The sequence below is a fragment of the Arachis ipaensis genome, chromosome B2, assembly GCF_059453495.1.
Source record: "Arachis ipaensis isolate K30076 ecotype BB chromosome B2, ASM5945349v1, whole genome shotgun sequence".
Lineage (NCBI taxonomy): Eukaryota > Viridiplantae > Streptophyta > Magnoliopsida > Fabales > Fabaceae > Arachis > Arachis ipaensis.
In genome coordinates, this window is record NC_142437.1 from 109,454,085 (window position 1) to 109,526,173 (window position 72,089).

The 72,089-nt window shown below is 31.7% G+C and overlaps 2 protein-coding genes across 2 annotated transcripts; one reads left to right on the forward strand and one right to left on the reverse strand.

Moving 5' to 3' along the window:
* Positions 1-27,016: 27,016 nt before the first annotated feature.
* Positions 27,017-27,898, forward strand: LOC148575188 (serine/threonine-protein phosphatase 7 long form homolog). The gene is made up of 4 exons (XM_088506093.1): positions 27,017-27,240; positions 27,331-27,387; positions 27,472-27,559; positions 27,644-27,898. Exons 1-4 carry the CDS (start codon positions 27,017-27,019, stop codon positions 27,896-27,898), a joined length of 624 nt encoding a protein of 207 aa, XP_088362219.1.
* Positions 27,899-33,252: 5,354 nt separating this feature from the next.
* Positions 33,253-38,471, reverse strand: LOC107625754 (jasmonate-induced oxygenase 2). Its single transcript, XM_016328460.3, has 3 exons — positions 37,720-38,471; positions 34,236-34,569; positions 33,253-33,601 (listed from the first exon to the last, which is right to left on the reverse strand). Exons 1-3 carry the CDS (start codon positions 38,259-38,261, stop codon positions 33,353-33,355), a joined length of 1,125 nt encoding a protein of 374 aa, XP_016183946.1. The 5' UTR covers positions 38,262-38,471; the 3' UTR covers positions 33,253-33,352.
* Between the last annotated feature and the right edge of the window lie 33,618 nt (positions 38,472-72,089).

Here is a 72,089-nt window from a genome sequence, read left to right on the forward strand (position 1 = left end):
AATAGATTAAATTTATTTTATTTAATATTTATTAATTATTTAAAATACAACTATTTATTTTTACACACCTTAAAATAAAATAAATTACTTAAAACTAATTTTTTACTAAATTACTTCCATAATTTCTTACACAACCAATTAAACAAAAAACAAAATTGTTGTGTACAAACAAAAATTATTATAATAAAGTTTTTTTTTTCCCCTTAAATATATAGAGCGCCAGCCACTAGCACACTTTCACCTTCAAGCTCCGGCACTCATACTCCTTCTACAACTACCATAAAGCATTTTCGTTATGTGCCGCGATCGCCATTGCGCTCGGTGGTGACGATAGCTGTGGAGAGAAGAATATGATTTTTCCTTTTTAAATCTTCTAAAATTCCACAATGTGATTGCCGACATCCATACACAAAACAAATAATAATTATATTAATAGTAAAAGGCTATTTGTAGTTTTGTACTGTAACCAACTAAAAGGGAGGGCACTGCTAATATCAGAAACAAAACATGAGAATGAAAATTAAATAAATTAACTATGTCGGCCAGACATAGTGGCACATGGATAATATTTTATGTAGCGTATAAAAAAAATGATTATGTAAACGAAAGCGATGTGCAAGTAAATAATTGTCTATTATTATTGGCTTCAAAATAAAACTCCATATCCTCGTAAAAAAATGTATACAGACGAAGGACCATAAAAAAAAAACATTAATTAATAAATTAAAATAAATATAATTTAACTTAATGATCGATCATTTTAATTAATGATAAATTGATTTCAATATATAGTAGCTTAATTTCTTAAAGAGAGTACTTTTGTTTATAATAATAATAATAATAATAATAATAATAATAATAATAATAATAATAATATCAACAAATTTTCTATTAATAATTTATATATGTTATAGAAGACATTTGATAATTTGTATACATTTTTTTTATTTGTCAGTTATATGTATTTTTTATTTTTTATAGCTAGTCCTAAAGAAAAATAGTACAACTGTTTTACATTGAATAAAAGAAAAAGTTTCTACAAATTAAAATTAAAGCTTGAATTTAATTAAATTAACACCTTTTATTTAGTTCAAAGGTTAATTATTGACATTGATTAGAACGAATTTAGAGTTTAGACACTAAATTTTAGAAAATTAATTTTGATTTAAATAAAAGATAATTAATCAACAAAGAAAGCAAAAGAAGACCCTCAATCTCTATCTATGTCTATTACCATTCAAACCATCACATTGTCTATTGATACAATTAGATATTATCCGCATATATATCGGTCACTACTTACTGGAGTTAGTTAATAATGGCTTCACCTCCCTCTTCCATTTCCAAATTAAATTTGCTGCACTACTTAATATTACGAAAATGTTTGATAACCTTCACTTTCTCATAAAAGACTTTAGCAATAATGTACCAATACATGATAATTAATAGTCCATAATCATACTGAATTATGAGATTTGTTTAATTTATTTCTAGTAAAACTTTGTATTTTATTTCTATATATTGTCAAAATAAATTAAAAAATTAGAGTCTAATTTATGAAAAACTTCAAAGTGAATGGCCAGAAATTAATTTATTTATGGAAGTTAAAAAGGTGATGTGCAACTATATTGTATTATGGTGAGTAATCCACAAATGTAGAACTGCTGAAGTCAGTAACCTGCAAAACGTAGCTTACGTTTTGACTGAGCTGATTTCAAAAAGGCTGCATGCACTGCAAAATGAAGCTTGTGTTTGGCATGGGAGGAGAACAAAGCTTCGAAACGTGTCCCTGCCCCCTGCATGCCAACACCACAAAGCTCCAAAGCAACATGCGTTTGGCAAGGTGCACAGCAAAACGCAACCTGCGTTTGGCAGCCTTCCCACCTGCATGTGTGACACGTGTAAAGGAGAGTGGTGGAGCCGGTCTTTAAAACCAAAACGCAGCCCATGAGAGTTTCAGTTTCCCTTTCATTTTACTTGCTGTGAGTGAGAGTTTTGAGAATGAAAGGGTTGGGGTTAAGGGTGAAAGGGAGTAAGTTTGTAAGCAGAAAGTGAAAGTTTGGGGCTTCATTTAGTGAAGAAGGAAAAATGGTTCGTAATTTTACTTTACCTGAAGAACACATTATTGAATATTTGAATCATTCTCAATGGATAAGTAATTTTTTTTTAATTTTATGATGAATAAATATATTTATTTATATGTTTTAACTAATAAATTTATTATTATTATTATTATTATTATTATTATTATTATTATTATTATTATATGTTTATAATAATCATGTCTATGATATCAATAATAATTTTTTTATCATACTTGTAACAACCGCCCCTTCTAGAAACAAAATTAAATTTGAAGTTTGAAAATCAGTTAGAAGATAAGTTTAGAATTTTGAAATTTTGGATAGGAACCTGGTAACCACCCTCAGTTTGAAATTTAAAATATCCCAACCACCCCATCCCCAAATGTATATAAATAGGGGAGCACCCATAGGTAGAAAATCACTTCTCTCAAACACTTATCCTCTCCCTTCTCTCTCTACAAAGAAATAACATTCTGTGGGCAAACACAAGAGGCAAGCTCAAAGAAGCGTTAGAAAAGAAGGTAGGGAATTATGCCTTTCTTACTTATGTTGGCATGTAGTATGTTTTATTTTGTTTTCTTCCATCCATGCATGGCTATCACCTTTCATGTATTTTATGGCATGAATTATTCTTTGCATATACATTGAGCATGATTATCTATTTTGTCAATTATACCCTCTTGAAATCCATTAATATGTATCCCATATCTTTTCTATGTGCATTTACATGACCCTTTAATCACTATTCCTTTTATGTTAAGAGTACATGTCCCTTTATAACATTTTATTAAATTATTTAACATTCCCTAATTTTACTATGTGCCCTTACATGACCTTTGATACCGTTACCTTATTATTATTCCTTTTTATGTTAAGAGTACATGCCCCTTTATAACATTTTATTAAAATTATTTAACATTCCCTAATTTTATTATGTGCCCTTACATGACCTTTGATACCGTTACCTTATTATTATTCCTTTTATGTTAAGAGTACATGCCCCTTTATAACATTTTATTAAATTATTTAACATTTCCTAATTTTACTATGTGCCCTTACATGACCTTTGTTACCGTTACCTTATTATTATTCTTTTAATATTGAGAGTACATGCTCCTTTTTATATCTTGTTCAAGGAACCCTATTTTATTATATGCAACTAAATGACCCCTTATATCATTATTGCTCCTTTATTTTAAAGATCAAGGGTACATACTTTTTATAATATCTAATCCAAGTATTTCAAATACTCACTTTCTTACTATATGCACTTAGATTATACTTTTTACATTATATCATTAATATCTTCGTAGGGTCAAGAATATATGTTTTCTTATAGTTGTTTTATTCAGCTAATTAATATCCTATTTTCTATAATGTACATTTATTTTATACCCCTCTAGGGACGAGAGTACCTACTTTCGTATAAAATCTTATTTAAACATGCTTATTTTATCATGATATATGTCTCTCCTCTCGCATGGTTCATTCTTGTATATGCCTAAAATAACCGTACTTGTTAAAGAACTGAGGGAATGATCCTTCGGTAAGGGAAGGTGACCCCCAAAGACAAGATATCGAGATGATCCCTCGGTAAGGGAGGGTGATCGATCGAGATGATCCTTCGGTAAGGGAAGGTGATCGCCAAAACGTTTGGGATAAGAACCTTCGGTAAGGGAAGGGGACTCCCACTTATACCGGTTTGAGCTCAATACCCTCCATATAAGTTATAAATTAAGAAAGAAGAAGGCACGAATGAAAGCTTGAGTTCTATGTTTTCCTTAGATTTAATTATGATTATGTTGATGTTATCCTTCTATTTTTCTATATGTTTTCCCTTTCTTTTACACACATGTTTTACAAAAAAGAAGATGCATATTACATGCCATGTTATACGCTTGTTTTTAAAATCCCGCACGTGGGCTGGAGATGGATATGGAGGTGTTACATAGCACTCCTACTGAGACGTTAGGTTCTCACTCCCTTTCTTTTCCCATACTATCTCCAGAGGAACATGGCACAGCGGATAGAGACGACGCAGTGCCCCCCGAGCGTAACTTCTGAGTATGACCCCTCAAAGCACGCGTGGGTAGTTGCGACCACTACTACCGTACTCCAGACTATCCTCTTAGGTCGAGAACCCGTGGAAGAAGAACCCCAGCTGCCCGTCATAACCTTCCTAGATAAGAATGCTTCAACATCTAGAAAGCGGTCACCTAAGGTGGCACACCTCGAGTCCGACTCCGAGGCCGAGGAAGAGAAATCCGACGACCCTGGCCAGAAGGAAGACACCATGGAGGCGGATCCAGAGGAGAAGTTGAACCCTTGTGGAGGCCCAAAGGTGGAATACATGCCCTACTCCCCCACTTCGGCACCCCGTCGAGTTTTGGTTCATCCCACGCAATGGAATCAGGTCTTCACTGCGCGAAAGGGTGTTGGAGGGAGACCCCTGGTACCTCGATTCGTGAATAACTAAAGACTCCTGATCAAGGATAGGATGGGATGCAAGTAGGGGAGCCTCTTCGACGAGATTAGTTTAGGACGTAGTTAGCTTCTTTTCCTATTTTAGTTCCCTATAAGTATTTTGAAACGTACTCATGGTTAAGATGTTTATTTCACTCTAATTCAAATTCCAACGTTTTAGCGCTACTCGTTTTCCGCTCTACACGTATTTACTCTTGCCTCGCGTAACGATTAAGTCATTCTTTTTCTTGGATCAAGTGTGGCACCTTATTCTAAAAACCTCCACGATAGTATAAAAACTTAGGGTGTTACATTATTGGTATCAGAGCAAAGTCGATCCTAGGAGATATGACTAATGAAGCCTCTTCCTATGGTTATCCATAAACAGGGAATGTCCAACAGTTCCCCCACCCTCTGTCGATGCACCCCAACGTCAAGGACGAGTCTTTGCCCTCAGCAGGTCTGTCAGAGGGTTTGCATCCTCATTTCAAGTAGATCATACCTTGCTAACCTAGTGTGCCTCCCTTTAGTAGGATTAGACATCATCCTAGGAATGGACTGGCTCAACGAAAACCGAGTCTTGTTAGATTGTTTTGAGAGAAAAGTCATCTTCCCTCCTCAATCCATACGAGACACACGTGACCTTCCAAGATCCTCCGAAGACACCAGTACGAGGCAAGAATATGCCTTGCTAAATTCGGTAAAAGCAGACTCCCATCAGGAGTTCTGTGAGATACCAGTAGTACACGACTTTTCAGATGTCTTTCCCGAAGATATACCCTTATTTCCCCCAACACGAGAGGTTGAGTTCTCCATAGAATTGATGCCTGGGACAGGGCCAATCTCCATAGCCCCTTACCGGATGGCTCCATTGGAACTCACTGAACTGAAGAACCAACTAGAGGAGCTGCTGCAAAAAGGATTCATCCGACCAAGTGCCTCTCCCTGGGGAGCTCCAGTATTGTTTGTGAAGAAAAAGGACGGCAGCATGCGTCTCTGCGTGGACTATAGGCAACTCAACAAAATCACGGTGAAGAACAAGTATCCCCTCCCAAGAATAGATGACTTAATGGACCAACTACAAGGTGCAACAGTGTTCTCAAAAATCGACCTGAGATCAGGGTATCATCAAATAAGGGTAAGAGAGGAAGACATTCCAAAGACAGCATTTCGAACGAGGTACGGACACTACGAGTTCACCGTAATGTCTTTTGGGTTGACTAATGCCCCGCCGTCTTTATGGACTACATGAATAAGAATTTTTCGACCTTACCTCGACAGTTTCGTGGTGGTATTCGTAGATGATATTTTGATTTTCTCCAAGACAGAAGAAGAACACAGGGAGCACTTGCGTGTAATACTGGGAACCCTTCGAGAAAAAAAAAAGGTTGTACGCAAAACTATCCAAGTGTGAGTTTTGGATGAATGAGGTATAATTTCTTGGACACATGGTTTCCGGCAACGGAATATCAGTGGATCCCAGTAAGATAGACTCGGTACTAAACTGGGAAAGGCCGACGTCAGTCACAGAAATAAGGAGTTCTTTTAGGATTGGCAGGCTACTATAGAAGGTTTATAAGAGGGTTTTCTCAACTAGCCCTGCCATTAACCCGTTTAACCAGGAAGGATACCCCGTTTGCTTGGACGCCAGACTGCGAAAGAAGCTTCCAAGAGTTAAAGTGTCGCTTGACATCCGCCCCAGTACTAGCCTTACCTAACCCCGACATGGCCTTCGAAGTTTACTGCGACGCCTCAGGACAAGGATTGGGTTGCGTACTAATGCAATTCAAAAAGGTAGTGGCGTATGCGTCAAGACAACTGAAGACCCACGAAGCCAACTATCCAACTCACGACCTTGAACTAGCCGCGATAGTATTTGCGCTGAAGACATGGAGGCATCATCTGTACGGAGTTGAGTATTCTCCGATCATAAGAGCTTAAAGTACCTGTTCGACCAGAAGGAACTCAACATGCGACAAAGGAGGTGGATGGAGTTTCTTAAAGATTATGACTTTGTTCTAAATTACCACCCAGGAAAGGCTAACTTGGTGGCTGACGCTCTGAGTCGGAAGGTACTCAAGGCATCATGGCTAATGATAAAAGAGGCAGAGTTGATAAAGAATTTCAGAGACATGAACCTACAAGTCACCCTCGCTCCAAAAAGCATACGTCTGAACCACCTAACAATGGCAAGTCAATTCAAAGAACAAATAACTAAGGCGCAAAGTTCCGATCCCGATTTTCAAGAAACCCTGAGCCTTGTCAAAGAAGGAAAAATTGAAAGGCTTCACCGAAGGAGAGGACAAGGTACCAAGGTCGAATCTGTGTCCCAAAGGAAGGCGATCTTCAAAGCAAGATTGCGGAAGAAGCCCACAAAGGAGATTTTAACATTCATCCTGGCATGACAAAGATGTACCATATTTGAAAAAGATGTTCTGGTGGCCAGGGATGAAAAAGGATTTAGCTACGGTCGTGAATAAATGTCTGGTTTGTCAGAAGGTAAAAATTGAACATCAGAAACCATCAAGGGTATTGCAACCCCTTGGCATCCCAGAATGGAAATGGGAGGACATATCGATGGATTTCGTCATGGGACTACCTCGTACTCAAACAGGGCGTGACGCTATATGGGTCATCGTGGACCGACTTACAAAGACTGCCCACTTTCTACCAGTCAAGGCGACCGACTCATTGGAAAGACTAGCCACGCTATATATCAAAGCTATCGTGAGGTTACAACAACCATAGTCTCGGACAGAGACCCAAGATTTACCTCGAGGTTTTGGAACGCACTGCAGAAGGCATTCGGGACAAAATTGTGCCTGAGCACATCGTACCACCCGCAAACAGATGGACAAACGGAGAGGACCATCCAGACGTTGGAAGACATGTTACGAGCTTGTGTCCTGGACAGACCAGGAAAGTGGGAGAGTCACCTACCACTGATCGAGTTTGCTTATAACAACACTTACCATGGTAGCATCGGGATGGCACCATATGAGGCACTGTACGGGCAAAGATGCCAATCTCCTTTATGCTGGTACGGACCAGAAGAGAAAGACTACTTAGGACCGGAGTTAGTAAGACAGACCACGGAAGATATCAAGAGGATAAGAGAAGGAATGCGCACTGCCCAAAGTTGACAAAAGAGTTATGCAGATCAACGAAGGAAACCCCTCGAATTTCAGGAAGTCGATCACGTATTCCTAAAAATCACCCCCACCACCGGGGTAGGGAGGGCTCTTAAGGTACAAAAACTAAGCCCCCGGTACCTGGGTTCATTCCAAATCCTCCGGCGTATAGGAAAGTTGGCATACCATCTTGCCCTACCACCAAATCTATCAAGACTACATGACGTGTTCCATGTGTCCCAACTCCGAAAATACCAGCACGATCCAAGCCATGTGTTGCAGCAAGAGGATGTAACACTCAAAGACGACCTGACTTTTGAACTACCAGCCATAGAGATTGTAGACAGAAGTACGAAGCAACTAAGGAGCAAGACGATACGACTGGTAAAGGTGGCATGGGGTAGCGGCAATTCCAGAGAATACACATGGGAAAAAGAGGCAGACATTAGACAGAAGCTCCCGGACTTATTTACAAGTAACAATCGTGGTGAGGATCTCCTTTCTCCCCAACAGTAAGGAAATTTCAGTAGGACCCCTAAGTTATTTTAAACGACCCTTATCAACCAAGTTCAGACATGGAATTTGGGGACAAATTCTTTTCTTATGGGGGTGATAATGTAACAACCGCCCCTTCTAGAAACAAAATTAAATTTGAAGTTTGAAAATCAGTTAGAAGATAAGTTTAGAATTTTGAAATTTTGGATAGGAACCTGGTAACCACCCTCAGTTTGAAATTTAAAATATCCCAACCACCCCATCCCCAAATGTATATAAATAGGGGAGCACCCATAGGTAGAAAATCACTTCTCTCAAACACTTATCCTCTCCCTTCTCTCTCTACAAAGAAATAACATTCTGTGGGCAAACACAAGAGGCAAGCTCAAAGAAGCGTTAGAAAAGAAGGTAGGGAATTATGCCTTTCTTACTTATGTTGGCATGTAGTATGTTTTATTTTGTTTTCTTCCATCCATGCATGGCTATCACCTTTCATGTATTTTATGGCATGAATTATTCTTTGCATATACATTGAGCATGATTATCTATTTTGTCAATTATACCCTCTTGAAATCCATTAATATGTATCCCATATCTTTTCTATGTGCATTTACATGACCCTTTAATCACTATTCCTTTTATGTTAAGAGTACATGTCCCTTTATAACATTTTATTAAATTATTTAACATTCCCTAATTTTACTATGTGCCCTTACATGACCTTTGATACCGTTACCTTATTATTATTCCTTTTTATGTTAAGAGTACATGCCCCTTTATAACATTTTATTAAAATTATTTAACATTCCCTAATTTTATTATGTGCCCTTACATGACCTTTGATACCGTTACCTTATTATTATTCCTTTTATGTTAAGAGTACATGCCCCTTTATAACATTTTATTAAATTATTTAACATTTCCTAATTTTACTATGTGCCCTTACATGACCTTTGCTACCGTTACCTTATTATTATTCCTTTAATATTGAGAGTACATGCTCCTTTTTATATCTTGTTCAAGGAACCCTATTTTATTATATGCAACTAAATGACCCCTTATATCATTATTGCTCCTTTATTTTAAAGATCAAGGGTACATACTTTTTATAATATCTAATCCAAGTATTTCAAATACTCACTTTCTTACTATATGCACTTAGATTATACTTTTTACATTATATCATTAATATCTTCGTAGGGTCAAGAATATATGTTTTCTTATAGTTGTTTTATTCAGCTAATTAATATCCTATTTTCTATAATGTACATTTATTTTATACCCCTCTAGGGACGAGAGTACCTACTTTCGTATAAAATCTTATTTAAACATGCTTATTTTATCATGATATATGTCTCTCCTCTCGCATGGTTCATTCTTGTATATGCCTAAAATAACCGTACTTGTTAAAGAACTGAGGGAATGATCCTTCGGTAAGGGAAGGTGACCCCCAAAGACAAGATATCGAGATGATCCCTCGGTAAGGGAGGGTGATCGATCGAGATGATCCTTCGGTAAGGGAAGGTGATCGCCAAAACGTTTGGGATAAGAACCTTCGGTAAGGGAAGGGGACTCCCACTTATACCGGTTTGAGCTCAATACCCTCCATATAAGTTATAAATTAAGAAAGAAGAAGGCACGAATGAAAGCTTGAGTTCTATGTTTTCCTTAGATTTAATTATGATTATGTTGATGTTATCCTTCTATTTTTCTATATGTTTTCCCTTTCTTTTACACACATGTTTTACAAAAAAGAAGATGCATATTACATGCCATGTTATACGCTTGTTTTTAAAATCCCGCACGTGGGCTGGAGATGGATATGGAGGTGTTACATAGCACTCCTACTGAGACGTTAGGTTCTCACTCCCTTTCTTTTCCCATACTATCTCCAGAGGAACATGGCACAGCGGATAGAGACGACGCAGTGCCCCCCGAGCGTAACTTCTGAGTATGACCCCTCAAAGCACGCGTGGGTAGTTGCGACCACTACTACCGTACTCCAGACTATCCTCTTAGGTCGAGAACCCGTGGAAGAAGAACCCCAGCTGCCCGTCATAACCTTCCTAGATAAGAATGCTTCAACATCTAGAAAGCGGTCACCTAAGGTGGCACACCTCGAGTCCGACTCCGAGGCCGAGGAAGAGAAATCCGACGACCCTGGCCAGAAGGAAGACACCATGGAGGCGGATCCAGAGGAGAAGTTGAACCCTTGTGGAGGCCCAAAGGTGGAATACATGCCCTACTCCCCCACTTCGGCACCCCGTCGAGTTTTGGTTCATCCCACGCAATGGAATCAGGTCTTCACTGCGCGAAAGGGTGTTGGAGGGAGACCCCTGGTACCTCGATTCGTGAATAACTAAAGACTCCTGATCAAGGATAGGATGGGATGCAAGTAGGGGAGCCTCTTCGACGAGATTAGTTTAGGACGTAGTTAGCTTCTTTTCCTATTTTAGTTCCCTATAAGTATTTTGAAACGTACTCATGGTTAAGATGTTTATTTCACTCTAATTCAAATTCCAACGTTTTAGCGCTACTCGTTTTCCGCTCTACACGTATTTACTCCTGCCTCGCGTAACGATTAAGTCATTCTTTTTCTTGGATCAAGTGTGGCACCTTATTCTAAAAACCTCCACGATAGTATAAAAACTTAGGGTGTTACAATACTGTTAGTCATGAGATATTATTATTATTATTATTATTATTATTATTATTATTATTATTATTATTATTATTATTATTATTATTATTATTATTATTATTATTATTAATAAGATAATAATAGTAATAATACTGTTTAGTTGCCGTTTTTTATTATTATTATTATTATAGAATACTGTATAATAATTATTATTATTTTTTAATAATTTATTATTATTTTTTAAGATAATAATAATAATACTGTTTAATTATTGTTGCTATTTTTTTTTGAATAAATTGTTAACTGATATTATTTAGAATTTAATAATTATCATTTTTCTTTTTACAGACTATCAGGAATTTGTTGCCCAGAAAACTCGATCCACTAGATACCTTTAACGAGGTAGCAGCAGTGGCACTGGTATTGATTGGGTTTTAACATGTTTCGCGTGTAGGCAAAATGAGAGGTCATTCTGCACTATTGAGTGCCTTGGTGGAACACTGGAGGCCGAAAACTCACACATTTCATCTTCCGGTCGGTGAAGTAACGGTGACGCTGGAAGATGTGAGCTATATTCTTGGTCTCCCGATTAATGGGGAGGCCATTACGGGTAGATCAGATAGCAGTCACCAGTTTTTGGTGGAGAACTGCATTGTGTGTTTTGGTCGGGAGCCCGGTTCACAAAATCACGTGTTGGGGAAGGTTAATCTTGCATGGGTCCGGCGATGCAGAGACACCGAGCCTTGTGACACTCAGGATTCTGTTGAGCGGTACATCCGGGCGCACATTTTCTGCATGCTCGGAACAGTTGTGTTCCCGGATAAGTCGACCACTTCATTTAACTCGAAGTTTCTACTGCTACTTCGGAATTTCCACCGGATTTCAGAATACAGTTGCGGGCAGCTAGTCTGGCACACCTATACAGATCATTATGTCGTGCTTCACGATACAACTGTAAAGAGATGGACAGCCCACTGATACTGCTTTTTGTTTGGGCGTGGGAGCATATGCCGCTCCTGGCACCTATACCCCGCGATCAGCTCGGCGATGTTGGTATTCCACTTGCGCGACGGTATTATTTTTTGTTGTTGTTGTTGTTGTTATTATTATTATTATTATTATTATTATTATTATTATTATTATTATTATTATTATTATTATTATTATTATTATTATTATTATTATTATTATTATTATTAATTTGTTATTCTTATTAATATTATTATTCTGTTTTTTGTTAGGTGGAGTCATTGGCGCCGACATACAAGATATATACGGAGGCCTACTGCACATTTTAGGCGAGGACTCAACGACATGGGAGTTGACGATGTAAGTTGTAACCATTAATGTCAAACGTTTTTATTCAGAAGAATAATTTTTCTAATCGGCCTCTTGGTAACTAATGTGCAATTTATATGGCGGCCGTATATGGGAGTGTGGGTTCCGGATATTCTCGCTGCCCATTTGGTTATGTGCTTCACCCAGTCGCCGCTAGTGTCATTCGAGTGCATAGAATGGCACCCGACAGACCGAGTTAGACGACATTTCGGGATACAACAGCTTCCACCAGGCCCGGCGTTCGACCTTGGTCGTGATCATTGCAAGCGGTTGACAGGAGTACAGAACCATGATTGGGGAGAGATTTACAGTCAATAAATTAACAGGTGGAGATCTTACCGCTATAACACATTGCAGTTAGGCGAGGAGATTATTGACTTTCATCCTCTCCCAGTGTACTACGAGTGGTCCACACAGTAGTATAGGATTCACCTGCGACTGTCAGATAGAGTTGCCGGTGAAAAGATTAGCGCTGATGAACCACAGCAGCAACAGGAAGAACCAGCTGGCCCTCAGCAGCAAGTCCCACCTCATGAGCAACAGTTTCAGGTATTATTATTAATTACTAGTATTATTATTATTAATTTTACTGTTTTAAATTATAATTAATTATTATTGTTTAGGTTTATCTATTATCATTAATTACTATTAATTATAATTAATTGTTAATTAGGTTCTGGCATATGAGCACCACTATCAAGTCCCGGCATATGCCCAGCAGTTTCAGGATCCGGCCTACGGCCAAGAGCAACAGCAGTGGCCGGCATACAGCAGCAGGCACCATATATACCGGAACCACAGTTGCAGCAGGTACCTGAGCCCTACATACCACAGCTGGTAATTCCAGCCGAGGGTCACTTTAGTCCGTTGGGTAGATCTGACACCATCAGCTTCTCTCAGGTCCTGAGAGATACAGATTATCTATTTCTGACGCCGCCGCAGGAAGGACTGCTACATCTCAGCAGTCTGGTGGTCGTCGCGCCACTTCAGGTCATGCCAGTGACTTCGACTTTGATCAGTCGACGGGTCATGTAGATCCGCCCGGTCCTTCCGCACCACTACGCTCCCAGTTGTTTGATTTGAATAAGTACCCGCAGCAAGAAGAGGGAGATTTGGGGTACGACTTGCAGCACTGGTATGATCTTGGTGGAGCGAGTGCTCCGGGGATGAGTGCTTCACCTACGACATGCGCACCACCATCAGTCAGACAAGGCAAATAAAATAAGCACTATAGGAAACTTGAGTTAATAATCATAACATATCGGTATTCGCATACTCGAAAAATTTCGGGGCATGCATGGCTTCGAGATCTAGAGTCCGCATAAAAGACAGAACACCAAACGGGTGCTGGCTTACAATCGCATTCGCTTCATTTTGCACCGCCGGATTGCCTACCAAGTCTCCGTCATCGTTTTCGTCATCGACTTCATAGTTAGCTTCGAATTCCTCTTCATTGTCATTATTATCTTCTTCTCAATCTATATCCCCGAACTCATCAACATTGACCTCCTCGCCGACCACGCCCAACCCTGACTGCTGTTCAAACTCAACGTACAGCTCTATCATCGGCACATGAAATCGGGTTTGTAGATAAATACACAACATCTGCTGCATACTGGCATCGTCAGTGATGAGTATTATTTGAAACTGTATTAGCCCACCAAATACTTGCACAGGACTTCTGTATAAAAGATTGCTCGCCCTTTTCAAAATGTGGCTTTGAATGTTATTACAAAGCCCATTTTGCAACTCGACAAAATTCATGGTACATGGAATAGCAAATGACAATGGACATTCACAAACAAAAGTCACTCTTTCATGTGTGTTTGGTATAACTTCACCGTTATAATATACTCGCAAATTTGTAATATTTTTCATAACTTCAACCTCACCTAATCCGACTTTTTTGACACACCTAATTGCCAAAAAACTAAGAACTACAACATATGTACAAGAAAGAAGAATAGGATGAGTAGAAGTGGAGTGAGGCCATTTGGGCGAGTCTTGCTTCGTATTTATAGGCAGGCCTTTTGATTAAAATATTTTTCTTTTCACAAAACGCAACCTGCATTTTTTGTTTTCCAAAAAAATAATCTGACACCATAAAAAACGCAGCCTGTGTTTTGTATTTCCCAAAAAAAAAAAGCTGACATACAACACAAAACGCAAGCTACGTTTTGTTATTCCGAAAAAAAAAATATATTGCCCATCACAAAACGCAGACTGCGTTTAGGCTAAAACAAAATAAAAAAAATTGAAAACCATGCAAAAAAATTAAAACGCAGGCTGCATTTGTTGTTTCCTGAACCAAAAAAAAGAAAAATGAGCCAAAAGTAAAACATAGCATAACTTTTAAGTCTGACACTATAGCAAGAAAAAATTTGTCCATATATCCATTTTATTAACAACACCAATATTTATTCCATAACCAAAAAAAAAAAAATGAGCCGTGAATGGCATGTTTATTTTTCTGGGAGATAAAACATGAAAGAATCTGTAGAAATGCATATGCCATGATATTAAAGATGCAAATAAAGGCAGAGATGTCATCTATATATATAGAGAGAAAGGGGGAAAAAATATTGTCTTCTAAAATTTACTAATATCTAGTTGAATTATAATAATTTATTTACATTAAATATGTATTAATATAATTATTCAAAAATTAATTTAATATTTTTAAAATTTAATTAAATATAATATTATTAAGTACTTTTTATATAATATTTTTTAAATAATAATATCAAAGAGTTAATATAATGCGGATGATACATATATTTTCTGTTCATATTTATATTATTTTCATATCATAGAAATTTTAAAAAAATTTTTATTTTAAACTTCTATTGAAATTTTTTTTCATTTTATTTTGTTAAAAAAAATCTTTCAAATCACTTATTCTTTCTCTTTCCTTTTTTTTTTCAACAAGTATACTAGAAGAAAATTTATTATTTTCTTTTGGTGACTAAAGAATAATTCATTATCATCATATATTTGTATAATTATTATACTAATAGAAGAAGATGAAAAGATTAATTTAATGCCAAGATATTCCTTAAATAATTATTAATTATTACATAAAAATTTTCAAACCGAATTAAATTTAAAAATAATAAATTAAGATTGACTTTTAAATTATACTAATAAACAATTGACTTTTTGTTAGCAAAAAATAAGCTTTTTTTAAACGTTTTGTATAAAAAAAATCACAAAAAAAAAACGTTTAGTATATATAAAAAAAATTTTAAAAAAAATTAATAAATTGGTCCACTACAAGATATTATCTACATAGCGACTGATTCTGGCAGTCGCTAAAACCTTTGTCGATAAATTTAAAACAACGACCGATGTTTAGCAACTGAGCGTGACTGATTTTCAACCAAGGCCACTAAACTCTAGCAAACATTTTCAGTCACTAAATCAACCGCTAACAAGATCGGTCCCTAAATTGTGACCAAATTTTTCATATCTAAATCGGTTGCTGAAGCAATTAGTCGCTAAATGGCGACCAATATTTCAGTTGTTAAATCAGTTGCTAATTAGTGACCAAAACTTAGTGATCAGTTTTAGAGACCAATTTTTTGGTCACTAAATTATTTTCTGATGGCCAATTACCATTCTTAAGAGTGACCAATTTTTTTGTGGCTAAATCAGTCACTAATTCTAATTTTCATATAATAAATTTTCTTTTGTTAAATTTCACATATATTATTTTTAAACCTTGATTTTTATATATAATTATAATTCAATAAAATATAAAAATCATCACATAGAGATTTATAAAAGTAACTAAAATCATAACTACAATATCTTTAGTTACTATAAAATATAGAATGTAACTAAAATTATAACTACAATGAAAAGACGAGGACGGCAAACTCCGAAGACGACGGTGACATTGTTACGAACTTAGAAGACGACGGCGACAATGATGCTAAATGAGAAGATGATGACGACGCTGCAAATTCAAAAGGTGACGACGATTCTAAATGAGAAGACAGCAACAGCGTTGAGAAGTTAGAAGATGATGGCACCGCATGTTGTGTTGTGAGGTTCTTCCGACGGTGTCCATGTGTAAGGTACTTTTGAGATGGTGTGGCCATATGGGTGTGTTAGGGTTAGTGACGGTGGAGTAACTATTTTGTTATATTTAAAATAGTAACCGAACCGAATAGTTTATAACGTTATTTTTCACGTCACTAATTCGTCGCTAAAGATTAAATTAGCGACCAATATAGCAACCATGTCAGTAACGACCGATTTAGTGACCAGCTATGTTTATCCAAGTATATGCTCGTCGCTAAATTAAAAAATATTGACCAATTTAGCGACCAATGGTTTTAAAACCAGTATTTTATATTTGGTTGCTTAATCAGTCGCTATCTTAACAATTAGCAACCAATTTAGTGAGCAAATTCTTAGCGACCGAATTAACGACCAACTATTTTTCAGTTGATTTCTCTATTGGTTACAAAATTAGTCAATAAATTAATAAATAGCGACCGATTTTGTGATCGAAAGCCCTAGAGACTAACTTCTTTGTTTTGGTTGCTAACATGGTCGCTAAGTTAAAAGATATTGAGATTTTAGCGAGCAACTTTATTATGGTCATAGAGAAGACCTATCGGTTACCGAATTGATTACTATTAGTGACCAATTTTTTTGGTCGCTAAAATCTGTTGCTAAATGAAATTTAGCGACCAACTTTTTGTCTTGGAAATCCTATATTGGTCACCAAATCAGACGCTATTAGCAATCAATTTTGTTGGTAGCTAAAATCGGTCGTTATTCTAGTAATTTATTGTAGTGTGGTGATAGTTGATTAGAATCGATAATAGTCATTGTTCATACCATGATCTAATAATAAAGTTAGGCCCAAGGTGGACAAGTCCAATCTAAAAAATGCAAAAGACCTTTTCTTGTATGTTCGACCTGCGTAAGGAATAGATATATCTGCACCTATGGATTTGCCTAACAATTTAAATAGGAAATTTCAACAAACCCCTAAAAAAAAGGGACGTAGCAACCTCTCATTATAAGTGGATAAGTTAAAAAAAAAAGTAAGATTATTTTTTTTACTGTACAAATACCTATCAAGCATAGGTTTCTCAATTTTAATCGATAGAAAACCTCCCTCAAATCCTTGATGTTCCTGTCTGGTGAATCTGGGAAGAGGTATTGCTCGTGCGGTCCAGAGTTAAACTTACTTCTGCCAGGGCTGGGCGAGATATACATCGGACTCTCAAGAACGGCGGAGGTGAGCACATGTAAAGGCACTCCGACGCTGAAGTTAGAAAAAAATGAGGTGAGTATAATACAATTCAGAGTGAATAGCGTACCTATGACATAGTGAGCAGTTTGTATTTAATAGGAGTATTGTGCTATAGGTAGTTATTAGTATCTGCAGAATCGTGGAGTGATATTGTCCTGATTTTCTAGTAACTGCTTCGAACGTTATTTGATCTTATAGAAAAGTCCGTTGAGATAGAAAAATGCGTTCTGTTTGCTGACACACATGTTTATTTACTTTGTTCAGGTTCCGATTTATAGGTGTTCCTGGGCCGGGTTATAACGACCTAGTTTTCGAAAAGATGGAACTTTTTCTAAAGAAACAGAATTTTTTTGGAAGTTCAGTGAAGCAGGAACCTCCAAGAACCTCTACTGCATCATCAAGCACCTCAATCTACATCATCATTGCATCATCCTCAGGCAAGTACTTCCACTGAGTTAAGCTCTCGACGACTTAGTCGCAAAAAACCTAGTTTTTGAGCAACTTCGGTTAAGAATTTTGAAATTCTGATTTCGTGATTAGTCTCAGTTTAGCGAGTCGGACTCGAATTGCGAGAGAAAAAAATAATATAATAATAATATTATATTATTATTATTTTACCTGCTTGAGTATTATTATAATATTATTTGATCTACTTTTGTTAAAACGGGACATAAGTTTAGTAATATAATAACCGGTCTCACAATCTACTCATACAAGTTAATGCCAGCACTCTTTGATGACTTTAGCAATGCTAATGCTTCATCATATAAATAACTTCTATTTTCATGCTTATCATGTTACTAGTTTCATATATACTAGTAGCTCAAATGTTTATCTCTAGATATTTTACTAATTGTATCCTAATACATCTAACTTTAGTAATTATCCACCTGAGATATTTGTAACAAACCTTTTTACCAACCAATCACCATTAGCCACGGTTTCTCCACTCACAAGGTGACACCTAGCAGCCCTTATCTCTCCTCCAACCGAACTTGAAGAACAAGAAAAGAAAAGAGAAAAAACTCCATCGTTATTTGATCTTCAAAATTTGATTTCTTCCTAACCAAAACTCCAATAAAAATTATGAGCTGATTAAAGTAATCCTCTCTTCTTCCTCTTCAGATCCATGTCACTTTTCATGTTGCTATTATTGATTGGATTTAGGATGAAAAGTGAGGCTAGAAACATTTGGAAGTGCAGCTGATCTTTGGAAGAGCAAACTAAGGTAGAATTTGGTAAAATTAATCTTGATTAATTGTGTTTGTGTTGTGTGATTGCTGAATGGTTTGGTTGTGCTTGAAATTGATTGTTTATACGCATGTTTCTTGTTGAAAATTTGATGAAATCTTAAAGAAAATCAAGCTTGTAAGTTCGGTTATGAAGACTGCTGGGAAAACAAAATTCTAGTCTCGTTCCAGCCTTAAATTATTGTTGAAATTGAGTTGAAATCATGTTGAAAATAAAGAGTTTTGGTGGCTGAAAATTTAAATTGAATTTTGGTAAAAATCGGTTACCGAAAAGATTGAAAAACTAGTTAGTTAGAATTTAAGAATTTGATAAATTTATGAAGAACATAAAAAACACTTTGAATGTGATCAAGAACATGAAACCCTAGGAGTTTGATTATTTTGGGGTCAAAGTGAAATTATCAAAAAATTTTGGGATGAAAAGTTAATTAATAAAAAGTTTAGGAGTTAAAGTATAAATATCAAAAGTTAAGAGAGTTAAAGTATAAATACTAAAAAATTGGGGTCAAATATAATTTTCAAAAGTTTTGGAATAAAATATTATTTTATTAAAAATAATAAAATAATGATGAAAAGACAATTTTTTTTAAAAAGTTTTAGGAAGACAATTTTAAGTTCAAAATCTCATAATTACCTTCATAAAACATCTAGGGAGTGGTAAGAACATGTTGAGAAGATAAAGAAAAAGAAAGATAAAACATTAAAGAAAAGATAAAAATAAAAAAAAAAAGAAAATAAACCCTAAGGGTGTGTGTGGTTAGAGGTAATACAAGTGTATTCTCAGGAATGTTGAGATGGGAATATCTTATTCCCATGTTTGGTTCAAGAGTTAAAAATTTATTCCTGGATATATTTTATTCCCTGGAATCAAAATTCCACTCATTTCATTCCCATATCCTCCCTAGGTATCTCTAATTCCAGTGGGAATGGAATGTTAATAATAAAGTAAAAAGACCAAAAACACCCTTGTTAATTTCACTCCAACCCTTCTCTTCAGATTTTTTTCAATTCATTTCAAACAAAACGAAACCCTAGCAGAAACCCCTCCTCCATGAAAACCAATCCCTAGCGAGGCTTTTCTTCAAATTCACGGAGGTTCCACCGGCGTCGGTGCCGCCTCGCCGCCGATTTCGATTTGCACGACCACACGCTCCTTATTCTAGAGGAAAATCGTTTGCGTTTGTGTCATCATCACAGCTCACGGTTCCTATTCGTGCTTCCTGTTCGTGTTCATCGTCTCGAGTGGTGCTTCCTGTTCGTGTCGTCTCCTTCGCTTCTCTCCCTCCTCGCGTCTCAGCAATAGCCATCAAAGAGAGTTTAATTTTTCTTCTGCAACCTTGTTCATCTTTTTCAAGCACAAAATCTTCTTCTTCAGGTAAGGATCTTTTATTTATTATTTATTTATTTTTCCTGAACAATGTTTGTGCTATAATTTATTGGCATGAAGGTTTGTGCTAGGTTTAAAATATTTTGTCAAATAGTTGATTCATTGCTGTTAATCTTATTGTTGATTGGTTTGTGATACTGAATAAAATATATGGTTCTTTGAAATGCAATGTCATTAAGGAAGCATAACAAGAGGTTCTTTGATGATTACTACAACACTCAAAGCCCTTTGAAAAATGAAAGAAATTCTTTTTTGAAATTGGAAAAGGCTTTTTTTTACCTTTTGATCAATGTATATATAAGACAAAGACTATGGTGGATTGAATAAAAGGTTGAATGCTGAGGTTATAAAATAGAGTTATGTTTATTTTTTTCTTTGTTGATTCTGTTTTCAGTCATATGCTGTAACTTAGAATTGTTATTATTTTTTGGTCTGCATTATGAAATTTTGGGTTTGATTCTTGTGGCATAAGGATTCATAAAGACTGTGGAGTAAACACGCTAGTCCCTTTGCTTTGTATTCTCATAGCTTGTTCATAGAACAGAGTAGGATGTGGAGGAGCATGAATTACTCCAGAGAAAGACTGAAAAAGTAGTAGTTACAAGCTAACATGTTAGAAACAAATAATAATTATATAACCTCTTATCAAGGACTAGTAATCATTCAAGTGTAACTGTGAGAGTAAATAATAATAATAATAATAATAATAATAATAATAATAATAATAATAATAATAATAATAATAATACCATCCAAAGAAAGGATTGTGTCTTGGCCCTCCCAATTTCGTAATCTTAATTAATTATAACATTACATAAGTGTGATCATGATCTTGCACCCTGTAGCTTTCTCCTTTCATATCCAACAATTCTTATTTTCGGTTTGGTTTTATTTTCAACTCCTCACTAGTCACTAGGTTTGTTCCTTTAGAATTTTCAATAAAGGCATATACATAGATAGATAGATAGATAAAAGGGTGAAAGTGAAAGCAGGTAGAGAGGTTAATTAACAAGATAGATATATGGCTGATGCATTTGATGAGGAGTGTGATTATCTATTCAAAGTTGTTCTGATTGGGGACTTAGGGGTTGGAAAATCAAATCTGCTATCAAGGTTTTTGGGTCTGTATTATAAAATTTTGGGTTTGATTCTTGTGGCATAAGGATTCATAAGGACTGTGGAGTAAACATGCCAGTCCCTTTACTTTGTATTCTCATAGCTTGTTCATAGAACAGAGCAGGATGTGGAGGAGCTTTCTTTGCTTTAAACCCTTGTGTTAAATTTCTATGCTGTTTGACTAATATTGTGATTCATCTTTCATCTATTTAGAAGAGAAAAAAAAAAGCAGGAACAAATAAAAGAAGGGCAGGGATAGAAACTTTATCTTTATACAACTAGCTCTAGTCCACCTCCAATTAAACTCATTTATATATCACCAACACACACCCATAGGGCCAGAATGAATAAGCTACTAGAAGTGATTGAGTAACTTTGGGAGTAAAAAAATTTGATTTGAATTGAGGAAGTAAAATGACTATGCAACGATGCAGCAACAGCAAGTGAAGTACGTATGATAATGAACCAAAAAAGCAAATAAGCATGCATTCATTCAATTTTTCTTTCCATGTATTTTCAATACTATCTAACTTTCTATATTGACTCCTAACGTTCCTCATAATATATATTATATATGATCACTTCCCATTCTCTTTCTGGGAGTAATTAAGCATTTTTACAGTCGGTAACCTACTTTAATTTAATAAACCAATTGTTAATTTGCTTCTGATCTAGCCCTGTTGACTTAGCCAGTTCAATCTTGTCGGCTTCCTGGAAGCATCAACAATAGTTAATGTGTCAATGACTCATTTTGTTGTGTTTGTGCTTAGGTGACTATTTCTATTAACACTAATGAAGATGATATTGTAAACCGTTGGATGATTATTCATAATAACATTTTCAAGATGTGTTCCTTGAAGTAATCCTCTTGTGTTTAATTGATTTTCTTGAATTCCAGTAGTAATTCCTCTTGGCTAATATATATATCATGTGTTGTGAGATGTTCTTTTGGCTATTAATTTTATTTTTTAAATGATAGAAAAAAGTTTACATAGAATAAATAAATAGTAAAGTCTTCTAACTAAATATTTTAATATTTTTTTTGACAGAATAGATCCCAAACAGAAGATGAGAGTTATTGCCTGCTTGATTTTACATTTTAAATTAATGAATGACCTTATGGTTAAGTTGTTGATGATTTTCTATGTTTTGATTATATTGCAATTGAAAAAAAAGAAAAGAAAATGGAATGATAGTTACAATAGGCAAGTAATAAGGGATGTTAGTGTCGATAGGATTATTTATTTTAGTGATCTAGCATGTATAGAAAACACAAGAATGGATAGATGTGCCTTTCATGCATTGTGTAACATGCTTAAAACGGTTGGAAGGTTAGAACCAAGTAGGAATATGGGTGTGGAAGAAATGGTTGCCATGTTTTTACATATTATAGCACATGACGTCAAAATTAGAGTAATAAAGAGACAATTTGTGAGATCTGAAGAAACAATTAGTAGGCGGTTTAATGATGTATTGCTTGCTATTTTGAGATGTCATAATCTCTTACTGAAGAAACCTCAACCATTTAGCCAGGATAGAATGGATGAACGATGGAAATGGTTCAAGGTAATTTATCTTGCTAATGTTATTAAACCTAATATGCTTGGTGTGCTTTAGAATTGAGTTAATTGATATCTTTTCTTGGATTTTAGAATTGTCTAGGAGCCTTAGATGGTACTCATATCAAAGTCAATGTCCTTGAGGCTGATAAGCCTAGATATCGAAACAAAAAAGGTGACATAACAACCAATGTGCTTGGAGTGGTTGCTCCTGATATGCAATTTATCTAGGTATTGGCAGGTTGGGAGGATTCAGCTGCGGATTCTAGGGTATTGCGAGATGCACTATTTCGTAATGGGTTTAGTGTTCCCCAAGGTATTTTTATTGAGACTTTAGTATGTTATCAAAGTAACTATTTGATCTTTCATTAATTTTGTTCAATTTTATATGTTACACTAGGTCATTACTACTTATGTGATGCTGGATACATGAATTGTGAAGGATTTTTGGCACCTTATAGAGGACAAAAATATCATTTGAGTGAGTTTAATCCACATAATCAACCCAGTACAGCTCAAGAGTTTTTTAATATGAAACACTCACAAGCTAGGAATGTCATTGAAAGGGCATTTGGAGTATTGAAAGTAAGATGGGGAATTTTAAGGGGAAGATCATTTTATCCTATTAAGACTCAAGGAAGAATTATAACTGCTTGTTGCCTTTTGCATAATCATATTAGAAGAGTGATGGTTGTGGATCCTATTGATGAGATGGAAGATCAAAATATACTTGGAGTAGATGGTGAGACGATCCACCATATTGAGACAAGTGATGCTTGGGGTAGATGGAGAGATCAACTTGCACAAGAAATGTGGAACCAATGGAGGAGAAGACATCACGCTCGATAATTATAATAATTTTTCTATGTATGAGGCTGTCTGTCGTAACGTTGATTTCATTTTGTTGATGTGTTTGTGTTCTTGTATAAGAGTTGTGCATGTATGCTTATTAGTGCAAGTAATTTTTTACTTTTGAGACTTCTTTGTAACTTTTATTTGGATAATAGTAATGCTTTTTTAGTAAATTTAATTGTGATAATGTTAATTTTAATTAAAGATATTTGTTATTAAGGGTATTTTAGTAAATTTAAAAAGATTAGAATCGATAATAATTTTAATTAAACCTATTTTTATTAAGGGTATTTTAGTAAATTTTTTATTAGAAGTATTTTTGTAAATTCAAAATGTAAAAAAGTAATAATTTTAATTAAACATATTGTATTAAGTGAAATTTTGGAATCAATAATAATTTAGCTAAAGATATTTGATATTGTGGGTATTTTAGTAAATTTAAAAAAAATTAGAATAAAAAATAATTTTATTTAAATATATTTGATATTGGGAGTATTTAAGTAAATTTTTAAAAAAAATTAGAATCAATAATAATAGGAATATTAGGAATATGTTATTAGTAATAATTATTTTAATAATAATTATTTGATATTAAGAATATTTTAATAATTTAAAAAAATTTAGAATCAATAATAATTTTAGTTAAACATATTTGATATTGGGGTATTTAAGTAAATTCTAAAAAAATAAAATCAAGAATAATTTTATTTGAACATATTTAATATTAAGGGTATTTTAGTAAATTCTAAAAAAATTAGAATTAATAATAATTTTAGCTAAACATATTTATTATTAGGGGTATTTTAGTAAATTTATTATTAGAGATATTTTGTAAATTAAAAAAAATCAATGTAAAAAAAATAATATTTAATTAGCTTTATATCTATTTTTTAGTCATTAATATTTTAATTTAAATGAGTAAGGGTAATTTTGACATATTACATAATATGACCAAGAAATTTAAACTCAACCAAACAAAAATTTATTCATTCCTAGGATTATTACATAATATTCCAAGATATTAATTTTTATAAACAAACATAGGTATCTTATATTCCAAGTAATCTTATTTCTAAGCATTATATTCCTAGGAATGACATTCCTAGTAATAAAATTTAATCTTTGAACCACACACACCCTAAAAGTAAAGATGAAAATCACTTAGAGAAGTGAACTAGAGACAACATAGTTAGTACTTAACATTTCGTTTAGGGTTAAGCAAAGTATGAAAAGTCAAACTAGTTTAACATAGACTTAATGAACCTTTAGGTTTAATTTAATTCTCTGAGTTAATCTTAGCATGTAATTTTTCGAGTTAATTGTTGTTTTATTGTTGATTGTTGTTAATTTTCTGTGTTAATTGTTGTCTGAGTTAATTATTTTCTGATTTAATTAGTTGATTGTTGTTAATTCTCTGAGTTAATCTTAATTTGTTAATTTTTTAGTTAATTGTTGTCTTATTATTAATTGTTATTAATTTTTTGAGTTAATCTTAATTTGTTAATTTTTTAGTTAATTGTTGTCTTATTATTAATTGTTATTAATTTTTAGAGTTTATTGTTATTTAAATTAATTATTTTTTTGAGTTAATTAATTGATGGTTGTTAATTCTTTGAGTTAATCTTAATTTATTTATTTTATGAGTTAATTATTGATTTATTATTTATTATTATTAATTTTTAAATTTATTATTATTTAATTTAATTATTTTTTGAGTTAATTAGTGTTGTATTTTTTCACTTGTTAGTTTAAAAATTATATATTAAACTTTTAAAAAGGTCCAATAAAGTACCATAAATTACAAATAAAGTTTATGCTGTATGTAATAATGCTACAAAATAGTATTGATAATAAATTGCCAACTTATACTTAAAGAAAAAAAAAAGAACGAAGCATCCACAATAATAATAATAATAATAATAATAATAATAATAATAATAAAGAAAATCCAACAAAGCACCCTTTTATGAGACTAAGTTTAGGGTGCATGTGACAAATATTTTTCTGAAATGATTTTTCTTTCAATTTAATAATGAAACATCATTTTCACTTTAATCAAGCGCGTAAATGCATTATGTGAATGACAACTGATTGATCCTGTTATTGCATTATTATTATTATTATTATTATTATTATTATTATTATTATATGGACAATCTACCTAATTAAATAAATTGTGTGAATCGTTTATCTGAATATACAAAACAGAAACTTCTTACATGCATGTGCAATTTTAATTTTATGTAAACTGTAGGAGCTAACCACAGTTTTTAGTTTTTACGTATACGGTTGGAGGCTACGAGGGTTTATGGTTGGAAGAGTTTGGGCATAATCCGTGGCTACCTACCACGGATTATGAAGGAAAAAACTTAGGCATAAACCGTGGTTGCTTCCCACGGTTTATGAAGAGGAGGCCTTGAACGTAAATCTACCTTGGTTCCCATGGTTTACATGCTAATTACTATAAATACATAATCTATTGATGGTCATGACGGATCATTTGTGCTGAAACAAAAATTGAAAGAGCTTGGGGGTTGAGAGAGTTTGAGGGAGAGGTTTGGAAGGTTTTGGTGAGATTTGGATAGTGGAACCATGGAAGACGAAGCTCGCTTTTATCGACTAAATAGCGTTGTTCACGTGGCTGGATACGTCACGAAGAGGTTAGATATTATTATTATTATTATTATTATTATTATTATTATTATTATTATTATTATTATTATTATTTTTAATTTGTTATTATGACTTCATAGTAGCAGTAGTAGTTGTATCATTATTACTATTATTATATTTGTTACTATTATGATAATGGTAGTTATTATTATTACTTTTATTTTGTACTAAAATTGGGAGGTGTTAACATTATAATTATTGTTATTGTTAGTAGAACTATTCCTGTTAGTATTGTTGTTATTCCTATTGTTTCGTTGTTGTTATTACTATTTATTAGAGGAAATAGAAAACCAAAGTCGGTATCTAATAAATTTTTTTACACTATGTTTGATGTTATTAGTATTGGTCGTATGTTGAGGGATTTTGTTACCCACATTTTGTAGCCTACTAGGGTTATTAGCGGCGTTAGGAGACAGTAGAATATGCCTTTACACGACTGAATTATACCGTATCTGGAGACCGCCGGCTTGTATCATTTGGCTAGGCTGAACAGTCACTGGTTCTGGGTTGATGAGCCTCTACTTAGCGTATTTATTGAGCGGTGGCGTCCTGAGACCCACACCTTTCATATGCCATTTGGGGAGTGCACTATCACTTTGCAAGATGTGGCATATCAGCTGGGTTTGCCGATCGATGGGGAGCCCGTCAGTGGGTGCCTGACTGAGTTTGAGAATCTGATGGAAAATGGAAGACCGGCATGGGTGTGGTTTCACGAGTTGTTTGGGGAGTTACCTCCGCAGAGTAAAGTCAAGTAGATGACAGTGTGTTACACATGGTTCCATGAGAGGTTCCGGGTTCTCCCAGCAGATGCTAGTGAGGAGACCGTGCGTATATACACGCGTGCCTATATTCTGATGTTGTTGTCCTCTCAGCTATTTGCGGACAAAAATGCAAACCGGGTCCACCTTTGCTGGTTGCCTTATTTGGCATCGTTGGACGAGTTGGGCAGATATAGCTGGGGCTTGGCGGCACTGGCCTGGTTGTAAAGATGTCTTTGTCGTAGGACAAACAGAAATGTTGTTAACTTGGCCGGGCCACTACAGCTTCTACAGTCTTGAATTTTCTGGAGGTTTCTCACTTTGAGGCCTAGTGGGTTTGATGGATTCGAGTTTCCGCTTGCATCCAGGTATGGTTTAAGATTTTCGGTTCATAACTTGGTCAATATCATGTGTTCTTGTTGGTTATGACATGATTTCAATGAAAATTGTAGGTGGGCTACATATCTACCGAGGAACGATGCAGGGGATCAAAGAGTGGTGTCTGTACGCCTTACTTTGGATCGATTGCGTGTCCACGATGTGAGTCATGTAGTTATTGCTCTTACTTGGACTGTTTTATGTTAAATCTGATGGTCTTACCTAACTGTAACTTTTTCGATACAGTTTGTGTGGGAGCCGTATTCTTCTACCGAGGTTGCTTCTGTTATTCATTCAGAGATACTAGTTGACGAGCACCGTAGGCTATGGACCAGCATCACCAGCCTGATATATTTTGCTGCGATTGAGTGGCATCAAGTGGATAGGGTGCTACCTCAGTTTGGCGGTGTTCAGCATCTCCCTCAGGGGGCTCTGAACATAGATTGGCTACATGCGAAGGATGGCAGGGATGGGGATCGATGGTTCCCCAGATATTATTAGGAGTGGCATCAGCATTGGGAGAACCGGCTTTATTCAGTCATACCGGTCGATCGAGTCCCTGACCCCGGTCCATCAGCTAAGTACCTTGAGTGGTGGTGCCGTGTGGCCCACAGATTCCTATCCCCGGCAGTCGAGCTATGAACTGGAGCTGATGTCCCAGAACTATCGACTCCAACCTCCAACTTCGCGAACAACTCGTGTATTCTGACCTCCGGAAAACTCCTAACACAATGAAACAGAACCCTAATATCTTCATCAGCCGCTAGCACAAAGGTATCATACTTAACACCGGTCGAGACAACTGCGATGGGAATCTTGTAGAATAGCTTCTTCACCCACTTGCTACCAAATACCCCAAACTTCTACAAGATGCTGTTCTTCAAATCTGACAAAGTGCTTGATGAACTGATGAAAACACTCAGTGGTTCTCTGTCAGTGAACTTCACACCATATATTTTGCTTTTTTGGATTTTTCCAGAGCAATGCACTAAGACAAGAAAACTCTCTTCCTCACTTGCCATTGTGACAATAATCTCTTCACCAGCTTGAATCTCACTCACATATATATAGAAGGAAAAAGTTTGGTAACCAAAATTTTCCATCCATAATTAGCCAAAACTTTTCATAATTCACTTCATTTATATCATTTAATATCAGTTTTATTTTTTATCTCACTCTCTTATCATTATACTTATCACCATTCTTATCAAATCTACTTATTAATGATATTAATTATAAAATCATAGCCCTTTTTATTAGGCATTATTGTAATCAATACTTAATATTCCTTTTTATAATTTAATTTTTATATATAAAAATACAATAAAGATTAATAATAATTATATTTAAGAACGGTAATTATAATATCAATTACATTAAATAATTGCAATTGATTCTTTGTCCGTTATGGTATTTATCATCAATTATTGGAGATATGAAACATGAAACCTATCCTAATATATACTTTATGTTAATTCAATCATATTCATTCAAAAATCACAAGAATAACACCATTGCAAGCACAATAGTGTATGAGCCAAGAAATTTTACAAGAAATTGTTCTTATCATTGTCATTTGTATGGCAATTGATTTCGACCTTAATACAGTACCTATGGCAGAAGGTGCTAAAAAATTTGAACAACAGACAGATTCACCTGATGAAATTGTTGCCAATCAATCAATTTCTGAGAATATAAAAAACTACGCTAGCTCTGATAAGATATAGTAATAGCCTAGATTATTTTTTGTGTATTTTTTAGCACTTTAATTATGTGCGTAACATTCTTGATAATTATTTGTTTGCTATTTATGTCTAGAAAAATAAATTTTTTATTATTTTTGTTATATTTTTTAATTTTTAAAAATAGTTTTATGAAAATAGAAGCATTTAAAATTTTTTTCGTAACATGTGAATTCACCTTTGATTTATTTTTGCATCTTTTTTTCAAATTTTTATTTGTAGTATCCTTAATTATATCTTTGGATCTCTTGTTAGCAAAAACCTAATTTTTATAGAGACTAAAAACTAAAAAATCAATAATTATTTTAGAAAAATGTTTTATATACCATTTTATATACGTTTCAAATGTATACCTTCAATTTTTATATATGTTTTAAATGTACACCTTTAATTTTTTAAAATAGTTTTATGATGTTGATCGCTAAAATAAGAAATATTTTTTTTTATATTTAAACTTTCTTTTGGTATTGGTATTTAAATCTTTTGATTTTGCTCACTAATTTTTTTTTTTTTTTAGTTATATGCATAATATTCGTATAAAGTTCATGCTTTACGCAATCAATAAGTTTATATGAATAACATCCATAATTACATGAAGTTAACATCCACATTAACATACATAATAAAACAAATTAGCACCTAAAATTATAGTATTGTGTTTTATTTGTTATACTCGATAGTGAAATTAGCCACTTTTTGTATAGTTATCCTTTATGGTAAAAGGTGCTGATGAAAAATTTGAACAACAGACAGACTCATCCGACGAGATAATTGTCAGTCAACCGATTTTTGAGAATATGAAAAATCACACTAGTTTAATGAGGTATGGTAATAAACCGATTTTTTTTTATGTTTTTATGTGTATTTATAATTATATTGTACTACTATGTTCATACACATAACATTCATACGTTTATATACATAACATCCATAATTACATACAACTAACATCTAAAAATTAAATTCATGTTTATTAGATATTACAACCATACACGTATCATTTTTTAGTTATTGCATAAGTAACTATTAGGTTAACACAAATATTTTTAAATTTTATCATAATTTAATTTAAAAAAATGTCAAATTCTTATATTAATTTATTTAATTGATAAATTTACTCATAACATCCATAAATTTATCCACATAACATCTATAATTTTATATTAATAACATCCATAATTTATACTCATAATATTCATAATTTCATACCTATGATGTCTATAATTAATAAATTTTTATAATTAATATTATCAAATTTTAAACTATACGTCTTATTGTATTCTTCAAATTATCTCATATGTGCACTAGTAGGTCGTGAGTTTAATTATTTTAATATTTTTTTAATATTCATATGTATGCTTATTTATTGATTTTAATATGACGAGTTAATAATTATTTTTAAAAAATTATTTTTAAATTTTTGTTTATATTTTATTTTTTATTTTTTTATAGTCTATATGTAAAATATAAGTTGTACAGTAGAAGTTGTTAAAATTTTTTAATTATTTAACTTTCATAATTTTTGCAGAGAATTATTGTATTTAATGGATAATAATGTGATTGAGAGATGTTAGAGATTTGATTTGAGAGAAACTGAAATTGATTTTGGAAAGAACATTAATGACTCCAAACATGCAGCAAAATGACAGGTGATAAGGAGGATAAGTGATAAGGAAATGTATGTCACTTGCTTATCAAGAGAATGAAAATTTTTACATGACATCTATATTATAATTATTTTTTGGCTACCTATCATTACCCTATATAGAATTTCTCTCCTCATAAACCGTTGCAGCTAACAAAGGTTTATGCCTACTCAAACTCCTTCATAAACCGTTGCTGCTTACAACGTTTTATGTGCATTTGCCTCCCTTAGTAAACCGTGATAACTTGCTACGGTTTATGAAGAATTCCATTCACAAGTAAACCATGCCTTGTAGTTACGGTTTATGTATTAAATTGAACCCGTGGTTGGCTCTCACGGTTTACATAAACATAAAAATGCATATGCGCGTAAGAAGTTTCTGTTTTGTGTATTTAGGTAAACGATTCACACAGTTTATTTAATTAGGTAGATTGTCCTTATTATTATTATTATTATTATTATTATTATTTATCAAATACTGACGTGGCTGAAATTAAATAAGTGAAATCTCCTAATTAAAAAGTAGTCTATAGTGTGTATTAAAAACGTGCGTTTTCTGAATACTATGGTGTATGGTGGGTTGAACAGGTGGATATATAATAATATAAAAATCAAAGGAAGTCTTAATCCACGTTTTTGTTACCCCGAAGATAGTGGGTAACAGAGGACCACTTTCTCTGCTTTCTGCTGTTTAATCCACTGTCTCTTTTTGGTACTTTTATGATAAGAGGGACATGCAGAATTTAACTCCATTAATAGAGGGGTCAAGCACTACCAATTTGTAGTTATCAATTTCAACTCTATTTAATGTATTTGGTATATAAATACATTGACTTAATTTTTTAGTGAACATCTATCTTAGTCTTTGTGTTTAGTTTAAATTAAGGTAATATTGTTGGTGTTGGCAATGTTAATAGTGTGAAAAAAAAGATAATAATGATAATAAAGTACGGTAATAAAATAAATGTAAAAATTACGATTATGATTTATGAGAATAGATTTAATTTAAAACCTACATAAATTAGGATTAGTTATCCTTTTCTTTTTTTTTTGGTTAAGAATTACATCGTTTTTTCTATAAATAGATATAGAATGAATTGTGTGTTTATTATTAATAGTTTAATAAATTTAAGAAGGAAAAGAAACACTTATTTTAGAAAGGAGATAATACTAAAAAATTTAAAATCATACTTTAATTATAGTAAAATATCAAATGTAATATCTATCTGTTTCGCCTGAATTTTGTTTGTTTTTTTTACCTGGATAGGAGGTGTCAACTAAACTTGTGTCAAGATTTTAATTTGAGAAGCAGATACGATTTTTTTTTTGCGAGTTGTTCTTAGGATTTAGAGATCGTACCCAATAAAAATGTAAAGAAGAATAATAATTAGAGTAAATAAGAAGTAAGAAAGAACAAATGCAAAAAATTAAAAATTAAAAATTATAAGATTTATATTAAAATATGTAAAAATTTACAAGAGTTTGAATAAAAATAACAAAATTTAATTAACAGAAAGAAAATAAAAGAGAAATTGGAGTTTTTCAATACTTACATAAACTTGTAACCCATATGTTTTCGTGCATCAGCGTGACTATGAATTTTAGAGTAAGTGAGTGTGTGAATGAATAAAAATTCTCCTAACTTATTGAAACTAATTTTATTTATAAAAAAAAATTCTAAATTAATTGATATAATCTTAAACTTCAAGTAACTTGCTCTTCGAATAGTCTTGAACTTTAAATAAATTTAAATTTTAAATAGTCTTAAATCTCAAATAATTTTAGACCTTAAATAAATTTAGATCCAAAATAATCTTAAACCTCATACAGATTTAGACACTAAATATAAAATAGTGTGTTTTATACATATATAATTTTTTACTTCAACTGTCAAATTTTTTTCGATGTCGATTATTTGTGCCAAATTTTACTTTCATGTTTAAAAAGTATTGAAGAAAGGCAGAAAGACATATTATTAAAGAAGTGATATTATTATATTTTGAATAGTAATAGTACACTCAATTGGTTCCACAAACAGAGAAGATAGGGATCAAACAACTCAAAATGTTGGTTGCAAATAGTTGAACGCAACTTAGTTCATTTGTTATGGGATTCAAATTAAATGGTCACAATATAATAATGCTTCATGGCACATGGTTTAATTCTTTAATTCTTATCCATTATTTCTTAGGCATCACAGGCAAGAATTTTAGTCGTCACCACCATTATTCCTCTTTTTTTTATTCTTTCCTGAATAATTGACTCATGCAATCATTAAATTTGAGATATTAAAGAAAGAAAGATATAAAAAGGACTAAAACGTGATTCAAACATTTTTTTTCTTTTTTCTTTTAAAAAAATTTAATAACTTTAATAGCTTGAATTTAATTAACAATAATCCAAGTTTAATAATTTTTTATCTTCCATTTCCTTTTAAAGAAAAAGATAATAATATTGCTCCGAGGAAAAAACAGAAGAGCTATCTTGAATTAATAACCCAATAATTGTACACATATTCTAATTAATTCCACAACCAAGATGGTAATAAATTAGGGCATAATTGGAAAATCACTTTTGGGAAGTCAAAGATTCAACTTGAGATTTTCCACATGGTCCTTTGGTCCTAATGTAAAGTCTATATTCATCAAATGTCATTGGTGGATAGAGTGGTGGCCTATCCTCACTCACAAGCTCCTTAGCAGGTTGAATTAGTAAATCACTTCTTGGATTGTAAAAGAAGGCCAATGAAACTCTATCCTTGTTTGAGTTCACAATTACTCTATGTTCTATACTCTTGTACATTGCATTGCTTAGCACCTGAAATTAACATAACCAAATTCTACATTAACAATAATAAGTATATATAATTGCACAAATTTAAGGGGCCTTAATTAGCTTTTCCCCTAAATATTTAGTTCAATGGGTTATATAATATAAGGTATATATAGAAAAAAATTTAAGATTTGTTAGCAAATTCTTTTACGATACTAGTTTGTTAAATCCTAAAAAGTTATAACTTTAAAATAATATAAATATTCTATATATTTTTGTTAATTTTCACGGTACGATAGGATTAGATATTTCAGTAAATATTATCTAAAAATAATATATTATTGATAAATTCTATTTTTGTTATTGATAGACTTTTATTTTATCGACAGATATTGTCCGTCGTCAATAAAAATTTTGTTCAAAATCTTTATTTATTGAAAGATCTTTTTATTTGTTGGTAATTTACCGACGAATTTAACTCTTCTAAAGCCTTTTATCATTTAATATAATTATACAAATATTTAAAACAAAAATAAAAATAAATCTATTTAATTTAACTCTTTGCCCTTTCTAGTCTACCACTCTACTACCCTTCTTATGAGTTGAATTATTACTTCATTAAGAGAGAATTAATAAAATAGAGATTAGAGAGTTTATTAGTATTAGATTTGAAAATAACCTGAATTTGGTCACCAATGTTGATGATGAATGCATTTGGGACAGGCTTGACAGTGATCCAATGTTCTCCTCTGCGGACTTGAAGACCAGAAACATTTTCATCTGGTAAAAGTATGGTCATACCCCCAGGGTCTGAGTGAGATGAGAGCCCAAGAGTTAGGTCTGGTTGAGGGCATTTTGGGTAGAAATTAACCCTTAAGCATGCACCAATCTCACTCTCTCCACCAAATGAATTCATCAAGAAATCCTCCTTCAAACCAAGGTTTATTGATAACAATTCAAGAACCCTTCCTCCTAGCTTAACCACTTCATCACCATATTCATTAATCACATCCCTTTTTTCAAATAAAATAAAATAAAAATTAATAAGCAGTAATAATAAAAGAGTGACATAACTAATAAAATCCTTAAAAAAAATATTAAAAATTAATTAATTGTTATTATTTTTTAAATAATCTCCTGAGGAGAGCCATATAAATAATAAAATAAAAAAGTTGTTATTTCTAGTCCACTCTATTTATATAACACTAAGAATATTCTTGACTTACTATTTCACTTTACGAAAAATTTTACCTTGAAAAGTTTGAGAAATAATAATTATAAGATAACTACTCCTATTCAAATATTTTATATAACGGTAATGTTAAAAAGATAAAAGAAACAACCAAGAACTTATCTTATTTAATATTCATTAATTGTTATAACAATTAATAAATACTAAATAAGATAAATTACTTCTATTTTTTTTTATTATCAAATATTTTTGTTTATATAAAACATCATGGTACGAATAGTCACCCAATTAAACTTTTTTCCATCAACACATAGTTTTGGTTTTATCAATCAAGGATCTAAAATTTCCAATCCAAAATCCAATGTGCTGCTTGAAAATTCTTTCCCATGAGTAGTCAAGCTCATGCATGTTATTCATTTACATACTTTATGTGGATAGAGATTGTAAAACTTTATTCATCATAGATAGTGATAAGGTTGTACTATGTCTCTAAATAAAAACTCCAACAAAGAAACGACATGTCTTGCATACATACACAAATACACACACACACATACATATTTCACCTCAATTAACCAAAACAATTTATTATCTTACTTTTTTTGTTGAGACACAAAATAAATGACAAATATTTAGAAAGAAAAAAAAAAGTGGGTGGAGCTCAATTAATTGTTTTAATTTTTTTTTAAAAAATAATATATGAAAAATAAATTAAATAAATGTCCACATCCTATACGGCTGGTATTTTGTTTGTATTATTGTAAGCATACTTCTTTAATTAATTATTCTAGTTTTAATATATTTCATTTTGTAGTCCGTTGTTGACATTTGGCTTTAAAAATCTATAGTTCTCTATACACACGTTTTACATATGGCATATACCTGTTTATTCACACCAAATAAATAAAATAAGTGTACAGGTGCCTATTAAAAATATAATAATAAACGTCACTTTTTATTGTGTGTCGTGATGTGATTTTGTGTTTACTTTTAACATTTTAATAACATCTGGTCACTCAGCACCACTCGATTAATTAATGGCAGTGCTTTTTTTTTCTTTTATTTTATTAATTTTTGCACTAAATGTATAAAATCGGTTAAAATTTTTATATATGAATAATTTTAGTATGAAATATGAAAATATTTAATTATTTTAATATTTTATATTATTATAATAATAGTATAAAATATGACGTTTGTAAAAAAATATTTTTTAATTATTAAAGACAAAATATTATTAATATTTTGCAAAAAATATATTATTTTAATTATAAAAAGATAAAATATCATTTGACATTTTGTAAAAATTCACAATAATATATAACATAAAAAAAATAAAAAGTCACTGACATCTGTAAAAAATTCATCACCCATAATTCAATATATAAAAAAAGGTTCATAAAATCTATGTTAAAGATATGTCCATGAATTTTCAGTCTCATCATTATGAGTGAGACACACATATCTAGAATATAAAATAGCGGTTATTGAGCATGTGAAAATTTTCTACTAATGGGAGATGCAAGTTCCCAAGGATGATATGGTACTCCTACCCTTTCACTTTTTTTGTATAAGCATATCCGAATTAAAAATAATAATATTTAATATTAATAACAATAAAAATTGAAGATCCACTTCATGGGCAACACGGATTTGTGAACCAACCCTCTTATTTGACACGACCAATAGAATATAAACTTGTCACCTTTATACCTACAATCCCCTGCTAAACCTAATTAAATTTAATAGACAAAACTATATCTACTTATTAGTGAAATTATATGTTGTTTTTTATTAAATAAAATGCAAAATTCACATACATTTATCTACATATATAAAAAATATTTTAAGTATTTCAGTATTTTAAGTGTTTTAATAATTTTAATTATTAATTTTGTTAAGATGGTTCATTATTTTCGAATTGTATTAATGACAAATAGATCATATTAAAATTTTTTAACATTGATGGCTGATTTTATAACGTTCAGAGTCAAGTTATAATATGTAATCGTCCATAACGAATATATCATATCTCAATTATAAAATATGTAAGATTGAGATGAATAATAATCACTACAAAAATACTTGAAATATTTCTAAATGTATACTATTTTTGTATAGGAAAAACAGAATAAATTAACAAAATAATTCTTTTTCAATAACTTAGCATGTTAGTTGCCCCATCTAATTAATCTGACCGTACAATATATAAAATCAGGGAAGATGAATTAACGAGATATTTACAAGATGAAGTAAGTGTGTATAAACTTTGAACCAAGTTAAACAACTACAAACTTAAACATTATATTGTTTAATATTCAAGATAATTAATTTTTTTTCCCTTTTTTTGCACTGATAAGTAGTTAGAACTTGGGGCATGTAACATGATCGGTTACACGTTTGAAAAACATATTTGTCCCACAAATTAAAGTTGATTTGCAAACAATAATGTCAGATACAATAAATAAATATTGGGTCAATTCCAATAATATGTGTGAGCTAGCTGTTCATGTTCTGTTTTCTGTGGATGTTCTCTCTAGTTTCATTTCTTGTAGATTTTTTAGAAAGAAATCAATGAAAAATGAAACAAAAATCACATAACTTTTTTTTTTTTACTATATATAACGTCTAAAAAAAATCAGAAACACAAGAACCAAATTAGTAAAAGAATGTTAGCATAGGAGAATAAATTAAACTTGAGTATTTTCTAGAGTAATTAATTAATTTAATCCTTTTTGAATATAATAAAAAAGAAAATACCCATGAAAAAAAATTCTAGACATGCACGACGTCAACAAAAAAGAAAGGTTTGATCTAAAAAGCTGATACGAAATAAACATTATAGACAATAAATAAAAAAATCGACAGAATATATAAGAATTTTTCGATATCCCAACAAAAAGAATACCAAGTACAGACAGAAAGACAGAAGAGAATCTTTTAGAAACATAGGATATAAATTAATCATTACCTTAAAGAGTTTGGCAAAGAAGGCCACTTTTCTTGGTCCCTAAGAGAAGAAGGCATGTAATGGAGAAAGAAGTAGTCACTCCAATCCAAAATGGCACCTTTTTTAATTCCCAACCTACTCCCATAGCCTTCATAGGTAAGTGGTGAGTTAGCATATTTTTCTTTAGCCTCAATTGGTTGGTGAAAGAACTCACGCCAAACCTCTCTAGCACTCTTCATCAAATCATGGTTAACACCATGGTTAAGCACTTGGAAAAAACCCCATTCCCTACAAGCCTCAGAGACCCTTTTAAGTGTTTGTTCCTTTAGATTCTTGTCTTCACCATACAGGTCTTGAAAATCAATAACCGGGATATTGATGTTCTCAACATCAACATCAACATCAACATCATTAAAACCTTGTTTTGTTGGGACAACATTGGATTGTGTTTTGGGCCTTTGGGATTGAGGTTTGATGAAACGTTCAGGGATTGCATTTATGCCACTTTCAGCTAAGGATTGGACTCTTATTATTGGTTCTGGCCACTCTTGGCATGCCATCATTTTTTTTTCTTTTAATGAAGAGCACAAACAATTATAAGAGAAGGGGGAAAAAAGGAGAGATTTTAATTATGGGGTGGAGTTGGAAGCACTAGCAACTGTTTGTTTTGTAGGTTTTGATGTTGTTATTGTGTGAGATTGAGAGGAACTAAAGAGGTGTATATATATAGATTAGATGGCACTAAAATCAGAGAACACAAATTTCGGCGCCGTGATAAAATTGATGATATTGTCCTCATTATATTATATACTATTTAATGAAATTTATTGCGATTTGCCATAATTATGCATTTATTTATTTTTGTCTGTCGTATCTTTTAATTTTGCACGACAAAAATTAATGCGTCATAAATTGTAACTCCATTTAAAAATTTATTGTTGGTCAATGAATTACTGTATATCTGTATGCACAAGATAAAATTCAAATTTTCGATACTTATTTAAATAGACTAATAAACTAAATACTAAATCAACCTAACTTGATTATAATTTTGCATATATAGCCCTTTCTTTTTTTTTTCATAATTTTTTGTATGACCTAATAATTATTACGGCTATAGTTAGAATTTAATAGTATATAATTATATAGCTATATTATGGGACATACATCAAAATCAGTTATTAGTATAAAATATATATTAAAATATAAATACACATTAAAAATAAATTAAATCACACATATATTTATACGCAAATACATTGATATCTAATTTTATTAGTTAATTTTGATGTATAAATAAAATTTTTAATAATTATGACCAAAAATATATTATACTCTCTTTAAAAAAAATAAATACTTGCACATTAAAAATTAACTACTTGCTTGTGTGTGTGTATATTCGGATTGTTTATTATGTAATTAAAAAAACATCTAAATTGATATATATATATATATATATATATATATATATATCAATTTAGATGTTTTTTTAATTACAAACAATCCGAATAATCAAATTTGTCTTATAGTAAAATAATCAAATATATAATAATAGAATTATCAAATTTATTTACAGTAATATAATAAAAATATTTTAAAATGTCAAATGCGTATTTTTATATGTAGTGACGGATCAATAATTAATTTTTTGTGTATATGTAATATAATTATTTTTAAAAATATTATATATATTAAAAATTAATTACTATATATTTATGTATATTTATATATATTAATTTATAATTTTTTAATTAAATAATTAACTACCAATAAACAAATAATTAAATTTATTTATAATATTATAATAATTTTTTTATAAAATATTAAATACATACTTTTATATACAATAATTTATTCGTAACTGATTTTTAGTTTGTAGTTTTTTCTTTATATATGTATAATTGTATATATATACACACGAAAAGCATATCATGTAACATTATCTATAAAAGGAAAAGAGGAAAAGAAGAAGTGAACTAAGAAAAATCAAATTGGTAACGTTTGGGTTTGTGTCCCCTTTCCCCCACCAAAACAAAAACTAATTAAACAAACACAAAGAAGAAAATTGTGGCTTCATAAAAATAATGGATTTAGTTTAATTTGAATTGAAAAATCCAAGATTCATAGGCAAGCTAATAAGGTTGTATGCAGGACGGATTTAAAAAATTTTAGTGAAGGGCTGAATTTTAGATATTTTTTTTATTTTATAAAAATAATTAACATATAGTTTTAGAGTTAGTTTTTTAAAAGATTTATTAATATATATATATATATATAATTATAATTTTTTTCATAATTTTATTTTTAATATGATAATTATATAAAAGAAATATAACAATATCAATAGTACATTATAAAATTATAAAATACCAATAATTTATAGCATGTTTAGTTAAAAAGTATCACATATTTTATTAATTAAAATTAATTCTTTTAAAAATTTTAAAAAATTTAAAAATAAATTATAAATTATTAATTATTTGAAAAACACAGTACCCTTATACTTATAGAATACAAGATATAAGATATCTTTATAAAATTTTTTCTTTTAACAATATAAATTTAGAAAAAAATGAATATTTTTTACAAAAAAATAATATATAAAGTACATAATGTGATTACTAAAATATAACTACGTACGTTATTATTAATATAATAATATAAATATTAAATATATTAATACAAAAAAATAAATTATTTTTTTAAAATAAATATAAAAATTATTATATAAAAACTAATTTAAAAAATACAAAAATTCGAGAGTATAATATTAAATTAATTAAATAAAAAATATTAGTGAATTAAATAATTAAAATATAAATTTATTATATAATAAAAAATAATACATATAAAATTATTAAATTACATAATATTTTTTATTTTTTAAATATATATCTCATATATAAATATAATTTCTTAAAATTCTAGGACCTACTCGATAGCTCTAGGTCCGCCCCCTCGTACCTAAGATTGTTGAGTGGTTAACTTGTATGTGTATGTATTAAATCAATATGAAATAGTTGAATGGTAACTTGTTGGTTTCCTTAAACAAGTATTGGAGGCCGTTTGAAAAAAAGAAAAAGTTGTATGTGTTAATGGGTGCGGCGTATAAGACAAAATAGTTAAAAGTGGGGTCCACTAAGGCATTGCACCACGTTGTTTTTGCTGTTAATGTGGCTAAGTCCTAAGTGTGAGTGTGTGTTTATGTTAAGTCAACAACACACACATACACGAATCCTTTTTCCACTCTCCAAGTGTGCCACTAGCATCTGGAAAAATTGAAAAATATAATTAGAAATTAATAACTCTTACAGAAAGAAAGGCAAGATGCCTTTTCTCTCAAGTATATATACTATATATACTTGAGAGGGGGATGTTAGAGTTAACATTTTTAATTAAAAAATTTTATTAGTATTAGTTTAAATATAAAAATAAACATAAATCAAATAAAAAATGTTAGTCACCTAATATTTTTTATAAAATATAAATAATTATTTAAGATAATGAAATTTATATTTTTTTTACTTATCATATTCAGACCGCACAAAATTCACTTAAAAGTTAAAAATGATTCCTATAATTAAATACTAGCTTAATGTATGAGTATTTTGTTAATTATGAAAAGCATACATTGTTAATTAAGGAAAAATATGAAAAACTTAGAAATATATAATAATATTAGGGGATGTGTTGCTTTTTTTTTCCAGAAAAAAAAAAAGATATAAGTTCAAAACATGAAGTTATTATTTTGGAAAATACTTCCCTTAACCATCATTTTGGACACTACAATATTTTATATTTTTCTTTTGTGACAAAAATTCTGGGTATTTTTCTTAAAGCACTAAGAATGACATTCAATTTTGGAATGAAGTAGACAAAATAGCTAGAACAATTTTTCAAAACATTGATTTTTTTTTCTAAATTATTGTAATTACTTGTGGAAAAAAAAACTATATATAAATATGCAAAAATATTTTTCATTCAGAAATAACTTTAACGAATGTGCTTACGGAAATAAAATCTCTTTCTTTTCTCGGACAATCTCTTAATTAGAAATATATTATTTTAATTAGATGAAGCGTATCTATTATATTAACGTATTTTTATTTATTTTATTTGATTTATTTAAAAATATTAATTAATTAATCATTTATTTAATTTGATTGAAATAAATATCAACTTATTTAATAATTTGTTTGAACACATTAACTATAACTAATTATATTAATTATTTGATTAGAATGAAATAAATGACTTGATTTTGTTTTAATTTGTATTAATTTTTTTGTATTATGTATTTTTATTAATAATTTTTAAGAGTATCATAATTAATTATTTATTTGATTTTATTGAAATAAACATCAAATTTTTTAATACTATATTTGACCACATTAACTATAACTAATTATTTATATTAATTATTTGATTTAATTACAATAAATAAATTAATTTTATTTTAATTTGTGTTGAATTTTTTGTCTAATATATTTTGATTAATAATTTTTAAAAGTGTTATAATTTTTTATGATATATTTATAAGATATTTTTAATTTATTTTATTTATTTTATTGAGTCAAACAATTATAATTAATTTATTATATCAATTATTTAATTTAATCGAGTTTCTTAATTAATAATTAATAACGTAGCTGGCGTGGTATGTTCTTAACGTATTTTTATTTATTTTATTTGATTTATTTAAATATATTAACTAATTAATTTGATTGGAATAAACATCAACTTATTTAATATTTTGTTTGGCCATATTACTATAACTAATAAATTATATTAATTATTTAATTTGACTAGAATTAATCATTTGACTTTGTTTTAATTTGTATTACTTTTTTCGTCTTATATATTTTGATTAACGCTTTTTAAGAGAATCATAATTAATCATTTATTTGATTTCATTGAAATAAATATCAAAGTTTTTAATATTTTGTTTGATCAAATTATTTATAATTAATTAATTATATTAATTATTTGATTCGACTAATAAATAAGTTAATTTTATATTAATTTGCATTAAATTTTTTATATCATGTATTTTGATTAATAATTTTTAAAAGTATTATATTTTTTACATAGAGTCTATTTATAACATATCTTTTATTTATTTAATTTACTTTATTGAGTCAAATAATTATAATTAATTTATTATATTAATTATTTAATTTAATAGAATTTTTCAATTAATAACATAGCTGAAGTGGTATGTTATTAAGGTATTTTTATTTATTTTATTTTATTTATTTAAATATGTTAATTAATTAATTATTTATTTAATTTGATAGAATAAATACCACAATAACTATAACTAATCAGTTTTATTAATTATTTGATTTGACTATAATAAATAAATTAATTTTTTTTTAATTTGCATTAATTTTTTCGTCTCATGTATATTTTAATTAATAATTTTTAAAAATATTATAATTTTTTCATGACATATTTATAAGATATTTTTATTTAATTTATTTTACTAAGTCAAATAATTATAATTAATTTATTACATCAATTAATTAATTTAATAGAGTTTTTCCAATTAATAACATAGTTGACGTGATCTGTTATTAATGTATTTTTTATTTTATTTAATTTATTTAAATACGTTAATTAATTAGTCATATATTTAATTTGATTGGAATAAATATCAACTTATTTAATATTTTATTTGATCACATTAACTATAACTAATTAATTATTTAATTTGACTGGAATACATGGTGTGACTTTATTTTAATTTATATTAATTTTTTCGTCTTATATATTTTGATTAATGATTTTTAAGAGTTTTATAATTAATCATTTATTTGATTTCGTTGAGATAAATATCAAATTTTTTAATATTTTATTTGACTACATTAACTATAATTAATCAGTTATATTAATTATTTGATTTAATTATAATAAATAAATTGATTTTATTTTAATTTACATTAATTTATTCTTATTTTGATTAATAATTTTTTAAAATATTATTATTTTTATATGGCGTATTTATAAGATATTATTTATTTATTTAATTTAATTTATTGAGTCAAACGATTCTAATTAATTTATTATATTAATTATTTAATTTAATTAATTTAAATAATGTTATTTAATTTAAGAACAAGCAGAGATAAATCTGCTATATGCACAAAGAGAATATGTAAATTGTAATTCTGTAGATATCATCAATTGATTGATTACAAGTATTTAGTGCATAGACTAACCTGTGTATATATACAGAGGAAAACCTAACATACATGTGACAGATTAGACTGCAAACAAGATAACAAATTTGAACTTTACTTTGTTGAATTTTGCAGACTAAGTTACAGCACTTATACTAGTCTCTTTCATGACCGAATATTATTAGGCGCATGCATGAATCATTAATAGCTAAAAGCGAACAAGTTATTTTTAACCAAAATTTTAATCAAATGATTAAAAAAAAATTAGATTTTATATTTTTTTCCTCTTCTATTTTTGTTTCCTCTTCCTTTTTTTTGTGCTTTTGTTTATTTTTTTTTCTTCTTCTCTTTTCTCTAGTTTTTCACTTATATATAAAATAAAACCTGTAGTTTTCAAAAGTATTTTATATTATTATAAGAAATTTATGCGTTAGTTTTCATAAAATTTTTGTATTTTTTGTCATTAAAAAACAATATTTTAAAAATAACTAAAACATAATTATATAAAAACTTATTCAACTAATATTTCTCCATCATTATTTACCACATTGGAAATTATCTTAGCTTATAGGATCCGTGCATGATGTTAGAAAATTATTTAATTTTTTAATTTATATATATATATATATATAATCACAAATTATGCTATTTTAAATTAAATGACTTATATAACAGTAATTATATATATATAATCACAAATTATGTTATTTTAAATTAAATGACTTATATAACAGTAATTTCATTTATTATTATAAATACTAAACTGAATAAGTCATAATTACTTTTGATTTGAAAATAAAACTAGATATTATCTTTGTTTGGACTTTAAATATTGTTTTTATTTGGACTTTAGGATTTAATGGGTGTCATGTTCAAATATAAATAGTGACTTCAGAATTTCAGTCTCCAATATACCAAAGCTGCCTCTGCAACTCTTTTTTGATGAGAGGAGTTACAATTCAATCTTACCAGAGATACAAAAAATTTTAGTTGAGGAAGAGTGAGACAACTTTTCTATCACTTTTATAAGTATAAATACGCTTCTAGATTGTGACATATTTTTCATAGTTTAATATAAATTATTTAAATTATAAAATAATTTATTCTAACAAGTGGTATTAAAATTATTTATAATTTATCATCGAAAATATTTAATTTTACTATTTTTTTAGATCCAAATATGTATATGTATGCGTTGTTTACATGGAGTCATGGAGTATTGTTGTACAACAAAATTGTATATTATGAATAATATTATGTGATTTGTTCATTGTTATTACATATATAATATGTTTAACTTTAATATATGTTATGTGTGTGCGTCATATATAATTAGTATTGTTATACGTGTAACATCCTTATTATTAGAATGTCACGCTTCTGGCTGTATTACTCTGATAGCTCAAATATTACGACGACTCTAAATATATTTAATATTAAGATAGGAGCCTGGCTAAAACTTAAAATCGTATAGCCTTTCAAAAGACTTTTAGTTGAAAACATAAATACATACTCACAAACTATATACAACACTTACCAAGTCATATATATATATATATATATATATATTGACTTACAAATATTACATAATATAAATGACCAAGCTGTTCGAGGTATATGCTCGTTAAGTCTATACTGAACCAGTTTGATCTTTCATACTTTACTAAACTGAAAACTCAAACCAATCATGGCTTCCGGCCCATCACATAATCAATCACGGCCTCGAATCCAAACAACTCAATCACCATCCAAAATCACCACAATCCAACCAATTTCAGTTACAAATACAAGTAGAAAGATTCAAACACAAACAAAGAAGTTACATTAAGTATAGCAATTAGCAGTTAAACATAATTATTCACATAGGCAAACCAATTACAAGCTGCACACCCAAACAATGTCACATAGATGCATATGATGAATGTCTATCCTATTGGCTTGTGATATCACTTGTCGGTTCAAAATGCCAACCCGACACATCTCGGAATGTCGCCTTTCTGCCACGACTAGGGTTATAGTGCCCTACTCACTCTCTCTAGTTCTCAGCACTTTATCATGCTCCCTGTGAGTTATAGTGCCCGACACACTCTTTCGAGTTATAGTGCCCGAGTTCACTCTGGCAGCAGAAAAGTTATGTGAGCGGGAGACTGCCACAGTCCTCACATCTCAACATAGGCGGGAGACTGCCTCGGGCCCTATACCGGCACCGCTACCTCGACAAGCGGGAGACTGCCACATCCCTTGCCAAAAGCGCATAGCGACTTTTCAAAAATCAATACATGTCACGTGAGTGGGAGACTGCCACAACCCTTACATCCGAACGTAGGCGGGAGACTGCCACAACCCTACGACGGTGGACAATGCACTTCACAACCACATACTCAAACTCATCATCAAATTTCCAATTTCTCAAATCAATTTCCTTTAAAACCAAAACTCATTTCCTTGGTAACATTTTCCGAAACTTCAAACAACTTCAAAATCATATAATTGTAAATCTCTTTCAAAAGTCATCAAAATCATTCATTTTAAATCAGGATTTGGTAATGGAATTTTACAGTAAAGTCTCAAAGTTTTAGGGGAGAACAATCTATCTCAATTTCTTAAAGTTTATAGAAAACTCTTAAAATTATAGCTTCTTGGTTTGAGTAAATAGAAACAGAATTTATTATAAAACCGAATCATCATATAAAGTCACAAGTCCAAACACAATCCAAAACCAATTCATTTAAATTAAAACCACTTTTAGGTTCCCTCTTAAAAACTAATTATCTGACTTCTTCCAAAACGTCACAAACACAATTATTCAATCAAAGTCCAATTTCCTTTTAAAATCACTAAAAGCTCCTCTAAACGAAATCCTTAAGTCTAACTAAAAACATAAGCCCTTTTTATATTTAAAATCGATATTAGAACATAATACTTTTCTTCAGTGATTCAAAATTGTAAAGTAATTCTTTTCTAAATAAATCGACCTCAAGACATATAGTCTTCTTAAATAAATTAAACTCGAAAAACATAACTATTTTCTTAATAAATCAAATAATACAATTTCTCAAATCCAAACCTTTCTAAATAACTTTTCAAACAAAGTCTAATATTTTTGTAGAAATTTCGGCAGCACCTCCCCTAAAACTTGGACTTTGCCACCCTTTCGGGTCCCAACTAAACCATTTCACAATCCTTTTTAGCGATCCAAAACCAAAATCAGTTCAAAAATAAGCTAAATTTAATCATTCATATCATTTTCATATCTCAAGGAAACCGTTTCAAGATCAAATCATTATCAACTGATCAAACTCATTTCCAAAATTTTAAAGAAATAATTCAGCAATAGTCCATTTATCAAAACCAAACAATAATCCAATCAAACATATAATCATATTTATCCAAAACAGCCAGACAATACATAAGACTTGTACAATCACTAAAAAGAGTATTTCTCATATCGATATCTATTTATAACAATTCTAAATTATAAAATTGAGTTTTAAGAAAAAGTCCCTACCTCGATTGTCGAAACTCGAAAACTCTAAGACGCGTCACAACTCGTTTTCTCTCGACCCGCAACTGCGGCAGCCGCAACCTCAGCTCCAACCCACTTTCTCGGCAACCACAACGACTCTAATCGCAACATATAATAATCAGGACTTGACTCTACGTTACCAAAACTTCAGAGTCTATAACCAAACATAACGGAATAATAACGCAAGGATTATCGAAACGTAAATACTTATTGTAATAACAAAACGAAGCAACCGCGACTCTGAATCGACCCAGCAGCAGCTCCGACAATAACCTCGAGCGACAGCGGCGAGCGAAAACCCCAGTGACGATGACTGTAACAACCATGCAGCGTCAAAATCTTGCTAGAACCCCAAAAGAACAAAAAATCAAACTTAAAACCCTTACCGGCAATGTTTTCCGGCGACGACAGCGGCTTTTCTTGGTGGCAGAGCACTGCGTCGCCGTTGGTTCCTCCTCCGGCAGTGGCTTCCCTTCTAGGTTCTCTCTCTTACTCGCAGATCCTCTCTCTCCCCGCGGCTCTGCTTGACGGCGACGGATTCAGAGGTGGCGGCGACACAACGCGCAGTAGCAGTCCGCAATGATGGCGACGGCGGCACTGGCTTTGTGGCGACGGGCTTCATGGCGAGGACGGCGGCGGCGACAGGGACCCCATGAAGACGAGGACGGACATAAGGCAGCAGCGGTTTGCAAGGATGGTGCGAGCTCCTTCCTCCTCCACCGGCGCTCTCCTTCTCTCTCGAATCTCCTCTCTCCCTTGCCAACAGCGGTGGCAGCGGTGGCAGTGACACCCACCACGCCGCCTTCCTTTTCTTCCAAATTTCTCCCTTTCCTGCGGCTCCCTTCCCCGTTTCCCTTTCTTTCTTCTTTCTTTTTTTTCTTTTACCTGAGGCTGCGTGTGTGTGTTGTGATGTTTTGGGGGGGGGGGGAGGGTTGGCGTCTAGGTTAGAGTTTGGTGAGGTGAGTGTGTGTGAAAATTAGGATTAGGGTTAAATGTAAAAATTAGAATTTTGATTTAGGAATTTTAGGTTTAATTAGAGTAGAGTAATTTTTAATAAAATTAGGACATAGGGTATTAATTTAAAATCTAATTAAATTCTTAAAAATTACTTTACAATATTATTTGTTATACCAAAATACTAATTAATTTAAAATCAAATACTGTAATTGAAATTATAAGATATTAAGATTAATTTTCTTTATTTCTAAAACTTAAAGTATTGAATTATAAAGAATATCAACTATTTAAATTAAATCATATAAAATTCTTATTATTTCATAACTACTAACATTATAATTTTTTAAATGTAGAAAATAACTCAATAATTATAAAATTGAATAAGGATCTTAATTTATTTCAAATTCAATTAATCAAAACTTGTTTTAATTATCTTTAATAAAGAAATTTTTGAAATTAAAGCTACAAAAATAATTGAATTTGAAATTAGTTTATAATAAACCTTTTAAAAAATTCTGGGTCTTAAAGTATGAACATAAAATTTAGGGCAAATGACTAAAATAAATCAATGGGGAGCCAAAATTACTTGATTATAACTTTTAGATATTGCATATGCGAATGTAACTTTTATGAATCTATAGAAATTGTGACAGGGGTCCCACGGTTTCAAATAAACGTAAACTGCTACAGGAGTCTTGCAGGTTACGTCAATATTGCAAATGGCAAGAAACTGCTACAGTGGTCCAGCGATTTCTGTGTAAATGAGTAAATATGCATAAACTGCTACAGGGGTCCAGCGGTTTATGCTTACACCAAAAACGCCTATATATACAAACCAGGAGGGAGTTGTGTGATTGTAGAGGGTCATTTTCACTTCACAAAAGGATAGTGAGGTCTGAGGAGAGTTTTTTTGTTCTAGTCCATTACTCTGGAAAAATTAAAAAAAGCAAAAGACACGGTGTTAAGTTCACTGATAAAGAATCGGTGAGTGTTTTTATCCGGTCAACAAATACTTTGTCAAAGCTATAGATGAGTATATTACAAAAGGTAGGTTTGTGTAGGGCCAAGTGGTTGAAGAAGGTGTTCAACAAGATTCTGACTAAGGAGGAAGTTATGTTGAGTGTTAAGGATTATAGCACCCGTTGTGGAGTTGAGTATCGAGTGATAGAGTCAGATCATCTAAAATATCATGAGAGATGCAAGGAGTTCGAGAACGGTTGCACGTGGATGATTCACATCACACTTCGACAGTGCTAGCATAAGGATAATTGGGAGGTTAGAAGGTACAACAGACCTCACACTTGTTTGGCCACTTCGATTTCGAGCGACCACCAACAGCTCGATCACCATTCCCAAATGGGTCTGCCATCATACATCAGCTTTTGAAAATCTGTAAAGCACCCAGATACAGCCTTGCCATCTACGGACAACCCTAGCTGGTATGCAATATCCTGCAGCGTGACAGTGCACTTCCCGAATGGCATATAAAAAGTGTGTGTCTCAAGACGCCACCTCTCAATGAATGCGCTGACTAGGGACTCATTCAACCAAAACCACCTCGTGTTGAGCCTGGCCAGGTGATACAAACCAGCCCTCTCCAAATAGGATATGATCCTGTCATGCAATGGCATGTTCTGTTGCCTCCGAACACTATAAATACACCTACTTGGCTGTAGCATGTGAGAAAAATAACCAAATCACTAGAAAGTTTAAACCATAAATTATAAATGGAAACAAACATTACAAGTGTCATGTCTATCCAACCTTAACTAACATTTCAGATATAGTTTAGTTACCATTATTCCTCACCCTAATTTTATTAAGTTGGAAAAATAAAACTGCTAAATTTCTACATATCAGTTTAAAATATATCTAAATGTATCACACAACAACTAATAAATGTCCAACTTTTAAATTCATAAGTCCTACAATATAAAATTTAAAATAATAAAACTTAAATTTAAGACTCAAATCTTTAATTTAAAATAATCAAATACTAAACTTAAAATTTTAAAATTTAAATCCTAAATTTTTTACACAAAACTCCAAAACTTATAATTTTAAAATTTAAGAATATAAAATACAACTATTAGGTTCTATTTCAAAAATTTAATCTTTAAATTTTAAATACTAAACAACTAAAACTATAATATTAAAATTTAAACTTACATATTTAAAAGCTAAAATTTTAAATCTTAGTTTTCAAATACAATACTTAAACAATAACCCTACAAGCTGTACTATTTGAGCCTTATATCTCAAATACTAGAAAATAACTATTCTACTTAAACATTTGATCCTACCTTTAAATTTTACGTCTTAACTTAGAAATCCTAAACTGGCCAATCTTAAATTATGTTTTCCAAATTTTACACTCGAATACTACATTTTATGTTATATGAAATTCAATAACTAAAAGAAACAAAACTTACCTCTTTTGTTGATGCTACCAGCGACATGCGCCACGCCGTTGAGTCGGTAAAGGCTGCGTTCGTCTGCCATAGTCCCAGGCCCAACTAAATCCAAATGACCAAATCTTCTAAGCCTTAAGAACTTTGTCTTTTTCACCAAATTTTCCTCTGTCACTCTCTTTAAACCGTTACCTTCTCTCTCTAGCAATTTTAAAATGGTGCAAAGTGAATAATCCACGACTCCCTGTCGCATATTTATACTAAAGCATAAACTACTACACTTCTATCGCGATTTATGCACAAACCTAATAATGCAGAAATCGCTAGACTCCTATCGTAGTTTCTGGTAATTTGCAATATCAACATAAATCGTAAGACCCTTTTAACAGTTTACGTTCATTTAAAAACTGTGAGACTTCTATCACGATTTTTATAAATTTATAAAAATTACATTCGCATATACAATATCCAAAAGTTGTAATCTAGTAATTTTAGCTTTTCATTGATTTATTTTGGTCATTTGTCCTAAAATTTAATTCTTTTAAGACTAATGCAGTTATATATATATATATTTTGTCGTGCACTTATATATACTTGTATGTATCATCAACGCACTTATATATTTTTTTAAGGTATATGTATATATTATATGAGACCGTTTTCATTTTATTTAGTTTTGTAGAATTGTTTTTGATATAATAAGTAATAAATTGATTTATTCTAAAATATTAATAGAGTATTACTAAATTTTAATATTTTGAATTTAATTGTGTGTCATTAATTTAGTGTAAAATTAATTGATTATTCTTTTGGGATTTAAAAATTATTATATATGTAATTTATGTAAATATTAATTGATCTAAAAGATTTATATATTTGACCAAATTAATTGATTATCCTTTTGAAATATAAAGATTATTATGTATGTAACTTATGCAAATATTAATCGATCCAAAAAAATTATATTTGGCCAAGTTATATATACACATTAATAATATTTGAATAATAGAAAATTAAGAATAAATTGATGTTCATTATTTATCCGAACAATAATCTCCCCAAAAGAAGTTTATTGTTTGACCAAATAATAAGTATTGCACATTTTTGTTTATTTTCTATCAATTATACGGTCAAAAATCGGTCCAAAGAAAAGTTATTATTTTGGCCAATTAATAAAAAATATATGTGGTAATAAATAGGTTGCAAAGTTTAAGTTTTTATGTGCACATTTAGTCGGTCCAAAGGAAGGCTTAATGTGTGACAAAAATTTTTGACAATACTTAATTACTACAATGAGATTATCACTTACAGTTAATTTTTCTGTCCAAAAATTAAAAATTAATGTTGTTCTAGATATCTCAATATGAATTTTTTTCATTATTTTAACTAATATTTGTTGCATATTTTTTGTTATAATTCAGTTACTATAGCTTCAGCTACTAATATTTCTACACAAATTAGTAGTATTCCTATGTTGAATGGTACAAATTTTAAGGTTTGAAAGGACACCGTACAGATTGTTCTCGATTGTACGGATCTGGATATAGCTCTTCGAGAGAAGAAATCTACTTCCACTCCAAAAAATTTCTACGAGATTAAAATAGAAAAGTGGGAGAGATCCAATCGAATGAGCATTATGATTATGAAATGCTCAATTCTTGAAGTGTTTTGGGGCTCAATTACTGAGGATAAAGATGTCAAAAATTTCTGAAAAATATTGAAAAATTCTTTACTAAGAATAAAAAGGCGGAGGCAAATAACCTTTTGAGCAAACTTGTCTACATGAAGTATAAAGGTAAAAGGAACATAAGGGAGTATATTATGAAAATATCTCATTTTGCTTCTAAATTAAAAGCACTAAAGTTAGAGTTGTCTGAGGATTTACTCGTGTATTTCATTTTGATCTCTCTTCCTGCATAATTTAGGCAATTCAAAGTATTTATTACACTCTGAAGTACACTTGGTCCCTAAATGAGCTTATATTTTACTGTGTACAAGCTAGAAGAAGAGAGACTACAATGAGATAAGACTGAAAGTGCTCATATGGTTTCATCTTCTCAGTATAAAAGAAAGTGTGATACTACAGCTGATGCGCCTTTTCAGCAGAAAAAGACTAAGAAACAGGATCAAGTTTCACCTGTTTCTTCTATAAGAAGGTGGGACACATGAAGAAGAATTGTACCAAATATGCCACCTGGCGTACAAAGAAGGATATAATTCTTACTTTTATTTGTTCTACTAGTTTAAGTTATGCACATGTTGATATTTCATGGGTAGATTCTGATGCTACTACTCATGTAAGTGTTATTATGCAGGATTGTCTGTGGAGTCGACTGCCAAATGATGTTAAAAGATATATCTATGTGACATATGTAACAGTCCAGACCACCCCCTAGCACGATATTGTCCGCTTTGGCACACAAGGCCTCATGATTTTACCTTTGACAATAGGGATGATAGCCGAAAACCCCAACACTCACTCGTCAAAACGCGTCATGCTAGGGAGAGGTATCCACATCCTTATAAGGCATGCTTCGCTCCCCTCCCCAACTAATGTGGGACCTTACAATCCACCCCTCTAAAGGAGCCCAGCGCCCTCGCTGTGACATCGATCCGGGCTCCGGCTCTGATACCATCTGTAATAGCCCAGACCACCCGCTAGCACGATATTGTCCGCTGTGGCATACAAGGTCTCACGGTTTTGCCTTTGACGATAGAGATGATAGGCGAAGCCCCCCCACACTCACTTGTCAAAATGCGTCATGCTAGGGAGAGGTATCCACACCCTTATAAGGCATGCTTCGTTCCCTTCTCCAACCAATGTGGGACCTTACAATCCACCCCCTAAGGAGCACAGCGCCCTCGCTGGCACATCGATCTGGGCTCCAGCTTTGATACCATCTGAAACAGCCTAGACCACCCGCTAGCACGATATTGTCCTCTTTGGCACACAAGGCCTCACGGTTTTGTCTTTGACGATAGGGATGATAGCTGAAGTCCCCACACTCACTCGTAAAAATGCGTCATGCTAGGGAGAGGTATCCACACCCTTATAAGGCATGCTTCGTTCTCCTCCCCAATCGATGTAGGACCTTGCAATCCACCCCCTTAAGGGAGCCCAACGCCCTCGCTGGCACATCGATCCGGGCTTCGGCTCTGATACCATAATGTAACACCCTAACTACCAAAGCTCACGCTTCCAGCTGCACAACTCTGATACTTCAGACATTACAACGACTCTTATACTATTAAATACTAAAATATGAGCCTGTTTAAAATTTTAAACCGCAATACCGATCCAAAAATACTTTTGTTATGTAACGTACATCCATACATACAATAAAACTTACAGGACTCACACGGAGTATATATATATATATATATATATATATATATATATATATATATATATATATATATATATATATATATATATAGTTTTACAAGCATTAGCCAAAACAATTCCTATCCCTCTTACAGAATACATATAGATGAAGGCGAGGGAACAATAAACAATAACTATAGCAATACAAAACATCACAACAATGAATAGATAAACTCTTCGTGACTTCCGCATCCATATCCTGAAATGGGAAAATTATAGGGGGGGTGAGAACATCATCCTCGAAAGGGTTCTCAGTAGAGAATTTTTGGGAATTACTGTGATAGGATACGTGAAGGTAAACCGTACCAGTGATTAATAACCGTCTTATGCATCTTTTCAAAAACAACGGTTTACAATAAAAGTAAAGTCAAAAATCTTTTCTGAAAGAGGAACTGTTCAATTCTCAAAAACTCAAAAGCCTTTTAAAAAGGTTTATCTATGCTGAACCAAATTAGCATTTCATACTTTTCCAAATCAGAAACACAAAATCGAAACCAACCATCGGTCCATCTCATTTCAACCATGGCCCTATAGGCCCAAACAATCCAACCAACAACCAATCACCATAGTCCAACAGAGTCTCAGTCGCAAACATAATTAGGAAGATTCAAGCACAAACAAACAGTTATTGCAAGTAGAACAATTAGCAGTTAATCACAAGTAGTCACAAAGGCAAACCAAGAATAATATGCACACCCAAACAATGTCACATAGATGCATATGATGCGTGCCTATCCTAGTGGCTGATGATATCATCTGTCGGTTATATAGCCAACCCGACAAGTCCTGGTAGCTAACCATTGGACTGTCCCTCTGTCGTGCATCCCCAACTCGAGTTATTCTCGATCATCATCGTGATCATAATCATATTACATATTGACAATCGGAAGATTGATGGTTTAGAATTCACAATAAATTCTCATTGTAAGTATAGTTTCTAAACCAAGCAATAATCTTTTCATACAAAAAATTTGTTTGTCATTTAAGCAAACCCAATAAAAATAATAAACCGAAGTATTTAAACCTCGGGTCGTCTTCTCAAGGAATTGCAGGGCAGTATGATTTATTATTGGTTATGAGTAAAAGCGTATTTTTGGGTTTTTGAAAATAAGGGGCAAATAATTTAAATGACAAGGAAAATAGATTGATAATAATAAAATCTCTTGGCAAGGTATAAGAACTGGGAATCCTATCCTAGTTATCCTTATCAGGTGTGATGAGAATTAGATTTTGCTCCCACTTAGTTAACCCTTACTAAATAGAGGAAAGTCAAGTGGACTAATTAATTTGATCCCTCAAGTCCTAGTCAACTCCTATGGAAAGACTAGATTTAGAAGAATCCAAATCAATCCGCAATCCTAATTTCCAATCAACTGCTGAGTTTGATAACTCAAGTGTTACCAATTAATCAACCAAAACCAAAAGGGAAGAAAATATACTCAAATGAAAATAATTTGGATAAATCGAAAACATTAATAACATAAATAGAATAAAACGATCTTATATCTGAAATACCTCAATTTATATTAATTAAGAAAATCCTAACATGAATGGTTCATAAGCCAAATTGAAAAGATAAATAACAATTAAAGTAATGAAATAAATAGAAGTAGAAAATAAATTAAAAGAATATTGAACCTGAGAAGAAGTTGAAATCCTAATCCTAAACTTGAGAGAGAGGAGAAAGCCTCTCTCTCTAAAACTACATCTAATCCTCAAATTATGTATTATCAATGTTGTATGAGTTGACTCTCCCTTTTTCTTTGATTCCTCAATTCTCTGACTTATATTCTGTATTTCTAGATTTGAAATTGGGCCGAAAAAGGGTCCAGAAATCGCTGGGGGCATTTTCTGCAGATTCCTGTACGTGGCGTCTGTCACGCGTTCGCGTGGGTCACGTGTTCGCGTGGTTTGGAGTTCTTTCTTGTCACGCGTACGCGTTGGTCACGCATCCACGTCGTTTGCGTTCTGCTCAAGGCGCGTCCGCGTCAGTCACGCGTTCGCGTCGATGCCATTTCTCGCTAGGCACGCGTCCGCGTCATGCATGCGTCCGCGTCGCTGCCCTTTTCTTAAAAACTCCATTTTTTTTGCTTTCCTTCTATTTTTGTATGTTTTCTTTCTGTCCTCTAAGCCATTCTTGCCTTATGAGACCTGAAGATACTTGACACACAAATCACGGTATCGAATGGTAATAAATGATAATTAAAATTAATACTTTTAAAGCATAGGAAACATGTTTTCACACTTATCACATAATAATGAAGGAAAAGTAAAACCATGCAATTCATATGAATAAGTGGGTGAAGAATTGATAAAAACACTCAATTTGAGCACAAGATGAATAATAAAATAGGGATTTATCACATATCCAACACCCTCACTGGTGTATATTCACGGGGGCGAGCTCATCTGGGACTTTCACAATGCCCGTCCACACTTACGACATAAGGTCAGCAGAGTATCAAATCTCCACCTGGAGCACGTGGTGGCTAGCCACTGCTTTCACCCAAGGAAATTCGTATCTCAGATAAGTGGAAGTGCAAAATCACAATATCAATATCTCAGCATATATGTATTTATTCTCAGCCATAAATCAGCATTCATTTCAGCCATCCAGCTTAAATTCATGACTCATAGTCAGCCATCCGACTCATAGTTCAATCCAGAACCAGCCAAAATTCATAATCATAAACAGCCATTCTGGCTCATAACAAAATAGCATTTCCACCATCCAACATCATCAAATTCATAAAATCATATTTTCAAGTCATAAATCACTTTTTCTCAATTCAATTTACTCTGAAACCAAATTTCATCTATTTTCAGCCTTGGCTTTGAAGATCTCATTTCTCAAATCATCTCAGGCTCATAAGCCACTTTTACTCAAAGTGAGTTCCCTTTTTAAAAATAATGCCACTCTCGGCATCCTCTTTCCAAAACTTCCATAACCATGGCAAGTTAAAGATTTATTTTGAAATATTCACAATCATCCATCCAACAACGGGATTTTATAACAAAATTTTCTCGACAGAGTCTCAAGTCTTTAGGGGAGAATAACATAACTCATTTCCTCAAATTCACTTAAAATTCATTGAAACTCTTAAAATCATAAATTCTTGGTTCAAGTAAATAAAGGCTGAATTTATTATGAACCCGAGTCATATAAATTCACAAGTTCCAATCCAATCCAAAAATCAATTCACTTGAAACGGAGTCAATCTATCTAAATCAAAACTACTTTCAGGTTCCTCCTTAAAACCAATTTCCTAACTCCTTCCAAAATGTTACAAATGCAGTTGTTCAGTCAAAAGTCCAATTTCCTTTAAAAATATGGAAAGTTTCTCTAGACGAAAATCCTTAAGCCTAATTAAAGGCATCAGTCCTTTTGATGATAAAGATCAATATTAGAACATAATACTTTCTTTCAGTGATTCAAAATGAAAAAATCATTCTTTTCTAAATAAATCGAACTCAAGACATAGTTTACTTAAATAAATTAAGCTCGAAAACATAGATATTTTCTTAATAAATCAAATAATACAATTTCTCGAATCCAAACCTTTCTAAATAACTTTTCAAACAAAGTCTAGGATTTTTATAGAAATTTTGATAGCACTTCCCCTAAAACTTGGACTTTGCCACCCGGTCCGGGTCCCAACTAAACCGTTCCACAATCCTTTTCAACAGTCCAAATCCAAAATCAGTTCAAAAGTAAGCTAAATCCAACAGTAACCTCATTTTCATATTTTAAGGAAACCGTTTCAAAATCAATTCATTATTAGCCGATTAAACTCATTTCCAAAGCTTTAAAGAAACGGTTCAGCAATGATTCATTTATCAAAACCAAGTCAATTAAATTAAACCAGGCTGAATCCAAAAGTGTATTCTATTTTTCATATTCTCAAGAAAATTAACTCAAATCAATTCTCAACGGATTAAACTTGATCTCAAATCTTTAAAAGAATCAACTTGAAAAGCATTCCATTTCACAAAACCGCACAACGATCCAGCCAAACAACATTCATAATCATTCGAGACAATCAAACAATACATAAGGCTGATACAATCACTAAATACACATTGTCTTACATTAGTATCCATATGTAATAATTCCAATATATAAAAATATAGTTTTCGGAAAGCGCCCCTACCTTGACACGTTGAAACTATAGTCCAAACGCCTCTCAGAAATTTATTCACCTCGACCCAAACTCAATGGCAGCTTCAAAGCACAGCCCCACACATTTTTGCGGCAGCATAAACAGCTCTAAATTACAACAAGCAACCTCAGTTACTAAATCCTAAGAATATTAATATCATAAAGGCTTTAGTACACGTACGAGACATTAACACAGGGCTTTCAAAACATAATTACTTACCGAATTAACACAATGAGGCAGCTGCGTTTCCGAACCGACCCGGCAACAGCTCCGGTAGTGGCCAGAAGCTCCGGTGGGTCAACTATAATAACCATGCAACATCAAAACCTTCTCAAAATCCAAAAAGACAGAAATCTCAATTAAAACCCTTACCGGCAAAATTTTCTGGCGACGGTAGCAGGGTCTCAAGCAGCAGAAACGGCCAGAAGCTCCGGTGTGGTTCCGGCGGCCACAACAACTTCTCCGGTAGCCGTTCACGACGAGCGATAACCACTACAGCAGCTGGTTGGACGGCGGCAGCTTCTGACGGCAATGGAAGCTCTGGCAGCGCCACGGGTGGCTTTTCTTCTCTCTCTCCCGTCGGGTTCTTCTCAGGTGACGGCGGCGTCCTCCATTAATGGCACCAGGGCACAACAGCGACGCCGGGTTGAGATGGAACGGCGATGGCGAAGGCATGGACAGCGGCGGCGGCGTGACGCTCCTCACGAAGCCTTCCTCCCTCCTCGCGCGCATGCCCTCCCGTCAGACTCTTCCTCTCTCGCCTCAGTTCCGATCTGTGACGGAGGTGACCCCGCGAACAGCAGCGGCGGCCTCAACTGGGCAGGGCGCGGCGGCAAAACAGCTCCCCACGTGTAGCAGCTCGGCGTCTCCTTACTTCAGCAGCATCGGCGGCGGTGGCGAAACCCAGTGGCGGCAGCGGACAGCCCCCTTCCTCCCTTCTCTCTTCCATTTCTCTCTTTTCCCTTGGTTCAGGAACCATGTGTGTGTGTTAGTATAGGGCTGCGCAGTTGTGTTGCAAGCTTGCCGAAGGGAAGAAGAAAGGGTGGCGGCTGCTGGGTTTTGAGAATTAGGGTTCCATTATTTTAAAAATTAGGGTTCGGGGTAATTTAGTAATTTCACACGAAATTGGGAATAATATAGTAATTGAAACCCAAATTAAATCCAACACTAATTATATGTAGAAAAATACTATTTGCTCATCAATTTTACAAATTATTTTCAATAAAATGTCCAAATCAAATAATTAGAAGTAATATAATTAAATCCTTTATTTTTCCAAAACAGTAGTATCAATATATTAATTGTTTAGTCCAAATTATATAAAAATCCTTATTATTTTACAACTACCAACTTTATAATTTGAATATAGAAAATAATCCAATAATTGTAAAATTGGATAATAATCTTAATTTATTTCAAATTCGATTAATCGAAACTTGCTTTAGTTTTCTTTAATAAAGAATTTCTGAAATTAAAGTTACAAAAATACTGAATTTGAAATTAGCTCATGATAGCCTTTTTTCAAAAGTTCTGACTCTTATATTCTACTCACCTTATAAAAAATTTCGTCCTCGAAAATTGATACAAAACGAAAGAAATTTCATAACAGTTCACCCTTGAACACATTTAAGGAAGAAGCAAAAACATCTCAACATATAAATATATATATACGGTTTTCAAATACTTGGGTTGTCGTAGGCATAAAGATACAAAAGTAGGAGTGTGATTGCAAGGCAAACGTTACAAGATAGGCTCAATGCAAAAGATGACATAGTTCAAACATATGATAGTAAAGCAAGGCATCGAAGGCTATAAAACGGGATGAGGTTATAACGACGTACTTAACACCCACACACTAATCTCGTACCAACCTCAACGCTTCGACTTCCCAACTTCATCAATCCCTTTAAACTCCCCGTATCCGGTCATAAGCCTAACTCCCGCAAACCCGTTGGTAAGGAACTAAACACCCACAACTCATAACGTGGTACACCTACCACTTCACCTTCCATATACATATATCATGTCTTAAAGGACTAACGCATCGCATTGCTACATCTATAGATCGCACATGACATCAAAACAATTCTCGAGTCTACTCAGAAGGATACAAGATTTAGAACGGAGAGACAATTGTCAAGGGTAATACTCATAGATTTAAGAGAGTGTATCCATTTCCAGATAAACAAGGATGCTCAAGCAATGAAGTTTGCTAGAAAAAATTCAATTGACAACTTCAAAGATAACCCTTGGATCAAAGAAATTCAATAGGATCAATAAGAAGAAAATCAGCGCATTAGTTTGAACAAATTCAAGCTGAGTTGAATAAGTATGAGGTTTACAGAAAGGAATATCTCAAACCTAAGACAAAGCTTACAGAACTCAAGAGCACGATTAAAAATACTTTCGAATACGTTGTTCATAAAAGAATCGAAAACTTGCGAAAAATTACTTCGCAGTCTAAAGGAAAAGTTAAGTAACAAACATTCTTCAAGAGAGTAACAAGAGCATAAACGTGGCTTTGCTTTAATACAAGTTCATGTTGAAGTAGATTATGTAGAATTGTAAAAACAAAATGCATACCGGTTTGGCTAAGAAATAAAATATTTCCCTAAGTATTTTAGAAAGATAGTTAGGTACACAACCTAACCAAAAGCAATCATAAAACTCGGAAGAGAAATCAAATGCTTGTTCAAAAATTTCCAAAGTCCATATTCAAACAAGCGTGTATAAAAATTATGGCAAGGACGAAAGAGAAAGTTAAACTCTATTTGGAAGAGAAAATCCGAGGTAAAAATTTGCTTATAAATTGGTAAAGGAAATAAGTGGTGCGTCACAAACGAACAGGTTTCCACTAAAAAAGGAAGCTTTTCAAAACTTCATTTTAAAATAGCGCATGCCAACTTTAAATCAACTTTGTCAAGATTGAACAACGGTTTCAATCTCAATCAAGCAACAAAAAATAAGTTTTTGTTTAAATTTCTTCAAGGAGAATTCAAAACTTCTTCAAACAAAGTTTGAAACAAGACTCCAAAAGTATACTTGAAATCACCATCTTAAAAGGATATTCAAGAATATTAGGATTTATTAAAAAAGAGTCAAGCCATACAAGAAAGGACCCTGAATCAAGGGAGTTCAAACAAGATCCACTAGGCATGAGATTCACTAGAGAAGGAATACCGAGATTGGTTGTAGTGCTCACAAGAGGTAGAGGGATAATTAAAACAGAATCAAATATGACATCCATAGAGATAAAAGCTTAATAAGGAACGAGTCCGCTCATAAGAAGAAAGCTATGAGTCCAACATTTTCAAAAGAACAACAATGGCATAAACAATGTAGTATGCTAGACCAAACTCAAGCCAAAAATAAATTGGGTAAGGTTTATCAACGAAAATCAATCGGAATAAAAACGAAAAATTTTTTCTTTTCAGAATTTTAGAAAATACCCAAATACATAATCAAATAAAGATGTCCATTGGAACTATAGTAAAATTACTAGAAAGTCAAACTGTATTTTAAGTAAATGCAGTCCCGTAAACCAGTAAAAGTACATGCGAGGTATTAGAAATAAATAGTTGTTAAACTGTATAAGTAATCTTCAAAGTTTCATATATAGATAAGTATATCTAATCAACAGCAATTTTTATAAAAATCTCAAAATTGGCTGTAATCACTGTCAAATAAGAGAAACACTGAATCAACAATTTCTCTAAGAATGGGTTCAAAATCCAGAGTTTAAAGGCACAGCGCATTAAGACAGTTCAAAGGTATATCAAAGAACACATGAATCAGGAAGAACTCAAACAGAGAAGGATAGATGCAACAAGGATTGCAAAGAAGCATATGCAATTAAGATCGAACCAGATTACATATGAATAGAGGAATAGAGTTGAAAAATCAAATTACTTTTCAAAAAGATTAGCAAACAAGAATCTTCAAGTTAGGATATGAAAGAACAGGTCGACTCGACCAAAATTCAAAACACACAACTGAATAGCCTCGAGAAATAGTTTCGAACGTTCCTAAAACCCGCGATTCGCTTTACCCAAAACTCGTATATCATCTATAATAACCCATTAGTGCTTTCATATACATAATTCACTAGTATTAAGCCGGCCAAACTTAATACCAAGAATTATGCAATGCAAGACTAACAACGTTAATCAATAGATCGTCATGTGCATAAAGCTCTAATTCTCGTCATTCGACAAGACTATTGCATGACAGACGCTCAGAGTATGCAACTGAAGTATAGTCAGTCCATTTCTCAGGCTCTACAGGAACGAATGTTCTGATACCATAATATCTGTAACAGCCCAGACCACCCGCTAGCACGATATTGTCCGCTTTGGCACACAAGGCCTCACGGTTTTGCCTTTGACGATAAGGATGATAGTCGAAGCCCCCACACTCACTTGTCAAAACGCGTCATGCTAGGGAGAGGTATCCACACCCTTATAAGGCATGCTTCGTTCCCCTCCCCAACCGATGTGGGACCTTACAATCCACCACACTAAGGGAGCCTAGTGCCCTCGATGGTACATCGATCCGGGCTCCGGCTCTGATACCATCTGTAACAGCCCAGACCACCCGCTAGCACGATATTGTCCGTTTTGGCACACAAGGCCTCACGGTTTTTCCTTTAACGATAGGGATGATAGCCGAAGCCTCTACACTCACTCGTCAAAACGCGTCATGCTAGAGAGGTATCCACACCCTTATAAGGCATGTTTCGTTTTTCTCCCCAATCAAATTATTTTTGTTCCTTCAAAAACAATAAAGTCAATCTCTTTCGTAATTCAAATAATATATGCTCTGATTATTTAATAGATAATCTATATAAATTTAATTTAAATTCTTATAATAATAAAATACTGTAAACGGATACAAAATTCAATATCTTGGATGCATATGCATGAATCATGAACATACATTATATTAATACACAAAATATTCACTATGAACAGTGGTGATACAAGTTGCCTAGCTAAATGTAGGTTACAACTTACAACTCATAATAAGTTATATATTGTGTTGCACGAATAATGGTTGTGAACACACATAATTCAATCACCACCACTTGATTAATATTATATTAATTAGGTAAACCTTCATATTTAATTAACTAATGGCGTATATAATTATTTTCATTTCACTACTAAACTGAAGGTAAAAAACAATGCCACTCAAACCTAAATTCTTAACCTAAAATTCAAACAACACACACCAAGGATTTGTTCAATGCATTTCAATCCTCCGATCCCATGCATGTGGCATTCTCCTAAAATTAACCCGTAGAATCTGCTGCTTTTGTCCTATAACATAACATAACGATGATATGAAATTTTAAAAAATTCCTAAATTATATTAAGCATTTCAAATACTAAATAGAATGGAAAAATAGATATTTAAAATCTTAAAATTTTAAGGGTACTAACCATTTTTTGTTTAATAATTAAAAAGGATATATAAATTTTAGAAGAATTTATTAGGAGATCAGACCGAATAAATAATATCTCTAGAATATATATATAATGGTTGTGGATGAGGCAGAAAATCATCCTAATAAAACATATAAAGCTATAATCAACTTGAGTTGGTCGAGAATAAATTTATTCGTCTATTTAAATAAGTGATAGAGGTTCAAATTTTATCTTATATATGTAATAATTTATTGATCAGTGACAAATTCTTAAATGAAATTTAGATCCACACCAAATTAGTTCTTAACTTGTCAGATTGAAAAATAATACCATAAAAAAAACGGAATAAATGGTCAAATTTGTACCTGAAAGATCACTCGTTCTCTAAATTGATTCTCAAAAATTTTTTTTAATCAAATTTATCCTTTAAAGATTTTAAATTAGTCATGTTAATCTTTCTGTCACTTTTTTTGTTGATAGTGTCAAAATTTGTTAATATGTATAGCACATTAAGTGATGAACACACATCTAAGAGTCTTACTTGACTATTAACATAATAAATTTATAAAATTAGATCAAATTAAAATCTAATTGATGAAAGGAGAATTTAAGACATTGAAATTTTTTAATTTAGTATTGATTTGATCTCATTTCATAAACTAATTAGGTTAATAGTTAATTAGGACTATTAATTATGTGTTTTGACATTACTTAACGTACTACATCAACAAATTCTGACGCTTTTAGTAATATGGAAGTGATAAAAAAAACTAACAAATAATTTAAAATTTTTAAAAAACAAATTTAATTAAAAAAATTTTTTAAAATTAATTTAAAAAATAATAATCTTTCAGAAATTAATTTCACTATTTACTTAAAAAAACATATAAAGCTGTATGCCTGTATCCATGCTATTAAGTGGGGGAATGGGTTCAATGTATTCTTTTATAAGAGACACATTTAAAGCTATGACTCATCAAAACATTTATTGACCAAGACCACCTCTTTTATTTTGTCCATAGAAAATTAAATTCATCAAATTCTTCCTAAAGCCGCTTAGGGAAATAGGATCTCCATTCAAAGACTATTCCCACAGGAAAATCATGTAACTTTAATTTACTACAGTATCCTAAAAAATCTCGTTTGCTAGTCCAATGGCATGTGCTGCTTTTCTTAAGCTATCTATATATACAGCAACAAATATTATTGCTTAAAACTAGGGGTGATAGTGGATTGGTTACTAGACAAAAGTTTGTGACTCGGTTCATTTTAGATTCAGTTTAATTTGGTTTATTTTTTTTAAAATAAAAGAATTCAACATAAAAATAGAGCAAAAAAACAAAAAAATAATAATAGACTAACAATAATTGTAATCACTTAGCAACTTACCAAGCAATAATATATTCTGTTATTTTTTTTGATATTGTCATCAACAACAAAAGAGATCCTCACACTTCTACTCCTGATAACTAAGACTAGATATGTTAATGATTTTTTCAATCTTTTTCTTTTTCGATTTTAAACTATCGTAAAGAAACATATGAACCATATCTTGCGCTCCTCCTCCTAAAAGTTGTACCTGTCCAACTTTAAAAATGTTCCTTCAATGTACCGGAAAAAGACCATTACCTGTCAAAATGAGATAATCATGCGCATCACACTTGCCAAGTAAATTCACATCCAAGAAACAAGTAATAAACATATTCCACATCCTTATTACATAGTACACACATATTATCCTCATGATTAACTATCCCAAGCTGACACAATCTTTTGTATTCACCCTACCAATCAATACAAACCAAGAAAACAACTCTATTCTTGGAGGAACTAAGCCTTTTCAAATAGTGTTGATGAAACTATAACTTGTTACGTCCTCCAAAACCATTTTCTCCTACAACACCTGCACAAATAAGTTAGTCAAAAATACACCTTGTCTATCAAATTTTTACACAATTTCTATCTACTGCTAGTTTAACTAGCCTCAAAGTGTCATGTAATTGATTCACAAGTTCTAACTCCTATTCGAATAGCTCACGTCTCCATTGGAAGCTCCAAATTCACTCTAACTCATCCCAAAACCAACAATTCCTTATTACAGATCCTTTTTGGATTTAAACTGAGAAGAGCCTTGGAAACTTATCTTTCATAGGACCACAATATAGCCAGACATCCTCCCAAAATTGAGTTCTTCTACAATCACCAACCTCCATGGTCAACCCAATTATCATCTTGTCTCTTACATGTTGCTTCTTGATCTGTAGCTGACAAATATCTTTTCATGGACCAGTAGGTAATGCTTGGGTGAAAAGTAGCTCGTTGGGATTGATTATTACAAGAGCATGCCACATTTTTCCACAACGAATATTCCTCCTTTGAAAACCTCTACCACCACTTAAACAAAAGTGATGTATTATAAACCATCGCATCTCCAACTTCTAAACCATCTAACTTTTTCGAGGCCTGAACCACTTTTTATCTAACCAAAATCATATCATTCTTATCATCCTCCTTACTCCACAAGAATTTTCTCTATAATGAAATCAATTTCTCATTAACAGTTTTCGACATCTTATACAAGCTTAAATAATATACCGACAGGCTATTTAAAACAGCTTTGATAAGCACTAACTTTCTTGCTTTGTTGAGCACCTTCGATTTTCATAAGCTGAGCTTCTCTTCCACTTTGTCTATTATTGGCTTCCAGGTCTTAACCAACCTCGGATTAGCTCCTAGAAGAATTCTAAGGTACTTGACTAGAAGAGTAGCTTCCTTGCACCCCAACAAGTTGCACATACTTCGCACCCACTGTTGGTCACAATTGATGATCAAACTTGATTTGTCAAAATTGATGCTTAACCCCGACATCAACTCAAAGCAACATAAAAGCCTCTTGTAGTTCTTAATAATCTCCTCCTCTAGCGGACAAAATAACATAGTGTCATCTACAAACTAAAGATGCGACAAGTCTATATTGTCTCTCCCAACCAATAAAGGAGAAATACGTCTGTTTATAACTGCCTCTCCGACTATTCTATGTAGGACGTCAACAAGTACAAACAAAAAGGGAGATAGTGGATCACCTTATCTCAAACCTCTTTCCATCTTAAACGGCTTCGTTGGTGAATCATTTATCTAAATCGATATAGAAGTTGTGCCGACACACTCTATAACCCACTCCCTCCACCTTCGCCCAAATTAGGGATAGCAAAACTTTCCGAGACGTGGGGATCTCTATGGGGACTGCCCCAAATGGAGATCTAACTGTGAAAAATTTTCTCCACGGAAATGGGGACAGGGGATAAAATTTCTCCAAGGCAGGCACAGAGACTCGAGCGGAGATCTTCGCCCCATCTCTGCTAATCCCCGAAATTTATAAATTTACTTAATTGTCCGTAATAGTTTATTTTTCATATATATTTTTTAGTCATTTCACATGCCATATATATATATATATATATATATATATATATATATATATATATATATATATATATATATATATATATATATATATATAGAAAGAGAAACCCAAAATTTCTAATCTCTCATTTGCATAACCTTTCTTCAATTCATAGATCCCTAGCGTTGTCTATACTCCATCCAACTCTCTGCAGCCACCCCGTCGCCACTCTCTCGTCTTACCGCATTGTCACCCTTCACTGTTCCATCACCCTCACTACGTCGTTCTCTATATCCGTGGCATTTATTTTCACAACTCTGTGGTCGTATCTATTTTTCTCTCTGTTGCTGCGTCCTCACCTCGTCCACTACTTTGTGCTCTGACTCGCCATGGCGTCCTCCACTACGTCATTTTGAAAGAATTCACCATCTTGTCGTTTAGACTTGTTGTATAAAATCTTACTATTTTTGTATAGGATAGATACTTTTATCTCTATTCCTATGGAAATTAATAATTACATAGAACTATAAGAAAGATGGGGAATGGAGTCTCCGCGGGGAATAGAACCCGTGGAGAATGGGGATGGGGAACAATATTCTCCCACGGCGGGAATGGAGACGAGGACGGGGAGCAAATTTAGGGGCGGGGATGAAAACCAGGGAGGCATCCCCCGCCCCCGTCCTGCCCCGTTGACATCCTTAGCCCAAATCCCATCTTTTGCAAAACAATGTCTATAAAGCTCCACTTGACTCTATCATATGCCTTTTGAGAATCTAGCCTGATTATTGCCGCTTTTTTTTTTCTTTATTTTAAGCCAATGTACAGTTTCACACGCAATAAGTACCCCCATAATGTATTTTAAGACCATTGACAAATGCATTCTGAGTCTCCCCAACCAGTCCTGACATCACTGATCTCATCCTCCTAACTAACACTTTCGAAATCATCTTATACACACATTCAACTATACTGATCAGGCGAAGGTCTTTGCTTTTCTTAGCCCCAATGAACTTGGGAGCCAATGCAATTCATGTGATATTAGACTCTTTAGGTAGCCTGGACGTCTAAAAGAAACCAGTCACAGCTGCTATAAACTGAGTCCCAATCTCATCCCAACACTTCTTAACAAAGTTTATATTGTACCCATCACTTTCTGGTGCTTTAGATGATTGACAGTCGTACACTACCTCTTTAATCCCTTCAACTGACGATAATATCTCTAAAGCCACCGAATCTTCTTCAGATATTATATCCATCAGTCCATCCCTGAAACCCACCACAAGTGACTCCTCTTGATGATACAATTGCTTATAAAATTCTCTGATAACAATCTTTATTCTAGCTAAGTTTTTAACCAATCTTCCATTAATTACCAGAGCATCAATCCTGTTATTCCTCCTTCTTGAAGAAGCTATGTGGTGAAAGTATCTGGTGTTTTTGTCCATGTCTTTCACATATTGAGATCGTGACATCTGTTTTCAGTGTAATTCTTTTCTGACATATCATCTCTCGCAGCAAGTCACCAACACCTTCCTTCTTGCCTCTACTGTTCCATCATATGCCCCACTGCCTACCATGTCATCTATCTTTTTGACTCGGCTTATTTTATTAAACAGGCTAAGTTTGGACTTTTTAAAAGGCCTATTAATTAAAAAGATCTGGCCATAAGCTTTAAAAAGAAGCCTACGAAGTTCGTTTAGCCAACTCGTCAAAATATATTTTTGTAAAAATAAATTATTCTTAGTTTAGATTCTAACTATTTATTTATATTAAATAAAAAATAAATAAATAAATAGTCAAGACTAGTTAAGTTTGTAATTTTTTTGTTAAAAGAAAAAGTTTATGAATTGTAAATATAGTTATGATATGTTATTAACTATTAATATATAAATGAATTATACTTTACAAATTATGAATGATATATTTTAGAAGGCTTTTAATGTCAATTTAGATTTTTTAAGTTTATTATTTTGAGTTCTAATTCATAAAATAGGCTTTTTAAATAAGTTTACAGATTTATCAGGCTTTAAATAAGCTAGACTCGACGAACTTGAAAAACAGTTTATAAAAAATAACAGACTTAAACTTAGGCCATCAATTTATAATATGAGTCAGGTTCATTAAAATCAAAGTTCGGCACATCCTATTTCCTATCCTACTTAGAATCTAGAAAAGGGTATGGTAAATAAATGGATATAAAATACAGGGAGAATTTTTTTTTTTTTTTGGTGTACAAATACAGGGAGATTTGTTTCTTTAGGAGTTTAGGTATACCCTCCAGATTAAAGTCTAATACACCTTAAGTCCAATTAGCTCATGCACTAAAATTATCCCTCTTTAAATAGGATTACACACGGATCAAATCGAATTAGATATAATTTATAATTTTATCCGCATTATATTCATTGGTTCAGATTGGATATGATATTCACATTTTTTAAGTCAGATCCGATCCAATTTGAGATCGGATATCGGGTATATCCGCATAATTAAAAAAAATTGTTTTAAGGTCCTGTTTGGCTGTTTTTACAAAAAAAAAGTTCAGAAAATTCATTTTTTTTATATGTTTAAATCTATTTACTCTTAAAATATTATTAATAAAAGTTCTCTTAAATAACAAAAGAAATAATAATAACACAAGATCTAAGTTTAAATATTCTGAGTTGAAATACAGCATAAAAAATAAAAAATAAGGTATCATAACCTATGCTATTTATATAAGACGTGTGGATATGCGGATCGGATCTGCGGATATCACTGCCAAATTCGCAATCCAATCCTACCATAGTGCTGATCCGATCCGATGACTTTGCGGATCGGATAATATCTTCAAAATTCGAATCGGATATCCGTATATATGCGGATATTATCCGATCCATGTGCAACCCTACCTTAAAGATGGTTATTGGAATTAGGGATCTGTTTCTTAACTTGAGCAATAAATAAAGATTTATTATATATAAATATATAATCTATTTTTTTCTAGTCTAATTAGATAAAACTTTTTTAAAATAATTTATTAAAATTAGTTTTTTGAAAAAATAATTTAAAAAAAAAATTGTAACAGTCTACAATTATATTTGGTAAAAGTATTTTAGTAAAGAATAAATATTTTTAATTTTAATAAATATAAATTAACTTTTAGAACACTTTTTTAAATATTTTCAAAAACTACTCATATGATTTTTTTTTTTATCAAATATTAAATGAAGTACTTACATTTTTCAAAATTACAAGCACATTTCAAAAATTTACCCAAATGGAACCGACCATACGCGCTTGTGCTTTAATATGGTAATATGGCATTATTATTGTGATTTATTTGTGAATTGTGAATAATAATAATAATGATAACATTGTTATTACCGATAATTAAGAAGAATTTTAATTTGGAGTTCAATGAAGGCTCCTTTAATCCTTTGGTATAACAAACAGCTGTAGAAGGTGATGAATACTACTAAGTATTATTACTTACATTGTTGACAAGTCATGCAAGCTAAGCTTTTCAAAAAGAAGTGTTCAGCACCGCCATGAACTGGCCTCCTTTATTGTACAGCTTTGATTGAAACCAAAATAATTTGTCAATTAAAGATAGAGTTTCTGAATGTGGTGAAACATAAAATTTCTATTTGTAGAAGAATATATATAGCTCTTTTCATGTATTCAATGATCCTCAGCTACGGTAGGTAGGTTACCTTTGCAATCATATAATTTTTTTAACAATTTCATCAGATTATTAATATTAGCTAAAATATATTTTAAGAGTATATATATGTTAAGAATGTGATAATAAAAATTATAAAATTTTTTATATATCCAATATATACATTAAAAATGCAAAAAAAATCATTTTAAAAAACATAATCAAATATTTTTTATAATATTTTTAAAATGTGTCAATAGAACATATATTAATAAAATTTTTAATCTCATCATCAACATGCATTTACTAATAATTAAGTTATTATCTTTGAGTACTGTATAAGAAGGACGATTATTAGATAACATTCATCTGAACTTTTATTTTTTATTTTTATTATTTTTATGTAAACTATATTAGATATAATACTAATATTTTTACCTGTAATAATATTATGAGAATATAAATCTTTTAAAATTACGTCAGTTTTGTCCTGACATTATAGATTATATTAGAACAAATTTATAGAATCAAACTACTTTTATGAAAATGTCATAGGGGATAAAAGTTCCTGTCGTCTAAGAAGACTAGGATATCTGTGGATAAAAAAATTAAATAATAAACTTTTTAGTCATTTTTTATGTGAAAGAGTTTAATTTTTTTACTAATAATTAATTTTAACATTCATTATCTAAAACTTGAAAAAATTTAATGTGTATACTTTTATATTTGATTAGATGTTAAGTCTGTTGCACAAATAAAAATAATTAATTTTCATGTTTGTTATTTAAAATAATATTTTTTTCTCTCCTATATATATAAAAATATAATTATATATTATTAGTACAAAATAATTTATATTAATAATATAAAATTAACTCAAAATTAATTTTTTTTGAAATAATCGAATCTTGATTCTAATTATTAATTACAATATTAGTATTCTTTTCAAATTATATATAATAAATATTTGAAGAAAGAGATGTAAAAATATAGATTAGAAAGATAAGCGGTAAAAATTTGAAATTAAATAAAAAAAATTAAAAAAATATGTATATAATAATAATAATAATAATATATTTTTATGTGAATAATATTATGAGATATTTTTTAATTATATTTAATTATAATTTGAATGTATTTTTATAATTTTATTTTTTGTAGAATAGAAAAAGTAGAGAGAGATAGAGCAAGAGAGAAAAGAGAGAAAAATATAAAGAAGAAGAAGAATGAGAGAGGGAGTTTATTTATTTTGAAGAGAAATATTTTATTTTAATTGTAATAAAAGAAAATCTCCTAAC

Bases quoted from the DNA above. Each gene is read 5' to 3' on its own strand.
- LOC148575188 (XM_088506093.1), top strand. From the start codon at position 27,017: ATGACAGTGTGTTACACATGGTTCCATGAGAGGTTCCGGGTTCTCCCA. The intron at 27,388-27,471 runs GTATGGTTTAAG...TGAAAATTGTAG, and splicing joins GAGTTTCCGCTTGCATCCAG to GTGGGCTACATATCTACCGA. The intron at 27,560-27,643 runs GTGAGTCATGTA...TTTTCGATACAG, and splicing joins ATCGATTGCGTGTCCACGAT to TTTGTGTGGGAGCCGTATTC.
- LOC107625754 (XM_016328460.3), bottom strand. From the start codon at position 38,261: ATGATGGCATGCCAAGAGTGGCCAGAACCAATAATAAGAGTCCAATCC. The intron at 34,570-37,719 runs GTAATGATTAAT...ATTTGAAAAAAG, and splicing joins TCTTTGCCAAACTCTTTAAG to GGATGTGATTAATGAATATG. The intron at 33,602-34,235 runs GTTATTTTCAAA...TGTTAATTTCAG, and splicing joins ACATTGGTGACCAAATTCAG to GTGCTAAGCAATGCAATGTA.